The sequence below is a fragment of the Aegilops tauschii genome, chromosome 5, assembly GCF_002575655.3.
Source record: "Aegilops tauschii subsp. strangulata cultivar AL8/78 chromosome 5, Aet v6.0, whole genome shotgun sequence".
NCBI classification, from domain to species: domain Eukaryota; kingdom Viridiplantae; phylum Streptophyta; class Magnoliopsida; order Poales; family Poaceae; genus Aegilops; species Aegilops tauschii.
This window is the reverse complement of record NC_053039.3, coordinates 9,096,516-9,167,282: the sequence shown is the minus strand read 5'-3', so window position 1 is coordinate 9,167,282 and position 70,767 is coordinate 9,096,516. Positions and strand designations below refer to the sequence as shown.

At 54.1% G+C, this 70,767-nt stretch overlaps 2 protein-coding genes across 2 annotated transcripts; both read left to right on the top strand.

Annotated features, from left to right (window-relative positions):
• The first annotated feature begins 5,305 nt into the window (after positions 1-5,305).
• On the top strand, positions 5,306-6,994 carry LOC109742489 (fatty acid elongase 3-like). Its single transcript, XM_020301580.4, has one exon. The coding sequence runs from the start codon at positions 5,547-5,549 to the stop codon at positions 6,594-6,596; it is 1,050 nt and encodes a 349-aa protein (XP_020157169.2). The 5' UTR covers positions 5,306-5,546; the 3' UTR covers positions 6,597-6,994.
• Positions 6,995-15,014: 8,020 nt separating this feature from the next.
• Positions 15,015-67,717, top strand: LOC141022467 (uncharacterized). The gene is made up of 4 exons (XM_073498732.1): positions 15,015-16,817; positions 16,904-17,364; positions 66,933-67,243; positions 67,481-67,717. Exons 1-4 carry the CDS (start codon positions 16,495-16,497, stop codon positions 67,715-67,717), a joined length of 1,332 nt encoding a protein of 443 aa, XP_073354833.1. The 5' UTR covers positions 15,015-16,494.
• Positions 67,718-70,767: the final 3,050 nt, after the last annotated feature.

The following is a 70,767-nucleotide window of genomic DNA, read 5'->3' as shown; positions in this document are numbered from 1 at the left end:
AACGTCTGCTTTCACGTTTGGATCGGCGTATGCGCCCAACGCTCGCCCGATTCATTTCGACAGCGCCGACAAAAAAAATTGTACATGCATATTTAAAATAAAAACGATTTACTTATACATTAAAGCCGGCCAGGGAGGCCGGCGAGAGTTCACGCGTCCACATTAGCATTAAATAAAACTAAAAACAAACTAAACTACGAGGCGGCGCGCTGCCCTAGGCATCGTCGTCGTCGTCGTCCTCGGGGTCGGTGACGTCGATGAGCGTCGGCACACGGCCGGCCCAGGGGAACGCCGTGTTCCAGGCGGTGACGATGTAGGCCGAGGGCAGCTGTTCCGGCGCGGGCAGTGCCGGCGCAGGGGCTGTTCCGGTGCGGGGGCCTGTGTGGCCGCCTGTGCAGCCGCGGCCTAGCGCGCCTCCTCCTCGGCTTCGCGCTGCTGCTCCTCGAGGTCACGCTCGAGCATCTCCTCGTACTCGCCGCGACAGCGCTCCTCGGCCAGCCGGCGCTGGCGCCACATCTCGAGGTACGCTTGCTCCTGCGCCGACGTCGCGCCCATCCAAACCGGTGGCGCTGAGACCCACTCGCGCAGTACTCCCGTCCAGGAGTAGCGCTCGATGGGGGACGGCTCCGGCTCCGGCTCGGCCTTGACGCGGCGTCGGGGAGGGGACGGCGGGGCCACCGGCGGCAGCACGTAGTCGCTGGCCGCGGAGAGGGCAACGGTCTGCGCCATGGCCGCCTCGTACCGAGCCTCCTCTTCCTCCACCGCCTCCACCCTGCGCCGCTCGTCCTCCTCGCTCTCGCGGTAGACCGCCGCAAGGGCGCCTAGTAGGCGTCCTCCGCCGCCTGGTCCTCCTCGCGGACGACGAGCGGGGGCGGCGGCACGCTGCGGTCGACCTCGCGCACGCCGCGTCGCCTCGCCTCCTCGTGCTCGAAGGCGAACCACCTCTTCCAGTTCGGCGAGTCGGACGCGTAGGTGGCGTCGCGGCGCTGCTCCGGCGTCAGCAGCGCCCGCCGGCGCCGCACCTCCTCCGCGTGCGCCCTAGCCGACCGCGGCGCCGCCGGCACTGGGATCCTCTCTGGATCCAGATGCCAGTCGTGCGGGAGGGTGACGTCGGGGTACGGCAGAGGCACGCGGTGCTTCCAGTGCCACTCCGCCTGGTGCACTGGCACGTTCACGCGCTCCCTCTGCCGGCGAGCCGGCGCGGGCGGAGGCGGGAGGAAAATCCAAGGGGAAAGGGACGGCGGGGGCCTTGCCCTTGGCCTTGCTGTTGCTGCCGGCGCCGGAGAAGAGCCCCATTTGGCACGGCTTGGGTGGCTAGGGTTGGCTAGGGTTTGCCGGCGATGGGGAGCGAGCTTGCCTAGATGTGGACGGGGGCTGACTCGATGAGGACGGCCCCGCCGCATGGTCGGCTTAAAAAAGGGCGACCGCCGTCGTTGACGTGTGGGCCCGTGGTCATAAATTAAGCTGACCAGGTAGGTGGCGGGTCGTTGGACGACCGCCAAGTGGGGCTGCGGCGAACACCGAGAAGACGCGCGTGGCGTCCGTTCCGCGTCCTCGCCAACGCATTTAGGGCGCAAATTTGAGCCGCAAATGTGTCGGCGCGGACGCGAAGCGGACGCCATTTGGGTTTGGGTCGCCGCGTTGGGCCTTCACTTTTGCTCGCGCCGACCCAAACTGACGCGGCGGACGAAATGGGTCGCCCCATTGAAGTTGCTCTGATTGACCAAGCACATGCGGCACGACACACACGCGCGGTTCCATGCTCCGGGACACAATTTTTCTAGTTATAAAATCACTATTGCTTGCTCCGTTTCTAAATATAAATATTTTTTGAGAATTCTTTGCGAGAAAATTTCCAATTTATTCATCTTCAATCATGGCAGTACAATGAATACCAGAAATAATAGAAATTACATCCAGATCCATAGACCACCTAACGATGACTACAAGCACTGAAGCGAGCAGAAGGCCCGCCGCCGTCATCGCCCCTCCATCGTCGCAGTCGGGCACAACTTGTTGTAGTAGACAGTCGGGAAGTAGTCGTGTTAAGGCCCCGTAGGACCAGCGCACCAGAACAGCAACCGCCGCCGATGAATAACATAGATCGAAAGGATCCAATACAAAGACACATGAACGTAGACGAACACCAAAAATAGATTCCAATTAAGACCAACTAATCTAGGGCACCCCTGCTACAAGCTGAAAAATACTAAATATATTCATGCATGTATGCTTCATTAGATTCTTTGTGTGCGTCCCACCATAGTAACGATCAAAAATACATCGCTCAGTTTCCAGAAGACAGCTTGATAAAGGTACATATAAAATGAATAATTTTTGAAACGGAGACATAATATTTGCCTCAACCATGCTACATATAAAAGTAGTACATGTTGGTAGAGAAGCTAGCACATAATAAATCTTCCTTTAGGCACCAACCAGAAGCTCTTTTTTATTATTCCTTAATTTTGCCACTTGTTCTTCATACTTTAGGTGGTAAAGAGTACTGAAAAAGGAGGGAATGTTGATGTATTCGACCGCAAACTGTAGTAGCACTCTAGATATGAGCAGCAGAGACCTTTCTTTGAGGTCAAAGCGACTTCACTCTGAAGAAAGAAGTACTCCACGGGACGCCGAGTATCTGCTCGCAAACACGCATGGACCTGTGCGAATGGTATACTTAAAAAAAATGTTCAAAAGATTTGAAGTTTTTTCTGTAGTAGGAAATGCTGAATGTTTAGAGCGCTCGCAAAGCTTCATGATGCAGTGACATTCATGGAAGCTGTGATAAAAATTTAAAAATGATTATCAAGAAAAAAGAAGTTCAGAGTAGTGGTGAGTACTCTATGTTGGAATTGGACTTGACTCAACCGAAGAACCGACCGACCGACCGCCGACCGACCACCTCATGCTTACGTCCATCCTGAAGAAATGTTTTCAATTATATCACCCTTCAGAGCATAGTTAATACTTAATAGTGTAGCAATCCACCATTAAAAAAATGTGTAGCAATCAATCGGCAACATGAAGTTGTCACGTCACTTATAGAGAACCTAATAATAGTCCACTTGTATAATAGTTAGTCAGAGCAAATCTAATAAGGTATGGTCAGCAGATTGTAAGTGTTTCTGCTGAGTTGGATGAGAGAGAAGGGGAGAGACAATGAAAATGGAATGTAGATTAAGAGCCGACTGCAACACGGGGTCCAAGAAACATTGTGAGAGTGTAATGTGGGACAGGTATTAATAAAGTAGTACTTCTTAGGCTAGTCATAGTGGGAGTAACTTAGCTAGTAACATAGCGACTCCAAGCAAATTTTGCGTACATGGCATGCAGTTAATGAGAAGTGGTAACATAGCGCTTTTCAAGACAAGATGAGTCTATAAGCTAATAAATAAAGTTCTCTATGACACTACTACTATGTTACTTTTCGTTATGAAGGTAGTAACTCAGACTAGTGTCATATGCATGACACTAGTATAAGTTACTCCCCACTATAACCAGCCTTAGCAACTAGCTACTATACGTGTTGGCTATTGGATTGGCTATATGTGATGTGGCGACTGCATATAGCCCATAGTTGGCTATATTATAACCATGTTATACTAGTATGCGATGCCATAAATATGTGCTCCATTTTTGTCTTTCCTAAGGGTGACGGAGTTTCATGCTATAGCCGGATGTAATTCTATATGCGGCTTCTCTTCTTTTCTTTTTCTCCCTTCTCCAACTAATCAAAAAGTTTATGTTATCTTATTGTACTTGCTCTAACTTTGCATGTAGATTAATAATCTATCTAGAGTGACTCAATCCATCCGTGGGAAGTTGGCACACGGCTTTTGTGTGTTGTTGGTCATTCAAGACGTGATTCCTGAAAAAGGATAAAAAAAATATGTTGACATGTCCTTTTCTCCTTGCGCACTAGAATTTTGTATCATATACCTAAAATTTATATTTTATTAGTTTTGTAGATGGTCAAAGTTTATCCAAAATACAAGAGGGTCAAAGGTAGTACTATACATAATGGCTATACATGACATGCCATTAAAATATAATCAACTTGCGGTTGACTCTACTATTAAAATTGATATGGCAATGGTTGATGCGCTTATGCAGTGCTCCTAATAAAACAACTCTAGTCGTTATCACAAGACGATCATTAACATCAGCCGATACGCACGGTTTGCGACTAAAAAATGGTTGGATGGATGAAATTATGAAATCCAAATAATTTGGTCGGTGCCGTTAGTTTGGTCGTCGGCGATTCTTTTAATTGCAGATAGGTTCCGGCCAAATACAAATACGCTGAATCAAGCGAAATGATTAATCTAGTCTAACAAACAATGTAGTAATAAATTAATGTTCGAAAAAAACCGAAAACTCAAGGAACCAAGCGAGCGAGAATGGGTCTATGTTGTGAATTTCTTTAGTTTTCCCTCAAAGACGACGACAGTAATGTTGTTGTTTTTTTCATGGCAAAACAAACTGAAATTGTGGTTGATTTCATGCATATAGAGTGTCCGATTTCCAGTGGACACTTGTCATGTTGCTGCGATATACACGTGCATAAACTTGGTCCTATGGCAACAACCAAACAATTTAGGATGGTGGTGGTGGTGTGGACGGATCCCTCAAAGCAAGCATGCATGCAAATCGTGCTTCATGCATCACACCAGCCGCTCCTTGCAGAATGGCCACCCTAACTTTAGGCAAGCACATTTCAAGACCTTTTCCCTTTCGTTTATATGTTGATAAAGACCTTTTTTCCTTTTGTTTATATGTTGATTGTTATCATACAAACCCATTTTCTGGAGCACCCAAAAAGATACATCTTCTAAAAGTTTTACAAATCTCTTTAAACTATTTTGAAAGTTATTCATGACCCTAAACTGATATAACAATAAAACCCAAAGTTAAAAAATTGAGAACCCCCCCCCCCCCTCTCTCCATTGGGAAATAAATAAATGAAAATAAATTGTGACCCTACGAGGCTTCGAACTTTAAGCCTGGCTCAAACTATCCAGCGTCCAAGCCCGCTACAATCAAACATTTTAAGCTATTTTTGATGCAAAATATGACATGAAGCAGTTTGTAACACCAGCGCAATTTGGATTTTGGTAAATTGAAGGAACCAAGACACTAAGTATTTCGTTTATAGATAATTGACCACCGACAAGCAAGCACTGAGTTTTACGCCATTTATGTCTTGTGGAATCAAAATATGATTTCACATGTTTCCATCGACAATGATGCGACTATGATGGCTTCATGAACCTCAAAACACCACGGCTCCGACAATTCAACCCGCCTCGCTTCGCGTGTGTGTGTGTTCTCACATGTTGTATACAAATTGTGCTCCTGTATAATATGAGATCACTCGCAAAAAATGTTATAATATGAGATCTTCTTTTCGCACCAACGAGTGACATTATCCATATTTGAAAGATATCGTAGGGCCTTCATGGGCCCTGGCCCTAACCCAGGGGGCTGGTGGGCCTGGGGCTGGGCCAGGTAGATGTGCCTGCCCTTTGACCTGGTCCACCAAGATGATGACCGACAAACGAGAGGAGGCCCAGGCGAGTATATATATCCGGCCCCCATTCCCCAAATCCCTTTCCATCCTCCGCACCGTACGACCGCAACAACCTCCCCTTTTTCCGCCGGCGAGCGACCGATCCGGCGGACGGACCATGGCCGCGCTCGTCGGCGACGTCGCCTACTGGCTGGCGGAGCACCCGGACATCGTCGGCTTCCGCTGGAGCCCCTCGGGCCTCTGGTTCTCCACCTGGGCCTTCCTCCTCGGCTTCCTCGCCACCTACGTGTCCCTCTGCCTCGCCGCCGACGCGCTCCTCCGCCGCCGGAAGCCGCTCCCTCTCGGGCCCCTCCCCCCCGCGCACGCGCTCCTCATGGCCGCCGTCTCGGCCACCATCTTTGCCGGCACGCTGCTGTCGGCGGTGGCGGAGATTCGGGACACGCGCTGGTCGTGGCGGGGCCGGAGCCGGACGACGCCGCTCCGGTGGCTCCTCTGCTTCCCGCCGGGGACCCGCTCGTCCGGCCGCGTCTTCTTCTGGTCCTACGCCTACTACCTCTCCCGGTACCTCCACGCGGCCCGGGGCGCGTTCGCGGTGGTCAGGCGCCGGCGCGGGGCGGCCGCCCGGGTGTTCGCGCACGCCGCGTCCGTGGCCATGGCCTTCCTGTGGCTCGAGTTCTCGCAGTCGTTCCAGGTGCTGGCCATCCTCGCCTCCACGCTCGCCCACGCCGTCGCCTTCGGGTTCCGCTTCTGGGTCGACAGCGCGGGGCTCCCGGCGGCGCGCGCCGCCCGGAGCGGGTCGGCGCCCGTGGCGCTGGGGTGCCAGCTCGGGCTGCTGGGGTGCAACCTGGTGTGCCACGCGGGGGTGGTGTGGATGCACTTCGGGGGCGCGATGGCCGGCGGGTGCAGCGGCATCGGGGCCTGGGTGGTCAACACGCTGCTCAACGCCGCGCTGCTCTGGGTGTTCCTGCACTGCTACGGCACGCGCGGCGTCTGCGACGACGACGGGGGCGCCGCCGCCGCCGCCGCCGCCTTGAAGAAGAAGAAGAAGAAGAAGGAGATGTGAGAGCGGCGTGAGGTGATCCCCTCCGACCATTGTAATATACTACTACTACTGTAGTACAATCCATTGGTGCACTGTACATATAGGTAGAGGCCGGCATTGGCATCGGCGTTCGGCATCTGGCATCCCAATGAGATGAGATGAGGAGGTGGCTGCTGCTGCTGCTATAAACCAAAGCAAAAAAACAAAATTCAATTTTATTTATAGAGATCGGTATACATACATAGATAGATAGATACATACATACACATATGCGCGCGTGGGGTGGACGATTGGTTCGAACCCCTGCTGCTGCTGATTAGCTTGCTATACTCTGTTCGTGTGTTCATTGCAAGGGGGGGCGCTGTTTGTTGGCCTGAACAAGCTGATTTCAGTGTGGCATCTTATTATTACAGACCATACTAGCTAGTGTGCGATCCCTGTCAGTGAGTAAAGGGGCGCTGTTGACGTGCCACCAAACAAGTGAAGTGATGAACAGACGCGTATGTTGGTCAGAATTGGCATGCATTCATTCATCCTTTTGGATGCTCGGCGTCGCGTCTGGAGTCTCAAGTGCCATGCCGCCTTGTCCTGTTGGAGCGTGCGTGCGTGCGTGCGTGCACAGAGAAGACAGACACGGAGCACAAGAGAAGAAGCGATGGCTCCGTTTTCTGGTTAAGCCGTAGCTGAAATGAAGCAAAGCTGCAGCGAGGAATGACGCTCACGTGAGGAAGGAAGGCGACAGACACGCGGACAAAGAGTGAGATGGCCATTGCTGCGTCGATCCCGGAGGGGAGGCGTCCATGCGCTGCTGCCTCGCCTCGACACTGTCTGTGCAGAGCACCATGAAGCAGCAGTAATTAAAACGGAGAGAACATGCCGTGGCCGGAGCTGCGTTGCATGCCGGAACCCAGCCAAACGCTTGGTCTGGGAGCGCCGTGTCTGTCGCGTGTACGTACCACGGGTGTGCGCGCGCGCGCTGATTTATAACAATTCATTAAATTCTGCTCCGGGCAACCGTGTGTGTTGCGTTGCAGGTGCTTCCATGCAAGGATTCTCCCCTCCTGTTCACACCGACCTCTACCTGCAAGTGGGCCCAGCCACGCCAGGCCAGGGCCCACTTGCAGGTAGAGGAGTCCATTCATGGCATCACATCCGGGAGAAATATCAAGTGTTCCCATGCTTCCATGATCCGGGAGCTCCTGGGTGCCGGATCATGCATCAAACGGAGCCTCTAGGCCTGGATGAAATCTTGGGACTATTCAAATGTTTTTGTTACATTTTTTTGCGAGCTCCCACTACATCCGTTGGATCCAGGATCAAACGGCTCGGGAACTCCCATATCATAGGAGCAATGGGGGAAGGGGGGCACATGATATTAAGGTGTCGTGACTTTTGCATATTAGGGTGGTAGATAGATTTGCAAGTGTCATATTCCATATAAAAAAATATATGTAAATCTCTTATTTAAAACCAGGCTTAGGCTTCCAAGCCCCACATGTTCTTAATTTATTAAGTTTGGGTGTTATTGTCATATTGTTTTTGGTGTCATGAAAAACTTCCCCAAGAAGCCTCTTTTTTTGGGTTTTATTGCTATATGGTTTATTTTTTTGTGAAATTTGTTATTTTATTTATATATTTTTGCGGGGGAGTTATTTTATTTATATGATAAAGTACAAAAAGCACATACACACCACAACAAATGGCATGTAGAAAAGAAGGAAAGAATTTTATGTGCTTGTCTAAAGTTAGGGTGGCCAGTGTTTATGCGGACGGTCATGCCAGAAGCACAATTTGCATGCCTGCTGGTTGGGGGGATTCATCAACGATACCGCCATCCTAGATTGTTTGTTTGTTGTTGTCACTTGAGGGACATCCAATCGACATATTGTTTGTTGCCATAGATAAGGCTTCATGCATGTATCCTGCTCAGGTATCATCGGCAAAACGAACATTGTGTAGATGATCTTTGGCTTGTCGTCTCCGAAGAAGTAGCTAGGGAGAAAAATCCTTATCCCAGTTATTCCATGAGTTGCTTGCGAGTGAGATTGATTTTCTTTAGGACTTAGATGTATTTATATGTTTCCTCAGGGCCTTATCCAAAAAAGTGGGAACAACTGTCCTAGAACTGAATATTAATTTTTGTACGTACTGCACTATACTCTTTGAAATAATTTTTGTTTTTTATTTGCAAGCGGGTGATTTTAATGATTGTTCATTAAAGAGCACTACGTCAGTTGCATCAGTCAGGCTAGGCTAAAGATAAATATATATTCTGGCAAAAAAAGTTATTTTCCCTTAAAAAAAGACCTACGATGAGGATTCTCTGAGTGTGGGGATGAACGTTCGCCTACCATCACCCTCCGCTCCCCTGGGTGGGAATGCTACTCCCGGTCGCCATGGTCCCCATCTTCACCAGTCTTAGGCATAGTTGCCATGTTTCCGGTACGGTGGGAACGAGGAACGGGAACGAGGGAACAATAGGGTACAACGAGGGTATACATCTCTCGAACGATTTTTTTTATAGCAGGGACGCGATCCAATCCGTTTGGGTACGATGATCCCGGTACGGTACCATGGGTCGAGGAACACAGTTCCTGAAGAACGACGACTCCCTGACGGCCAGCATTCCTTGCTGTTAATGGATCCCTTGCAATTAATGGACTGGAGGAAGAACAAGGAGTCCTTGAGAAAAGAAACGACAGCGTGAGTAAATTATTCCTCGCGTTTTGGTTGTTGGATCCTCGAACCTGCTGAATCGAGGAGCAGGCTGCAGGGACGCCGAATCTTCATCGGATCGTACCGAATCCGACCTCGTTCCAGAATCCGATTCCGGGTCGATGAATCGGGATCGAGGGACGGCCTACCGTTCCCCGTTTCCGGCTACTATGGTCTTAGGGTCCCTGCCATGGTACCTGACTCTCGGGCGCCGCCTATACTGGGGCTGACCATGGGCCGCGCTGACACTCCTATGGTTGGCCCCAAGGGCCGCACTCCCTGCTGCCCGACTTTGTCTGCACCCGCCGCCTCCCGCCAAAGCATGCGCCTTAGCCGTTCCGGGTTTGGGTGTGGAGGGTCGCGTGCCACGATCCTTGACAACGCGGCCTTGCGGGCAGAGGCCGGCAACCTCGAGTCATCACTGGCACCGCTTTCTAGGCAGCGTGATCGCGATCGAATGGGCCTTATGATGGATGCAATGACTGCTACCGCTCGCCGTAGGCTTCCTGAGATGCCGACCATTTGGTGGTCACTCGGCCCCGCTTTCTTTTATGCTTTCATTGGGTATGTTTGTATTGTTGCCCAACCGGTTATTTTATTTGATTGCACTTGAACTTGTTGTACGGAGGTGGTGATGACTTTATTCATAAAGTGGGGCGAAAGCCTATTTCAAGAACTTGCGAAAGGAATAAAGAAAGAGAAATTGTAGCTGATGCCTAAAGAAAGATTAAGTGATGCTCTACCAACACAGTACTTTGTATAAATGGGTAGCTTTATTAAGTTGTCTTTGTAGAAAGGGACTAGCTATGTGAGGCGCACCTGAAAAAAGATGAGCCATGATCGTCGGAACTAGGAAGTGGGACTGGAATATTAGGTTTGCTGACTAAAGCATGGGCAGCAGCATGTCAGGTTAAAAAAGGATGAGGGAACTATCTAATTAAGCATTCTGTTATCCTGGGACACACACGAAGACGAGGCATCTAATAAAGCATGTCCATGTGCTCGATCTGGAACGCCCTAGATGATTTGTAATTCGTGTGGAATAGTATCAGTATCGTGCTAGCATCCCGAATCGATGATTAGAAGTATAGGGTCTGTTTATGTTAAGCTCAAACTTTCTCATGTTTTTCACCAAACTAGAAGTTGTAATTTTCTGAATGGATTGAGAGTTGGAAAAGAAAAATCCCGACCGATCGAGACTCGGGAGACGAATCCGCTAAAGGCACACTAGAAGGTTAGCATTCCAGCATCATGCGCAACTAAGTGCCAATCGATGAGTACTGGTCCAACAGTAGGACTCCGGCCCTATAAAGGAGAGCTGAGATCATAGCTTTACAATCTTACTTATCTATATAAAAATTAAAAAGGAATTATCAAACTTCAGAAATATCTCAAGAATGTCGATTCTAGTGCAAAATGATCAATATGAAAGCGAAAATCCGCAGGGGCATGTAGGTGCAGGAGCACGCACCTGTGTGGCCACACGATTGCTTCACGATCCGCAAACACTTGGGATTGCCCGCATAGTCTCTTAATAATTTAGTTTATAAAACTTGACGATTTTATCGTACGTTTCTATTACTAAGTTTTAGCAGTTGAAACTTACTAAAGCTTTGAAAACACGTCAAAATGTATCTACATGGATCTTACTTCAAAGCCCTCGTACAAAACATGAATATGCAAAGAAATTTAATTTAGACTTTTGGTTCAAAAGATGCAAAAAATTCAAATGCAAAAGCCAAAAGAAAAATAAGACCGGTGCCCCCACCATTGCATGCCTCAGATCTCCTCTTTAGGTTGAACAGACGACTCTCTGTTACGAGTAAATAGCAAAAAACAACCACATTGCAGGATAGGGTTACAAAAAACTACATGTCGTTGTCTCCAAAGAAAAAAAAGAAACTGCTAAGCGAGAAATGCACGGCATCGACCTGTTCTCTCTCACTTGCTTGTTTGCTTTCATAATTTAGTTTATCACTGCATGGTTTGTTAGACTTGATTAATTATTTGGATTTGATATTTTCATCCAACTGTTTCTTATTGACAAACCGTGCCTACCAGCTGATGTTAACTAATACTCGTCAAGTGGTAGTGGCGAGAGTTGTTTAGTAGCAGTATTAGCATTGCGTTGTCAGAGCATCAACCACCGTTGGAGGCATCCTCACGTCTTGACCTGTGAACGCTTCTAGATTGAGCAGCTGACTCCGTATTATACAAGGGACAAAATGGCCTTAGCGGGCTACATAACTTGTCAAAACAAGAAACAAGCTCGCATGGCCATGATGATGCAAGGAAAAAATAACACTCATGTTTTTGTTTTTCCTACATGCCTATGTATTGTCCGGGGAGAAAAAGACATGACAGCAACGAGCTATATACTCTTCTTCTTCGTTTTTCTCTCCTTCTAGAATCATCCATTGAATGATCAACAACACACAGAAGCCGTGCGCCACATTCCCACTGATTGAATCACTCTAGATAGATACTACGATATCCGTCCTGGCTTACTGGTCTTCCTCATATTCTGGATCATATTTTAACCAATTTTAACTAACTATATATGTGTTAGACGTAGTAAAAATGATATAATTGAAAACTATATTTAAATACAAAACCAACAATCTAATTTTTGGCGACATGCATTGATATTTTGTTAGTCAAATATGTGGTCAAAATTTGACAAAAATATGATAAGAACTAGTAAAACCATGACGGATGTAGTAGTAGATTAATCTGCATACAGTGTAATTAAAGGGGAAAATAAAACATTTTTTCCGGAAGGAGCTTGTAGTGTGGAGAAAGGTCATGTGATTAACCCTCTGCTGCTCATATCTAGAGTACTAGTACTACAGATAGCGGGTAAACACATAAATATTCTTTCTCATTTTTCAGTATTCTTCAGTCCTTCTGCTCATATGCAAAGTGTGAAGAAGAAGCGGCAAAATTAAGGAATAATAAAAAGGCACTTCTGGTTGGTTCCTAAAGGAAGATGAACTATGTGCTAGCTGCTCTACCAACATATGCTACTTTTATAGTGTGTAGCTTTATCAAGTTGTCTTCTGGAAACTAAACTAGGTGCCCCTGAAAATGAACCAGTAGTTATGAGAGAATTTAGATCTTAATCATCAAACTCCTGATAAAGTGCGGCAAATCATCTGATGGGATGCACACAAAGAATCTAATAAAGCAAACATGCATATTTTTAGTGTTCTTCAGCTTGTAGGTGATGCCCTAGATTAGTTCGTCTTAATCGAGATATCATGCTAGCGTTGTCGGAAACAAACATATTTTTTTCCTATACCAAGCCGTCGTGACTCCAAACTATGGTTTACACAGGATGTATATAGACGCATTTTAGTGTATTTATTCGTTCATTTTAATCTGTATGTAGTCCATATTTGTGAATGGAGGGAGTAGTATTCAAATTGTACAAGACAAAAAATTAAAGTACTCACTTTGTAGGATCGTCCTATCATATGACCGTATCAGGATCCCATATGAACCGTACTCTGGATTGATGACCGATCGAGACTTGTAGAAGCTTAGGATCCCATCATCTTGGACGAGGGCGACCACTACCGATGGCCGTCCAAGGCAACGAAGCAATTTCAGTAAGCATGGCAGACGGCACGACGAAAGTTGATTGGCAGGTCGACGACGAACGAGTGCCACATACGCCAGGCTAAAGTCTAAGTACTACCGAGAGGTGAGCTTGACAGATGAAGTTGAGCTCTCACTTTCCTCGGTTAGGTGGATTCAGCGTGCACCATCCGTTCCGTTCCGTCCTGATCAACTTCAGCTTTGGAGTCGTCGTCGCCAGAGAGTGGAACGGCCGGAGAGTCGGCATGGAAAGGGAAAGATCCATGCATTTGTGGCCGCACTTGCCAGGGAATCGAATTACGTAGCAGACTTTTTTTCCTAAAAGAAGAAAAAGTTGGCAGGTTTAGCCAGCAACTAATCATCAATTAATTAGCAAAGCAGGCGCCGGAAGGAGGAAGATCAATGCCGTTCCGCACGAGCCACGTTCAGAATTATTTCTCTTTGGCACGCGGTTAGCTGCGGCTGGCTGGCTGGCTGGCTCATGGAACACGAAGGTCGACAACGACCCCTGTTTCATCCCTTTATCATACGTTTCCGGTGCAAAAAGAACGTCCACATTTTTACTATCTTTGTATCACCATCCAGTTTTCAATCATGAACATGCATCATGTTTATCACGTGTGTTGGTTGTTTGTACCGTACCGACATTTCCTTTAAGAATTACTACAAAACATCATATTCATGTACACGCAACCGCACCTCAATTTCACGTGCTCCCTCCGTGCCTATTGGATTTATTTGTAGTTGTCGGGTGGTTGGTGCGACATATGCCAACGGATGGCTTATCTGTGTGGGTGTCAATAAGACGTCGCCGGTGCCTGGAAACGGGATGAGGCGAAGACATGCACGCCGGCGGATCTTACCCAGGTTCGGGGCTCTCCGAGGAGATAACACCCCTAGTCCTGCTCTGCGGGGTCTCCGCATGATCACTAGATCAGTGAAAGTAGCTACAATCGCTCCTAGAGCTGTTTGGTTCAAGGGAGAAGAAGAACAAGGCTAGCTCTCTCTTCTCTCTATCTATGGTGTGTGTGCTATGCTTAGAAGCCAACCCTTTGCATGGGTGCTCCGGGGGGTTTATATAGGCCTACCCCCGGGGGTACAATGGTAATCCGACTGGGAGCTGGTCCCAGCCGTCAGTGTCTACGCTTGCCGGCTTCTCCGCCGGCAATTGGGTCCCGTCGGCTGGTGGGTCCCGCCGGCTGCCGGCTTCTTGGTCGACAGGCCGGCCCCACCGCCTAGGGTCTTGTCGGCGGCTGCTTACTGTAGCCTCGCCTCTGATGACGAGGGCTTTGTCGAGATAAGCGTGGCTACAGTGGGCCGCCTCGGGGGCTCTCACTGTAGCCTTACCTCGTCTTGTCTCCTTAATGGGGCTCCTGCTTCGAGGAAGGGAGTAGCCGGCTTCTGGGGGCCGGCTACGCCCTTGGCCGACTGGGAAAGGCCGGGCCGCCTTTACGCCTCTCTCTAGCTGGAGGGGCCCGCCGCCCGTGGGCCGTACGGGAGTCTGTCGTGGATGACGTTGAGGCTAGCATGGCTACAGTGCCGAGCCGCACGGGAGACGGCCGTCCCGTACGGCCTCCTGTAGCCATGCCCGCCTCGGGCTTCGGGGGTAGTGGGCCGCACTGTGGCCACACCCCGTCTTGTCGCTGTTATGTGGGAGTAGCTTTAGTGGTTGTGGTCTCGGCCGGCTTCTTGGAGTTGGCGTCCTTCTTGGCCGGCTTCTTGGAGTCGGCCACCCCGTAGTCGTCCCGGGGAGAGGTTGCTGAGGTTGGGTCGCCTTCCGGGAGTCGGCTTCAGAGGTAGCCGGCCAGGGAAGGCGGCTCAATGCTTGGAGTGCTTGGGGGCCCGAAGGCCTGATAATTTTTTCAGAAGAACCAGGGGCAGTCGGTTAGGCTACCCGTGGCCATTTACTTCGACAGTAGTCCCCGAAGCTGATTGGGCTTCGAGGTGGAGTAGGAGTTGAGAAGCTCGATCAGCTTCCCTTCTTAGCAAGCCGGCAGCTGGGAGCCGGCCTTGGTCAGGCGCGCCGCCTGAGTCGAAATCTTCTGAAGTCGGAGGGCGGGGAGCCCGCTAGCGCGCGCACCGGGCCGCGGGCCGGCCACTGGCCGTCTGCGAACCACGTGGCCCCCCTTGGCCGGAAAGCCTGCCAGCCCACGCGCGTGACGGGACGTCGCCGCAGGGAGGGGGCCCGCCACGTCCGCGCCCCGGCCCAGGCGCGGATTGTCTACATCCCGAAACCGCCCGCACGTCCCGTGCGGCAGTTTCGGCTCGCATTTATGCGCAATAATCGCGGGACGTGGGGGGAGTGGGCGCAGTTAATCCCACGTCTCCCCCCACGTCCGGCCTCTTCGGCCTCGCCTCGCGAAGCTATAAGTAGGGGGAGGTGGAGGGCGGCAGGCCCTCGCACGCTCCTCCTACTTCCACCATCTTCCTCGCTCGCCGTTCTTGCGACAGCGCCTCGCCGCCGCGCTCTTCCACCGCACATTCCTCCGCCGCCGCGCTAGTTTTCGCCATGCCTCCCGCCACGGAGCAGTACGGCGGGGATTGGGACGGCTCCAACGTGCACGAAGACCATGTCGAGTTCCTCCGCAAGACTCGGCGGCTGCCGGCCGCGGACAAGGTGTAGGTCCGCCTCGCGCCGGCGAAGGAAATCACGCCGGAGCCGCAGGAGGGCGAGCGGGTGGTCTTCCGCTCGCACTTCTTGCGCGGCATCGGCTTCCCAGCGAGCGCCTTCTTCCGTTCCTGGCTCGACTTCTATCAGCTCCAGCCGCACCATCTCACCCCCAACACGGTGGTGCTGCTATCCGCCTTCGTCACCCTGTGCGAGGGCTACCTCGGCGTCCTCCCCACCCTTGAGCTCTGGGGGGAGTTCTTCCAGTCGAAGCTGGGCACGCGCATGCGGGGCGTGCCGGCTCAGACTGGCGCCTTCATCGCGTCGCGGAGATCGGTCGCAGACAACCCCTTCCCCGTCATCACGCTGATCCAATCGGTGAAGAAGTGGCAGAAGTCGTACTTCTACGTGCGGAACATCGCCCCACGGGGCGACTACATCAACCTGCCGGCTTACGTAGCCGGCCCACCGGCGGGCAGGCTGCCCCAGTGGTCCTTCCGGGCCGTGACTCTGACGCAGGCCGGGTCCGCCGCCGTCGCCCGAGTGCGGGAGCTGACCCAGGCAGAGGGCTTGACGGGGCCCGACCTTCTGGCCGCGTTCGTCACGCGTCGGGTTCTTCCGCTCCAGAGCCGGCCTCATCTGATCTGTCAGATGAGCGGCCAGCTCGATCCGAGCCGGATGTGTACCAAGGAGATGCCGCGCGAGGAGGTCGCCTATATGGTGAACTACCTTGCGAACTGCAACCTCACCGAAGAGTGGCAGTTCGGCAAGGAACCGTATAGCCGAGCCAATCCGCCGCCTACGGTATGTTCTCCTTGTCTCTTCTTTTTCTCTCAACTTTGTTGCTGAGTTCCTCTTGGCCGACTTTAACTTAGTCGGCTTGCTCTTTGACAAAGTCCTCTTCTTCGGCCGGCCGGCGGGTCAGACACGGAGCGTCGATTCGTCCCCCACCGGACGGAACACGATCTGGAGGACCCCGACCTGGGGGCGGCCGGCATGGACGACAACGTCGAGCCGGGCGGCGGCCAAGCCGGTGGCGAAGCAGGCGGCTCCGGGCTCGGAGTCACCTTCGACGACTGGCCGGACGACGATGAGGCCGAAGTCGCCCCGCGCCGCCAGCCGGCGTCTGGACGCGGCGCGGGTTCCTCTGCTGCACCGCCTGCTTGGGGCGGAAGTCAAAAGCGTCGCGCCGCCCAGGGTTTGTTCGGTAGCCGGACGAAGAAACCCAGGGGCGGGGCGGCAGCCACCAGGCGGGAGGAGGCGGCCGCGAAGGCGGCTCGCTTCCGCAAGACGGTGAAGCAACCGCAGACCGTGTCGGCGTAAGTCCGAATTTTTCTTTGTGTACTCTCTTTCTTTCTTTTCTTTGGTGGTTCCTGAAACCTTTGTCTTTTTCTTCAACGATCAGAGCTCCGTTGTCACTTGAGCGGGCGGCTGCCGGCTCCGTCGTCGAGTCGCCAAGGGGCTCTGGGAGCACCACCCGCCGCATGGACCCCCGCGCCGACCTCCAGGAGGCGACAGAAAGGAACGCGCGGGAGGCGCGGGCGGAGCGAGAGGCGCGGGAGGCGGAGGCACGGAGGGCGGCCGCCGCCCAGGCGTCACGGGAGGAGGAGGCGGCGAAGGCACTCGCCGATGCCGCAGCCAGGGCCCAAGCAGAGGCTGAGGCCGCGGCGGCGGCAGGGGAGGTTTTGATGGTCACTACGCTGCGCGTCATGGCGCCTGGGGACATGGAGCCCTCGCCAGGGGGAGCCAGCGGCGACCAGCCAGGGCTGGGGGGAAGCGACGACGTCATCATCCTGGAGAGGGCGCCGGTGCTGACCCCACCACTGGGGCGGCTCAAGGCGGCCGGCCTGATCCGCCGCCTGCACAGTCGGCGGGGGGCGAGCCGGCCGCGAGGGCTGAGATGGCGGTCCGGATTCCGTCGAGCCGGCGCGCGGGGAAGGCCGCGTCGGAGCCACAGAAGGCCGCGTCGGAGCCGTAGCTGGCCGTGGGCTCCAGTTCGTCGGCCCGGGATGCGGAGGCGGCCAGCGCTACCTCGGGGTGGACGCCAGGCGGAGGGACGGCCATGGCGAACGTGGTTGCACAGGACGTCTGGACCCGGCTCCAGGGCCAAGGTGCGGCGCTGAGGCAGTTCACCGACGAGTTCCTCGCGACGCGTGCGGCCATCCGGGTTAGTATTCCCATTTTGCTTCTTCTTGATCTCGATTTCTTCTTGATCTTGATTTCTTCTTGATCTTGATTTCTTCTTGATCTTGATTTCTTCCGTGGGGGCGCGTCAACGCACCCACTGGGTGTAGTCCCCGAGTTCCGAGTCGGCTGCTGAGCAGGCAGCTTGGAACTTCTTGGAGGATTTGCCTTTGATGTTTTTGTTCTTACTTCGGTCTTCTGTCCATCTTGCAGGACTACCACAACCTTCGAGCGGCCGCCTTCAACTCCCAGGTTCGGGAGCTGACTCAGAAGACCGCCGACCTTACTGAGAGCCGAGGTACGTGCTTTGTTCTTTATCTCATGTGGGGGCGCGTCAGCGCACCCACTGGGTGTAGTCCCCGAGATTCGGGCCGACTGCCGAGCAGTCGGGGCGGATCTTCCTTGACGACTTCTTACTGTTCTTCTTTTCCTGCCGTCTCTGCAGCGGCCAACGCCAGTCTGAGGGCACAACTGGGAGAGTCTCAGACTGCCCTTCGCGCCAAGGATGCCGAGCTCGCCGCCTTGGTGCAGGAACGTGACCGCCTGGCCAAGAAGTTGGCCGACCAGGAGGAAAGCCACAAGGCGGCACTGAAGGCGGCGCAGGACCGCGAAGCCACTCTCCAGGCCGAGTTCGAGACGGAGGCGGCTGGCTGGGCTGAGGCCAGGCAGACTCTGGTCTCTCTCTATGGCCAGATCGAAGATCTGGTTGACGGTAAGCCGCCTACCTCTTCGTCCTTTCTTGCCATCTGCCACTTTGGCTTGTTTTCTGATTTTGGTGTTCTTTTCTTCCTTTCTTCTTCTTGCTTGCGCAGAATATTTCCCTGGCTATTCTACTGCCGCCAACCAGGCCATCGAGGCCCGTCGCCAAGCGCGAAGGCAGGCCGGCTTTGAGATCTCGCCAACCGCCGGCCGCTCGCTGGAGGAACAGCTCCTGGCGATCCAGACCCGCATCCAGCCGGCTCACCGACTGCTCCGCCGGCTTCAGCGTGCCGGGGCGCAAGTCTTGGCCGCCCTCTGGCCCGGCCAAGTGGTTCCTCGCACCCCCAGTCGGACTGCCGACTGGCTGGAGGTGGCAGTCGGCCGCTTCGAAGCTCGGAAGGCCTCGGCGGCTCGCTCCGGTGCCAGGCGGGCGCTGGAGTTCGTCAAGGCCTGGTATCCCGGCCTGAGCCTGGACCAGCTGGCTACCTGGCAGCAGCAAGCCGACACGGAGCTGGACGACAACGGTGTCGCCCAGCCGGAGGAGTGGTTCGGTCTGAACCCGGCGGACGGCGAAGACTCGGCGGAGGAGATCGACTCCAGCGACGAGGGTGAAGAAGAGGAGGAGGAGGGTGAAGACGCCGAGCCGGCTGGTGGAGCAGCCGGCCAGCCTCAGCCTGACCGCACCTCCAGCACCACGTCGCGCGCGAGTGCGTCGCCCGCCGTAGGTGGTGATCAAGCAGAGACCCGCTAGGCGGCCACTCCTTCAGCCGGCGAGGCCGCCTTCACCGACCAGCTCGGCCTCCGCACCGTGCCTTAGTCTGCCGTCTTTTGTTTTCCTGTCTTGTTACTTTTGGAACAATGTTTGGTTAAGTCTGCACAATTCCACCCACTGGGTGTATTCGAACTTATGTCTGTTGCCAGCCTGTTGGGGCTTTATATGTATATATAACTTATGCATGCATTTGGCCTTTCCTTGTACTTTGCTTTTTATCCTTCTGCTTTTTCCTTTGCCGCCCTCCCTTGGTTACCGCCTCCCCAGTCAAACAGTTGCTCTGCAATCTGTAGCCGGAGGAGTGCCTAGCCGATTGGGGGGGGGGGAGTACTCTAGCTTTGTTGGACTAAAGCTAAGTGTTTTAGGAAGCCGGCCAGCCGGCTGTTCTGGCAGCCGGCAAGCATGTTTGGAGGCCGTCTCTTTGCTATATAGGTTCGTTGTTCCTTAGCCATTTTTCGTGTGGGCGTCCTTTCTGTCTTGCCTCTTGCTAGTCGGACAGTCAGTTCTTTGAGCTGCGACTTTCAACAAGAGCGGACTCGGGAGCCGGCGCACTACTTTTCTGACTTTAGGAAAAACTTTCGATATAGCTCAAGGCGGCCAGTCCCCGGGCCGACTAGTCGAACCTGGTGCCGGACAAGAATTCAAAATGTAATAATACATTCATCACTACTGGAATCAGCTAATTTGCCATCTGCCAGCTCTTTGCCGTCTGCTAGCTGACGGCAAAGAAGCTCTTTGCCATCAGTTACCCAAAAGCAGACGACAAAGAAAGGGCAGACGGCAAAGAAGCTCTTTGCCGTCTGCCAGCTCTTTGCCGTCTGCCAGCGGACGGCAAAGATTCCTTTGCCGTCCGCTGGAGCGAGGTGGCCCCCACCCCCCGCCCGTTTTTGAAAAACTTAACGGGCCACCTCTTTGCCGTCTGCTAGCAGACGGCAAAGAGGCAAAAAAGCGGACGGCAAAGGGGGGCGGACGGCAAAGAGCCTACTACCTAACGGCCCGTACCCCCCGCCCGTTACTCACTTCTTCCCTCTCCCTCGCCGTTTCTCTCCTCCCACGCCGCCGCCCGCCGCCGCCGCCCGCCGCGCGCCGCCGCCGCGTCGCCCCCGCCGCCCCGTCGGCCCGCCGCCCCGGCTCCCCGCCGCCCCACCGCCCCGTCGCCCCCCCGCCCCGGCCCCCCGCCGCCCCGCGCCCCACCGTCGTCCCGGCCCCCCGCCGCCCCGCGCCCCCCGCCGCCTCCTCCACTGCCCCGCCCCGGCCCCCCGCCCCCCATCCCCCTCGCCGCCCCGGCCCCCCGCCGGCCGGGCCCCCGCCGCCCCGCCTCCTCCACCGCCCCGCCCCGGCCCTCCGTCGCCGGCCCCTCCCCGACCCATCGCCGCCCCCCATAGTGAGCCCCTCCTCCCTTTTTTTTCTTTTTTTTTTTTCTGTTTTTTTGTTTTTTTTCTGTTTAAGTTTAGGTTTAATTAGTTTAAATAGTTTAGTTTTAATTAGTTTAGGTTTTTAGTTTAGGTTAGTTTAGGTTTAGGTTAAGTAGAAGGGGGAAGAAGAAGAAGAAGAAGAAGAAGAGGAGGAGGAGGAGGAGGAGGAGGAGGAGGAGAAGGAGAAGGAGAAGAAGAAGAAGAAGAAGAAGAAGAGGAGGAGGAGGAGGAGGAGACACCCCGAAGCCCCGACCCAGAAACAGCACCCCGACCCCGACACGGCACCCCGAGACCGACACGACACCCCGACCCCGACACGGCACCCCGAGACCGACACGACACCCCGACCCCCGACACGACACCCCCGACACCCCGACACCCCGACCCCGAGACCCCGACCCCGACCCCGACCCCGACACCCCGACCCCGAGCCTGACCCGACACCCCGACCCCGACACTGACACGACACCCCGACCCCGACCCGGCACCCCGACCCGACACCCCGACCCCGACCCCGACACGGCACCCCGAGACCGACACGACACCCCGACCCCCGACACGACACCCCCGACACCCCGACCCCGACCCCGACCCCGACCCCGACACCCCGACCCCGAGCCTGACCCGACACCCCGACCCCGACACCGACACGGCACCCCGACCCCGACCCGGCACCCCGATCCGACACCCCGACCCCGAGACCCCGACCCCGACACGGCACCCCGAGACCGACACGACACCCCGACCCAGACACGGCACCCCGAGACCGACACGACACCCCGACCCCCGACACGACACCCCCGACACCCCGACACCCCGACCCCGAGACCCCGACCCCGACCCCGACCCCGACCCCGACACCCCGACCCCGAGCCTGACCCGACACCCCGACCCCGACACCGACACGGCACCCGACCCCGACCCGGCACCCCGACCCGACACCCCGACCCCGAGACCCCGACCCCGAAAAGGTGTTCTTTGGCCTTCCAGAAGCCGACGGGGTCATATATTTGTGAATTATTAGTTAGGTCATATATCTTTCGATTTTGTTATGAAAAACATCATATATAATTGTGTTGATCGGGTAGTTTTAAATGTGCAGTTGTTTCATCGCTGCGAGGTTTGGTGTTCGACGACCTCGCCGTGCGTTTGACGAGCTCTGCCCCTTCGTTCGTGGGTGAGCACAAATGACATGTCCTCCTCCCCCATTAATTATTTGATCTATTCCGATGAAACTTGATAGCTAGATATATATGTGTCTTGAATCATCAGTATGCGTAACCAATATGTGTCTCCCATTCGAAAGCGTCATAGTTATAAATATGCATGCAGTTGCATATTTATAACCTTGATTCTTTCGAATTGTCCAACGCTATCCATGGACAGCCCGAGTATGTTTAGATTGGGTTCGTTTTCCCATATGCTTTGCTCCGGATCCGACGCATAAATTTCGTCAGTGCCTCCCCTGTTGTTCTCCGGGTACACATCCTCTCTGTTTATTGCAGAGACGTGTATCAGGAGAACAGCGGGGAGGTGCTGCCGAAATTTTGCGTAGGATCCGGGGCATAGCATGGGAAAATGAACCCAATCTAAACATACTCGGGTGGGATTAGGACCTATCATTACCTATTAGAGTGTAGGTTGCATGGACGTAATAAAATTGACAAAGTAGATCAACTGATGAATACATACATGGTGAATTATATATATATATTTGTTGTGTGCCTAGTAGCTCTGAAAGTCAAGATGAGTGATCGTGCGTGGATGTACACCGGTCACACTGGTCAGAACAAATGGAGCACTGAATGGTTCACAAAAACCAAGGGGTTTGTGCGAGCCGCATTTGCAAATGGCCAGAGGAAAACCTGGTGCCCCTGTTTACGGTGCGGCAATTGGGAAAAGAGGACAGAGGCTGAAATGGGCAAACACCTGCAGAAGAGTGGTTTTACGCCCGATTATACGGTGTGGACATTTCATGGTGAGTCTGCCCAACGTGACCGAGCTGAGGTGGATCGTCGTCGCACCGACGAGCATGGTACCGGTATGGAAAACATGGTGCAAGACTTTGATGATGCTCGGGATTCGGACGAGGAGATGGAGGAATCTGCAAAGGCCTTCAATGAAATGTTGGAGTCTTCAAAACGTCCGCTCCATGAGCACACTGAGCTTTGTCAGTTGGATGCCATCTCACAAGTAATGGCTCTGAAGGCTCAGTTCAACTTGGGCAGAGAATGCTACGATGCAATGATGACAGTATTTGGACGCTTTCTACCCAAAGGCCATGTAATGCCTGCAAACCTGTACCAGTCGGACAAAATCCTCCGTGCACTGAAGATGCCCTATGATAAGATACATGCCTGTGAGAAAGGATGTGTCTTGTTTAGGCTTGACTATGCGGACTTGAACTGTTGTCCCATTTGCAAGTCTTCCAGGTATGTTGTGGTAGACAACGGTATGGGTGAGAAGACACAGACCAAAATCCCCGTTAGTGTTCTTCGGTATATGCCAATCGTACCAAGACTTCAACGTCTTTTCATGGTCGAAGAGACGGCCAGACAGATGACATGGCACAAAACGGGCAAAAGAACCGAACTAGATGCAGATGGGAATCTGATGATTGTACACACATCGGATGGTGTTGCGTGGAAAAAGTTTGATGAATTACATGGTGACAAAGCGGCAGATCTGAGGCATCCTCGAGTCGGCATCAGCACGGATGGGTTCAGTGTGTTTGGTATGACGGCAGCCCAATACAGTTGTTGGCCCGTATTTGTCTTTCCACTCAATCTCCCCCCCGGACAGATTATGCAAAGAAAGAACATTTTCCTGACGTTGATAATTCCAGGGCCCAACTATCCGGGGAAAAATATGAATGTGTACATGCAACCGCTTAAGGACGAATTGCAAGAAGCCTGGGATAATGGGTTCAAGACATATGATGCCTATAGCAAACGGAACTTCATAATGCGTGTCTGGTACATGTACTCGACGCATGACTTGCCGGCGTATGCGCTATTCGTTGGCTGGTGTGTGCATGGAAGGTTCCCGTGCCCCACATGCAAGGGAGCTCTTGAGTTTCGTTGGCTTCAGGCCGGTCGCAAGTTTTCTTGCTTCGACATGCATAGAGAGTTCCTGAATCCTCGCCATAAGTTCAGGAAAGACAAGAAGAACTTCATCAGAGGTAGAGTTGTCAAAAACTCTGCACCACATGCATTGACAGGCCAACAGACCCTGGATCAGTTAAACGCTCTCGAGCCAGATCCCGAGCGTCCAGGGTACTTCAAGGGGTATAATTCTAAGCACGCCTGGACTCACAAAACATGCTTATGGGATCTGCCTTACTTCAAAGACCTCCTTTGCCCACACAACATCGACGTGATGCACACTGAGAAGAAAATCGCCGAGGCACTTTTTGGTACATTGTTCGGCATAGATGGGAAGTCAAAGGATAATACTAAGGCTAGAGTCGATCTGGAGGCGCTATGTGATAGGCCGTTACAAAATATGAAAGAACCGAAAGGAAAGCAGAACTGGACGAAGCCAAAGGCATGGTTCAATCTTGGAAGGCCGGCTATGAGGGAAATTATCTTGTGGGTGAAAATGCAGTTGATGTTCCCCGATGGGTATGCAGCGAATCTACAGAGGGGAGCCAGTCTTGATAAATTGAAGATATTTGGTCTCAAGAGTCATGATTGGCACATATGGATTGAGCGGGTAATGCCGGTGATGTTGCGTGGCTTCATCCCTGAGGATGAATGGCTAGTACTGGCAGAACTCAGCTATTTCTTCCGTGTTCTTTGTGCGAAAAACTATCGCCTGGCGTGCTAGAAGAAATGGAAGAGTTGGCGCCGGAGTTGATCTGCAAGTTAGAGAAGATCTTTCCACCGGGCTTCTTTAATCCAATGCAACATTTGATTTTGCATCTCCCGACCGAGGCAAGATTGGGGGGGCCCGTGCAAAATCGTTGGTGCTACCCAACTGAGAGGATGCAGAAGACGCTTCGACAAAAATGTAAAAATAAACGTAGAATTGAAGCATCGATGGCTGAGGCATTCATCACTGAGGAGGCGGCAAACTTCGTGACAGCACACTACGAAGCCAAAAATCGTCATTTGCATAATCCGAAGCCTCGGTACAATGCTGACGACCCTAAAAAGGGTGGATCCAACCTCAGCCTATTCAAAGGGAATCTCGCACCAGCCAGTGTTTCAAATCCAGTATCTTTGGATAACGAACAATGGCGGACCATTTCGTTGTATATCTTCAACAACCTGATAGAAGTGCGGCCGTACATCGAGTAAGTTCTCGGTACATAGTTTCGCAACTTCTATTTCCTTTGAACTGCTCTTATTCCTGGATATTTCATACAGTCGATACGTCGCCTTATTCTCGTATGGAGCGGTGATCCAAAAGGATTCTGTCGAAGAGTATGAGCTTCTCGCAAAGCAAGGTGGCGGCTATCCCGGTTTCATCTCTTGGTTCAAACAAACGGTAATTTCTATTAGACTTGTAGGCTAATTTGTAGGCGGCTATCCCGGTTTCATTCGCTAGTTTGTGCGTAATGCAACAATCCTTTCATATTAAACTTGTAGGCTAATTCAGAGTCTATGGACGCCGAATTGAGACAAGTCGCTAATGGTTTTGACTATAAGGTCCGTTCATTTGACAAATACGACATCAACGGGTATCGCTTTCGTACCTATGGCAAAGAGCTATCTATGGCCGACCGAAAGTCTACAAATTGTTGTGTATCTGCTATCGGCGAAGGAGGTACCGAGTATTATGGGAGAGTTGAAGCAATTTATGAACTTCTATTCTATGGTGAAAACCCACCGAATGTCGTAGTCTTCAAATGTTATTGGTTTCAGCCGAAGGAGACTAGAAGAACTCATGAACATATAGGGCTAGTTGAAATCAACCAAAGCACCCATTTAGATGTTCCTGATGTCTATATTACGGCTCAACAGGCGACCCAAGTATTCTATCTACCGTGGGCCTGCCAAACTAATCCAAATCTGAAAGGTTGGGATGTCTTTTATGAAGTGCCGCCACGTGCTAGACTAATCCAAATTTTTTAATGTTGTACTTGATGATGATACACTTAAGTGATACACATATTATTATTCATGTCGGTCTTTTTTTATGTTGTACTAATTTCGTTTACTGTTTGTCATGGCAGGTGTTGAAAGATGGTGGGCGCTGGTCGGGAGCGCGCCAAGGCCCCTTCTTCCTCGGCGCGTGGTCTGAGGTCTTCGATTCCAGACGTACCTCTTCGCCGAGCGTTGCTGGACAGTATGTCCACACCGCCGGGCCCTTCTTCGTCCACCGCGGTGCCCAGCAGGGGACGAGGTAGGAAGAGAGGAGGTGGGGCACGTGGTCGCGGGAGAGGAGGTAGGGTGACTGCTAGGGCGCCTTCCTCGCCGCCACCCCCAGCTGTTTCACCCGAGCACGTGACTGCTAGGGTGGACTCGTCCGAGGAGGAGGCTACACGGACTCCGGTCCACGAGCCTCCGGTCCACGGGTCTTGGGCCCACGAGCCTCGGTCGACTGGCCTTCGGCCCACGAGAGTTCGGCCCACGAGACCCCGGAGGAGCACACGTCCGGATGGGGTACCTGGCCGGATCAGCCCGAGGAGCCGAGTGGCCATGCTAATGATGGCGGGGAGCCGACTGATCTTGAGGAGGAGGGTGGCACCGTCTACCAGCGTGGTGCTACACGGCTCCCGTCCGTGCCGGCGACCCGCGAGCAGAGGTGGTTGATCTTCCCTGATGGGGAGAGGTACGTAAGTGCATTTAATATTTTTGTACCTTCTGCATTCACGTTTCTTCAAATAACTAATGCGTTGGCCTTGTCATGCTGCAGGGGTTGGGACCACCATCATAGTGTCCGCCGGCCCAACTCCGTCCTTGGAGTTCTTTGCCGGCAAAACTTCCCGGGGTTTGTCACGTTGCCTGGTGAGGGTCGGCTTCCAGAGCTTGGGTTGAGCTGGGAGTACTACGTGGCTGCCCCGGCCCCGCCGGATGTCATTATCGACGGTGTCGTGTGCGACACGAGGGCAGACATGGTGATCAGGACGTTCTGGGTAATTTCTCCTTTACACATTTCAAAATCTTCAACTAGCTAGTTGTCGGGTGGTTGGTACGACATATGCCAAGGGATGGCTTATCATTGTGGGAGCCAATAAAACGTCGCCGGTGCCTGGAAACGGGATGAGGCGAAGACATGCACGCCGGCGAATCTTACCCAGGTTCGGGGCTCTCCGAGGAGATAACACCCCTAGTCCTGCTCTGCGGGGTCTCCACATGATCACTAGCTCGATAAAGAGTAGCTACAATCGCTCCTAGAGCTGTCGGGATCAAGGGAGAAGAAGAACAAGGCTAGCTCTTGCTTCTCTCTATCTATGGTGTGTGTGTGTGTGCTATGCTTGGAAGCCAAACATGCAGAGGGGCCAACCAGAAGCGAACTATGCTCAGTGGCCAACTATGCTTGGGTGCGAACCCTTCGCATGGGTGCTCCGGGGGGTTTATATAGGCCTACCCCCCGGGGATACAATGGTAATCCGGCTGGGATCTGGTCCCAGCCGTCAGTGTCTATGCTCGCCGGCTTCTCCGCCGGCTGCTGGGTCCCGCCGGCTGGTGGGTCCCGCCGGCTGCCGGTTACTTGGTCGACAGGCCGGCCCCACCGCCTAGGGCTCTGTCGGCGGCTGCTTACTGTAGCCGCGCCTCTGATGATGAGGGCTTTGTCGAGGTGAGCATGGCTACAGTGGGCCGCCTCGGGGGCTATCACTGTAGCCTCACCTCGTCTTGTCTCCTTAATGGGGCTCCTGCTTCGAGGAAGGGAGTAGCCGGCTTCCGGAGGCCGGCCATGCTCCTGGCCGACTAGGGAAAGCCGGGCCGCCTTCACGCCTCTCTCTGGCTGAAGGGGCTCGCAGTCCTTGGGCCGTACAGGAGGGGGTCGTGGATGACGTCGTAGCTGGCGTGGCTACAGTGCCGGGCCGCACGGGAGACATCCCTCCCGTACGGCCTCCTGTAGCCATGCCCGCCTCGGGCTTCGGGGGTCGTGGGCCGCACTATGGCCATGCCCCGTCAGGTCGTCGTTATGTAGGGGCGGTTGTGGTCTCGGCCGGCTTCTAGGAGTCGGCGTTCTTCTTGGCCGGCTTCTTGGAGTCGGTGAGGCTGGGTCGCCTTCCGGGAGTCGGCTTTAGTGGTAGCCGGCCGGGGAAGGCGGCCCAAATGCTTGGGGTGCTTGAAGGCCCAAAGGCCTGATAAATTTTCTGAAGAGCCAGGGGTAGCCGGTTTGGCTACCCGTGGCCACTTACTCCGACAGTAGTCCCCGAAGCTGATCGGGCTTCGAGGGGGAGTAGGGTTCGAGAAGCTCGAACAGCTTCCCATCGTGACAAGCCGGCAGCTGGGAGCCGGCCTTGGTCAGGCACGTCGCCTGAGCCACTGGAGTCGGAGGGCGGGAACCCGCTGGTATGTGCGCCGGGCTGCGGGCCGGCCGCGGGCCGACGGCGCGCCACGTAGCCGGAAAGCCTGCCAGCCCACGCGTGAGACGGGACGTTGCCGCAGAGAGGGGGCCCGCCACGTCCGCGCCCCAGCCCAGGCGCGGATCTCTTGTATCCCGGAACCGCCCGCACGTTCCGTGCGGCAGTCTCGGCTCGCACTTATGCGTAATAAACGCGAGACGTGGGGGGAGTGGGCGCAGTTAATCCCACATCTCCCCCCCACGTCCGGCCTCTTCGGCCGCGCGAGGCTATAAGTAGGGGGAGGTGGATGGCGGCAGGCCCTCGCACGCTCCTCCTACTTCCGCCGTCTTCTTGCCTTGCTCGTTCTCGCAACAGCGCCTCGCCGCCGCGCTCTTCCTCCGCACGCTCCTCCGCCGCCGTGCTAGCTTCCGCCATGCCTCCCCACGTAGAGCAGCGTGGCGGGGATTGGGATGGCTCCATCGTCCACAACGACCACATCGACTTCCTCCGCGACACACGGCGTCTGCCCAGTGCGGACAAAGTGGAGGTCCGCCTCGCGCCGGAGAAAGAAATCAGGCCGGCGCCGCGGGATGGCGAGCGGGTGGTCTTCCGCTCGCACTTCCTGCGCGGCTTCGGCTTGCCAGTGAGCGCCTTCTTCCGCACCTGGCTGGACTTCTATCAGCTCCAGCCGCACCACCTCACCCCCAACGCGGTGGTGCTGCTGTCGGCCTTCGTCACCCTGTGCGAGGGCTATCTCGGCGTCCTCCCCACCCTTGAGCTCTGGGGGGAGTTCTTCCAGTCGAAGCTGGGTACGCGCAGCCAGGGCGTGCCGGCCCACACTGGCGCCTTCATCGCGTCGCGGAGATCGGGCGCCGACAACCCCTTCCCCGTCATCACGCTGATCCAATCGGTGAAGAAGTGGCAGAAATCATAGTTCTACGTGCGGAACATCACTCCACGGGGCGACTACGTCAGCCTGCCGGCTTATGTAGCCGGCCCGCCGGCGGGGAGGCTGCCCCAGTGGTCCTTCCGGGCGGTGACGCTGTCGCAGGGAGGGAACGCCGCCATCGCCCGCCTGCGGGTGATGGTCCAGACGGAGGGCCTGACGGGGCCCGACCTCCTGGCCGCGTTCGTCACACGCCGGGTCCTCCCGCTCCAGAGCCGGCCTCATCTGATCTGTCAGATGAGCGGCCAGCTCGATCCGAGCCGGATGTGTACCAAGGAGATGCCGCAGGCCGACGCTGCCGACATGGTGAACTACCTCGCCAACTGCCAGCTTCCCGACGACTAGCAATTCGGCAAGGAGCCATACAGCCGCGCCAATCCTCCGCCTACGGTACGCTCCCCTTCTCTTTTTCTCTTTGTCGCCGAGTTCCTCCGGGCCGACTCTAACTCAGTCGGCTCGCTCTTTCAACAGAATCCTCTGCTTCGGCCGGCCAGCGGGGCGGACGTGGAGCGCCGCTTCGTCCCCGACCGGACCGAGCACGACCAGGAGGACCCCGATCTGGGGACGGTCCATATGGAGGAAGCCGCCGAGCCGGCTGGTGGCCAAGCCGGCGGCGAAGCAGGCGGCGCCGGGTTCTCCGCGACCTTCGATGATTGGCCGGACGAGGACGAAGCCGAAGTCGTCCCGCCCCGCCAGCCAGCCTCCGGACACGGCGCGGGCTCCTCCAGTGCGCAGCCTGCTCGGGGTAGAGGCCATAAACGTCGCGCCGCCCAGGGCATGTTCGGTAGCCGGACGAAGAAGCCGAGGGGTGGGGCGGCGGCCACCAGGCGGGAAGAAGCGGCCGTGAAGGCGGCTCGCTTCCGCAAAGTGGTGAAGCAGCCGCAGGCTGTGTCAGCGTAAGCTTTCTTTCTTTCTGTGTATTCTCCTTCTTTCTTTTCTTGGGTGGTCTTCTGAACCTTTGTCTTCTTTTCTTTAATCAGAGCTCCACTGTCGCTCGAGCGGGCGGCTGCCGGCTCCGTTGTCGAGTCGCCAGGGGGCTCTGGGAGCACCACCCGCCGCGTAGATCCCCGCGCCGCCCTCCTGGAGGCGACGGAAAGGAACGCGCGGGAGGTGCGGGAGGAGCAGGAAGCGCGGGAGGCAGAGGCACGGAAGGCAGCCGCCGCCCAGGCGGCTCGGGACGAGGAGGCGGCGAAGGCGCTCGCCGAGGCTGCAGCCAAGGCCCAGGCAGAGGCCGAGGCTGAAGCGGCGGCAGGGGAGGCCTTGATGGTCACCCCCCTGCGCCCCATGGCGCCCGGGGGCGCGGATCCCTCGCCAGGGGGAGCCAGTGGTTCCCAGCCGGGTCTGGGCGGGAGCGGCGACGACGTCATCTTTGTGAGGGAGGCGCCGGAGCCGACTCCTCCGACTAGGGCGGCCCAAGGCGGTCAGACCGAGTCTGCGCTCGCACGGTCGGCGGAAGGCGAGCCGGCCGCAGGAGCTGAGGTGGCAGTCCGGGTTCCGCCAAGCCGGCGCGCAGGGAAGGCCGCGTCGGAGCTGCATAAGGCGGCGTCGGAGCCACGGCCGGCCGTGGGCTCCAGCTCGTCGGCCCGAGACGCGGAGGCGGCCAGCGCTACCTCCGGGTGGACGCCAGGCGGAGGGATAGCCGTGGTGAACATCGCTGCACAAGACGTCCGGACCCGGCTCCAGAACCAAGCCGCGACGCTGAGGCAGTTCACCGATGAATTCCTCGCCACGCGGGCTGCCATCCGGGTTAGTATTCTCAATTTTGCCCTTGACTTTTCTCGTGGGGGCGCGTCAGCGCACCCACTGGGTGTAGTCCCCGAGTTCCGAGTCGGCTGCTGAGCAGGCGGCTTGGAACTTCTTGGAGATTTTGTTTTTGCTGCTTTTGTTCTTACTTTGGTCTTCTGTCCATCTTGCAGGACTACCACAACCTCTGAGCGGCCGCCTTCAACTCCCAGGCTCGGGAGCTGACGCAGAAGACCGCCGATCTCGCTGAAAGCCGAGGTATGTGACTTGATCTCTATCTCATGTGGGGGCACGTCAGCGCACCCACTGGGTGTAGTCCCCGAGATTCGGGCCGACTGCTGAGCAGTCGGCTCGGATCTTCCTTGATGATTTCTCATTGTTCTTCTTGTTCTTCTATCTCTGCAGCGGCCAACGCCAGTCTGAGGGCACAGCTGGGGGAGTCCCAGACTGCTCTTCGTGCCAAGGACGCGGAGCTCGCTGCCTTGGTGCAGGAGCACGACCGCCTGGTCAAGAAGCTGGCCGACCAGGAGGAAAGCCATAAGGCGGCGCTGAAGGCCGTGCGGGACCGCGAAGCCGCCCTCCAGGCCGAGTTTGAGACGGAGGCGGTCGCCTGGGACGAAGCCAGGCAGACTCTGGTCTCCGGCTATGGCCAGATTAAGGATCTGGTTGACGGTAAGTCGTCTACCCCTTCGTCCTTTCTTGCCATCTGTCATTTTGACTTGTTTCTCTGACTTGGGGTTCTTCTTTTCTTTTCTGCGCAGAGTACTTCCCCGGCTATTCCACTGCCGCCAACCAGGCCATCGAAGCTCGTCGCCAGACGAAGAGGCAAGCCGGCTTCGAGATTTCGCCGACTGCCGGCCGCTCGCTGGAGGAGCAGCTCCTGGCGATCCAGGCTCGTATCCAGCCGGCTCACAGGCTGCTCCGCCGGCTTCAGCGTGCCGGGTCGCAGGTCCTGGCCGCCCTCTGGCCCGGCCAAGTGATCCCGCGCACTCCCAGTCGGACCGCCGACTGGCTGGAGGTGGCCGTCGGGCGCTTCGAGGCTTGGAAGGCGTCAGCGGCTCGCTCCGGCGCCGGGCGGGCGCTGGAGTTCGTCAAGGCCTGGTACCCAGGCCTGAATCTAGACCAGCTGGCGACCTGGCGGCAGCAAGCCGACACGGAGCTCGAGCCGGCGCGGCCGGCCATCATTCGGCGAGCTTCGGCAATCACCGACTACACCGACACCAACGTCTTCGCCCCCGAGGTGGACGACAATGGGGTCGCCCAGCCGGAATATTGGTTCGGGCTGGACCCGGCGCACAGCGAGGACTCGGCGGAGGAGATCGACTCCAGCGACGAGGGCGAAGAGGAGGAGGAGAAGGGTGAAGACGTCGAGCCGGCTGGTGGAGCAGCCGGCCAGCCTGACCGCGCCTCCAGCACTACGCTGCGTGCGAGTGTGTCTCCTGTTGCGGGAGGCGGTCAAGCCGGGACCAGCTAGGCGGCCACTCCTTCAGCCGGCGAGCTGCCTTCACCGACCAACTCGGCCTTCGCGCCTTTGTCTTCTTTCTTTTGTTTCCTGTCTTGTTACTTTTGAACAATGTTCGATTAAGTCTGCGCAATTCCACCCACTGGGTGTATTCAAACGTGATTCTGTTGCCAGCCTTTAGGCGGCTTTATGTATATAAGTTATGCAATCGGCTTTTCCTTGTACTTTCGCTTTTTGTCCTTCTGCTTTTTTCCTTTGCCACCCTCCCTTGGTTGCCGCCTCCCTAGTCAAACAGTTGCTCTGCAATCTGTAGCCGGGGAGTGCCTGGCCGATTGGGGAGGGGGAAGTACTTTTAGCTCGGTCGGACTTAAGCTAAGTTTTTAGGAAGCCGGCCAGCCGGCTGTTGTGACAGTCGGCAGGCGTATATAGAGGCCGTCTTTTTGCTATATAGGTTAGTTGTTCCTTCGCCGTTTTCGTGTGGGCGTCCTTTCTGTCTTCTCTCTTGCTAGTCGGACAGTCAGTTCTTTGAGCTGCGACTTTCAACAAGAGAGGACTGGGGAGCCGGCGCACTACTTTGCTGACTTTGGGAAGAACTTATAATATAGCTTAAGGCGGCCAGTCCCCGGGCCGACTAGTCGGACCCGGTGCCGGACAAGAATTCAAAATGTAATAAGACATTCATGGATATGACACTCGTCATCCATAGATAAATAAAAGGCAGTCCCCGAGTACTGTTCGGGGGCCTGTTGGTTTGTAACTTAATACAAAAGGGGTAGCGTGATACATACTGCTTTTCAGCTGTAAAATCGTCTTAGGAGGTTTGCGTTCCATGGTCGCTCCGACTCCTTGCCGGAGTCGTCTCTCTTGCGTGCTCTTGGCTTTTGCGCGTCGATCAAGTAGTAGGAGTCGTTGCCGAGTGCCTTGCTGACGACAAAGGGGCCTTCCCAAGGGGCCGAGAGCTTGTGCTGGCCGGCTGTTCGCTGGATCAGCCGGAGCACAAGGTCGCCCTCTTGGAAGGATCTTGGCTTGACCTTGCGGTTGTAGTAGCGGCGCAGGCCTTGCTGGTAGATGGCGGATCGGCTGAGGGCTAACAGCCGGCCTTCTTCCAGTAGGTCGACGCCGTCTTCTCTTGCTTCTTTGGCTTCTTCCTCCGTGTACATGGTGATCCGAGGCGAATCGAACTCGATGTCGGTTGGGATGACAGCCTCGGCACCGTACACGAGGAAGAATAGAGTGAAGCCGGTTGACTTGTTGGGTGTAGTGCGCAGACTCCAGAGGACAGCCGGCAGCTCTTCGAGCCAGCAGCCGGCCGATCGCTCCAGTGGTACAACCAATCGGGGTTTGATGCCGGAGAGGATAAGTCCATTTGCTCGCTCGACCTGGCCGTTTGACTGCGGGTGGGCAACGGACGCTAAGTCCAGTCGGATGCCCTGTGTCGTGCAGAAGCGTGCCAGCGCGCCTTTGGCGAAGTTTGTGCCGTTGTCGGTGATGATGCTGTGCGGCACGCCGTACCGAGTGGTGATGTCGGTGATGAATGTCACGGCAGTCGGCCCGTTCAGCTTCTTAATCGGCTTTGCTTCGATCCACTTTGTGAACTTGTCCACAGCAACAAGTAGATGTGTCAAGCCACCGCGGGCCGTCTTGAAAGGGCCCACCATGTCCAGTCCCCAGACGGCGAAAGGCCAGGTGAGGGGAATGGTCTTGAGGGCAGAAGCCGGCAGGTGTTGTTTGGAACTGAAGACTTGACATCCTCTACAGGTCTTGACTATTTCTTTAGCATCCTCCAAGGCAGTCGGCCAGAAGAACCCATGGCGGAAAGCCTTGGCCACGAGGGATCTTGAGGCGGCGTGGTGGCCGCATTCGCCTTGGTGGATGTCTTTGAGGATTGCCACTCCTTTTTCTGGCTCGACGCAACGCTGGAAGACTCCAGTAACGCTGCGCTTCACCAGCTCCCTATTGATTATTGTGTATGCTGCGGCTTGTCGTTGCACTAGTCTTGCTGCGATCTCATCAGCCGGCAGCTCTCTGCTGACTAGGAACTTGAGGATGGGCTGGGCCCATGAGGGAGCTATGACTTCTTCTGCTGTTATCGTGGCCACCATGACTCGGGTGGGTGGGTTGGGTGTTGCGTTGGGGTCGACCACCACTTCTTGCGTCGTTGTAGTCCCCGGGCCGACTGCTGCAGTCCCCGGGCCGGGCTCTGAGGTCCCTGGGCCGGGTGCGACTACGTCGGTTCCCGGGGCAGTCGTCGAAGTCCCCGTGCCGCCTGCGGGATTTCTTGAGCCGGATCCGGCTGTTTCTGGCGCAGGCGGTACGAAGATGGAGTCCGACTCTGGAGACGGCTTGATGGACGGCTTGAGGAGGCGTTGGAGGGAGACGCCAGTCGGTATGGCTTGTCGGCTGGAGCCGATCCGTGCTAGGGCATCTGCTTGGTCGTTGTCGGCCCTTGGCACGTGAAGGAACTCGCACCCTTCGAAGTATCCGCTCATCTGCTGGACGAGGAAGCGGTAGCTCGCCATGTTCGCGTCCTTGGCGTCCCAATCGCCAGATGATTGCTGGACCACTAAGTCGGAGTCGCCGTAGCACAGGATCCAGCGTATGCCGAGCTCTTTGGCTAGCCGGAGCCCATGTACGAGCGCCTCGTACTCGGCCACGTTGTTGGAGGCGGCGAAGTGGATCTGCAGCGTGTACTTGAGCTTGTCGCCTTTGGGAGAGGTGAGGACGATGCCGGCTCCCAAGCCGGTGCGCATCTTGGACCCGTCAAAGTGCATCCGCCAATGGGTAGAGTCGGGAGCCGGCGGTAAGTACTGGGTCTCGGCCCAGTCGACGAGGAAGTCGGCCAATGCTTGCGACTTGATGGCGGTGCGGGGTTGATAGAAAATCGTGTAAGGCACCAAGGCGATGGCCCATTTGGCCACCCGGCCGGATGCATCCCGGCTGCCTATGATCTCGGCGAGCGGGGCAGTGCACACGACCGTGATGGGGTGCTCTTGGAAGTAGGGCTTCAATTTCTTGGCAGCGAAGTACACCCCATAGCACATCTTCTGGTAGTGCGGGTAGTTTTGCTTCGAGCTAGATAGTACTTCGCTGAGATAGTAGACCGGCCTCTGGACCAGCTGGGCTCGGCCTTCCTCCGGGCGCTGGACCACAACAACAGTGCTGATGACTCGGCTTGTCGCGGCGATGTAGAGGAGCATGGGCTCCTTCTCAGTCGGCGCAGCCAGGACGGGCAGAGTGGTCAACATTTTCTTCAACTCATGGAAGGCTTGGTCGGCTTGATCGTTCCACTCAAAGTGAGTGGACTTCTTCATGAGTCGGTACAGGGGGAGGGCCTTCTCTCCTAGTCGGCTGATAAAACGGTTCAGGGAGGCTAAGCAGCCAGTGAACTTCTGCACATCTCGCAGCTTGGTGGGTATCTCCATCCTCTCGATGGCCTTGATCTTGACAGGGTTGCACTCAATGCCGCGTTCGGAGACCAGGAAGCCTAGCAGCTGGCCGACTGGTACTCCGAACACGCACTTCTCGGGGTTGAGCTTGATCTGGAATCGGCGCAAGTTGGCAAATGTTTCCTTCAGGTCTTCCAGCAAGGTACCGCGCTTCTCTGTCTTCACCACAATGTCGTCTACGTAGACGTGGGCATTTCTGCCGAGTTGTTTCAAGAGACATTTCTGCATGCAACGCTGAAAAGTGGCACCGGCGTTTCTCAAGCCGAATGTCATTGTCAGGTAGCAGAAAGCTCCAAAGGGTGTGATGAAGGCAGTCTTCAGGCGGTCAGCTGGGTCCAACTTGATCTGATGATACCCTGAGTATGCATCCAAAAAACACAACAGCTCGCATCCGGCTGTAGAGTCTATCACTTGGTCAATCCGTGGCAAGGCAAACGGATCCTTTGGGCAGGCCTTGTTCAGACTTGTGTAGTCTATACACATGCGCCACTTGTTATTCTTCTTCAAAACCAGAACGGGATTGGCAAGCCATTCTGGAAAGAACACTTCCATGATGAAGCCGGCTGCGAGGAGCCGGGCTATCTCTTCTCCCACGATTCTTCGCTTCTCTTCTGATAGTCGGCGGAGGGGTTGCTTGACCGGCTTCGCATCGGCTCGGACATGTAATTTGTGCTCGGCGAAATCCTTCGGGACACCCGGCATGTCCTTTGGGGACCATGCAAAGATGTCTCGATTCTCACGGAGGAAGTCGGCGAGCTCGCCTTCCTATTTACTGTCCAAGTTCGCCCCAATCACGGCGAACCTCTCCGGGTGCTCCGGGTCTAGAGGTATCTTCTTCGTCTCCTTGGCAGGCTGGAAGGAGCCCTGCGCATCACAGTCCTTGGGGTTGGGGGACAAAGTCGGCTGCTTGCCGGCCATGGCCACAACCCGTTCCAGCATCTTCTTCTCTTCCGCCACCACGAGGGACTCGGCCAGCCGGCTGCTGGCCATGGCACAGTCGATGGACTTCTTGTAGTCGCCGGCTACCGTGATGATCCCCTTCGAGCTCGGCATCTTCATCTTCAGATAGGCATAATGGGGCACAGCCATGAACTTGGCCAAAGCAGGTCGGCCAAGTAGTGCATGATAGGGGCTCTCCAGGTCCACCACCTCGAACCATATTGCTTCCCGGCGGAAGTGATCTTTGTCTCCGAAGAGAACATCCATCTTGATCTTGCCGATTGGAGAGCAAGATAGGCCGGGTACGATACCATGGAAGACAGTGCAGCTCGGCATGAGCTGCTTTGCTTTGATTTTCAGCTTGTCCATGGTGTCGCGGTACAGTATGTTGATACTGCTTCCGCCGTCTATCAGGACGCGGGAAAATCTGGCAGCTCACCTCTCCGTCGCAAGGGTGACGTCCAAGACCATAGCATAGGAGCCAGGTGAAGGCATCACCTCTGGGTGGTCGGCATGGCTCCAGCTGATGGGCTTTTCCGACCAATGCATGAACTCGGCGGTGCTAGAGGCGGCTGTGTTTACTTCTTGGTGTTGCCGGCGTCGGCTGCGCTTGTCGTCGACTTGACTCGTGAAGACGACGTAGGCGTCGTGCGCTTCAGGGAACTCGTCTTGGATGGCGCCGACTGCCGGCCGGGCCGCCGGCTGCTGGGGAGCTGGAGGCGGCGGGCCGGGAGGCAGAGGCGGCACTATCCCTTCGCCCTTGGTGATGCGGGTGAGCCAGTGGCATTTCCGTGTTGTATGGTTGGACGGCTTCGCGCCGCTGTGGAACTTGCAGGGGGCATCGAGCGCTTGTTCGTAGGAGAAGGACGGCTGCCAGGGCGGCCGGCCTCCCTTCTTCTTGGGAGCGGGCCGCTCCTCGGGCTGCTCGTCTTCAGCTGTGGCCACCTGCCGACTGGAGGAAGTCGGCATGGGGCCCTTGCGCTTGTGGTCGTTCTGGTAGGGGCGCCGGTTTGGGTCGCCAGCCGGCGTCTTGGGAGCCGGAGCGACTACCTTTCCCGAGGCATCTACTCGGAGCTCGGTCTTCATGGAGGAGTCGGCAGTGGCGTACTTGTCGGCGGTGATCAGCAACTCATCGAGGGTAGCGGGTTCGTCGCAGAGGAGTCGGTGCTTGAGGAGGGTGCCCTCTCGGCACCCGGCGGTGAAGTACTCGATGGCCTGGACCTCATGCACTCCCTCGCAGGAGTTGCGGAGCTCGGCCCATCGCGTGAGGTAGTCGCGGGTCGACTCGTTGGGCCCTTGGACGCAGAGGGAGAGCTGGCGAGGCTTGGGAGGCCGCTTGTAGGTGCTAGTGAAGTTGCGGACGAAAACCTCTGTGAAGTCCAGCCAGCTGTTGATGCTGTATGGCTTGAGGCTGTTAGGCCATGTGCGCGCCGTGCCCTGCAGCATCAGGGGGACGTACTTCACGGCAACGCGCCGGTTGCCGTTGGTGATGCTGACGGCTGTGGAGTAGTCGATGAGCCAATCTTCCGGCTTCACCGAGCCGTTGTACTTGGGCGTGTCTCCGGGGAGCGAGAACCCTTTGGGGAAGGGCTCGTCGCGGATGCGGGGGCCAAAGCATGGCGGGCCGACATCGTCTTCTTCTTCTAACGCCAGGGACCGAGCAAGGCGGTCGATCCTGTGGCGGGCGTCACTCTCGCCGACTCCTTCTCGGCGGCCGAGTCGGTCGCCAAGAGTCGGATGTGTGATGGGCGGCGGAGTGAGGCGTCTTTCTCTTCGAGGCGGGGGAGGAGGCAGGTTTCCCTGATGTTCAACCGCCCGAGGGCGGCCTTCCGCGTCGCGCTCGATAGTGATGCGGGTCCGGCTACGGCTGGCAGCCGGCTACTTGTCTTTCTTCTGGCGCGTGCCGCTCGCAGTCGGCGAGCGGGACGTCGCGGCGTGCTCCCGGCGCGGGGGATGGCTATCAGCTCGGGCGCCGGCTTCGTGCCGTTCTGCAGCCGCATCGATCAGCTGCTGGATCCGTCTTGTCATGTAGGGGAGCTCATCGGCTCCCAGCCCATTGAGCTCCTCTGCTGCCGCCTGAGCGGCTCGCAGATTCTCGAGCGGGGTGGCGTAGACGGGGCGATCTGCGCCCAGCATGCTGGCAACGGCTGCGCCGCGCTTCTGGACGAAGCCGGCTCGGCTCGGGCCGCTCGGAGGCGGCGTCCCGAAGGCGGCGCGGTCGACTTCGCGCTGGTGGGCCTCGGTGAGGCGTCTCATCGAGGCTATCTTCTTGCTCTCCGTGATGAGGGCAAGACGGCGTGCCTCCAGGGTCTCGGCGTCGGCGTCGGCCGGGAGGGGGATGGAGAGGTCGTGCATCGCTGCTTGCTGGGCGTCGCGGGCGCTCCCGCCCGAGTTGGAGACGTGGCTGATGACCGGCACTTCGGTGACAGCGCTGCTGCCGCTGTCAGCTCGAGGGAGTGGGTCGTCGAAGACCACCACGTCGGAGGGATAGGCGTCGAGCGACGCGGTGTCGGAGTCGATGAGCATCGGGTCGGTGGGGCCGACAGACTCCATGTCCGCAGCAAGCTCGCTGGAGACGTGGAGTTGGTCGAGGAGGCTGACGAGGCGACTCTCGGGGTAGTCGGTGCCTGCGTCGGACGCAGGCTCGTCGGAGATGCGAGTCTCGCCGAGCTGATCGGCGAGGCGGCTCGCTGCGCAGGCGTCGTCGACGCCTTGCAGCGCGTCGGGGCAAGCGCCATCGGGCGCAGCAGGCTGGCTGCGCTCGCGGGGAAGGAAGAAGGTTCCCGTCCAGAACAGGTCTCCGGACGACGGTGCACCTGGCCCCACGGTGGGCGCCAAATGTCGGGTGGTTGGTACGACATATGCCAAGGGATGGCTTATCATTGTGGGAGCCAATAAAACGTCGCCGGTGCCTGGAAACGGGATGAGGCGAAGACATGCACGCCGGCGAATCTTACCCAGGTTCGGGGCTCTCCGAGGAGATAACACCCCTAGTCCTGCTCTGCGGGGTCTCCGCATGATCACTAGCTCGATAAAGAGTAGCTACAATCGCTCCTAGAGCTGTCGGGATCAAGGGAGAAGAAGAACAAGGCTAGCTCTTGCTTCTCTCTATCTATGGTGTGTGTGTGTGTGTGCTATGCTTGGAAGCCAAACATGCAGAGGGGCCAACCAGAAGCGAACTATGCTCAGTGGCCAACTATGCTTGGGTGCGAACCCTTCGCATGGGTGCTCCGGGGGGTTTATATAGGCCTACCCCCCAGAGATACAATGGTAATCCGGCTGGGATCTGGTCCCAGCCGTCAGTGTCTATGCTCGCCGGCTTCTCCGCCGGCTGCTGGGTCCCGCCGGCTGCCGGTTACTTGGTCGACAGGCCGGCCCCACCGCCTAGGGCTCTGTCGGCGGCTGCTTACTGTAGCCGCGCCTCTGATGATGAGGGCTTTGTCGAGGTGAGCATGGCTACAGTGGGCCGCCTCGGGGGCTATCACTGTAGCCTCACCTCGTCTTGTCTCCTTAATGGGGCTCCTGCTTCGAGGAAGGGAGTAGCCGGCTTCCGGAGGCCGGCCATGCTCCTGGCCGACTAGGGAAAGCCGGGCCGCCTTCACGCCTCTCTCTGGCTGAAGGGGCCCGCAGTCCTTGGGCCGTACAGGAGGGGGTCGTGGATGACGTCGTAGCTGGCGTGGCTAGAGTGCCGGGCCGCACGGGAGACATCCCTCCCGTATGGCCTCCTGTAGCCATGCCCGCCTCGGGCTTCGGGGGTCGTGGGCCGCACTGTGGTCATGCCCCGTCAGGTCGTCGTTATGTAGGGGCGGTTGTGGTCTCGGCCGGCTTCTAGGAGTCGGCGTTCTTCTTGGCCGGCTTCTTGGAGTCGGTGAGGCTGGGTCGCCTTCCGGGAGTCGGCTTTAGTGGTAGCCGGCCGGGGAAGGCGGCCCAAATGCTTGGGGTGCTTGAAGGCCCAAAGGCCTGATAAATTTTCTGAAGAGCCAGGGGTAGCCGGTTTGGCTACCCGTGGCCACTTACTCCGACACTAGTTATTAATTGTACTAATCAATATTGTCTCATTTGATTGCAGACATTCTACAGGTGTGAGGAGGGATACGAGGAGGACTGCGCAAATGTTATCCAGAACGTCTGCAAGCGCCTACTCCAGAACTTACGGCACGAGGCTCGGGTGCAGGCTGTTCGAGACTACTACGCCTTGCGTGGTATCAAGAAGTCCAAGCCGGCGTGCCGCGATAAGTTCCTGAGTAAGGAGCAGTACATGAAGGTAATTCTTAAGGCCTTCTACTTAAGTTCCTTCATTTAGTAATTCTTAGCCGTAGCGCTCAAGTTTCTATTTGCTAACTTAGGCGCCTCCGAGATGGTGTGCGGATCGGATGGATTGTTGGGAGGTGTTGGTCGATGAGTGGTGCTCACAAGAATGGCTAGCCCTCCACAACCAGGCCAAGGACAAACGTGCCCAAATGGAAGGTGTGCCACACCATCAAGGCAGCTCCAACTTATATCAGTTCGGGCGCAACTGGGTATGTGGTTTGCTTCATGATTCATGCAATTCATTCATCATGCTAGCTTGAGCCCTTTAATTACTAATTTTCATTGTTTCTCTCTTTCAGGCACGCCACAATAAGGCGGATAAGGTGCCAGAGGTGTACGACCTGTATGCCATGGCCCACACTGGCTCTTACAAGAAAGTCAAGGCTTTCTCTCAGTCTGACCTCGATGATGCAAACAACTTCACCAACATCTCCTCCCACAACAAGCTCGTGAGATATAGAGATGAGGGGAAGGCGAGGAAAGGGGAGGACTTTAACCCGAGCCAGGGTCCCATTGATCCAGAGCTGGTGATGATATCTGGTGGCGGGAGGTCCCATGGCTCCTTAGCCATTGGAGATGGACTTATCCGTTGTCCTAGCACTCTCCCGGAGATCAAGGCGCGCCAGTCGAGCTCCGCTCCTGAGATAAGGCCTCGTGAACGGCCAGTGCAACTCGCCATCAAGGTTAGTGATATGTACTCAGTTATCTTTCTCCATTACATTGTGTGCGCTTCCATCAATGATTACAAATGGTCATGTGAGTGGTGTTGCAGGCTGCTATACAGACTGAGAGAGATAGAACGGAGAAACTTCTGGCGGAGGCAGTGGAGAGGCAGCGGGAGATGGAGGAGAGGACGAGAAAGATGATGGAGGAGGAGAGGGCACGGAATGACATGCAGGCAAGGGCCATGTACGAGCTCCTTGTGGTAAGTTTCTTCTGCAGATTACTTGCTAGTCTTAACATTTGAGTCTCATTACTAACTAGTATGACTCTGTTCTGAAAACCAAATGTGCAGTCTGTGTGCGAGAAGTCCGGTCAGCCCGCTCCGCCGATGCCAGTGATTGCTCCTGGGAGCACGGTGAGTTTAGTTTGAATGGACATTACTTGGTAGTCTTAACATTTGAGTGTCGTAATGCTAACGAGACATTGGAAATGATCTTTGGTGCAGCTTAACTCCAGAAACGCATCGCACGATCCTTCTCCAGGTAGCGACACTAGCCACCCCGCTCCTACACCTCCCTGATCACGGTAAGTTTCTCTAGTGTTTTTCTTAACAAATGCATAAAGACCTAGACTTAGCTTTATTTCCTCCAATATGCTTACCATAATGACCTAGAGTTAGCTTATTTTCCTCCAAAATGACCCATTTTACCTAGGTTAGCTTATAAATGATGCAGTTCATCCAAGTTAGCTCAAAAATGACCCATTTTACCTACATTAGCTCCTAAATGATCCATTTTACCTACGTTAGCTTTAAAATGGCCCATTGCACCTAGGTTAACTCCAAAATGACCCATCTTACCTAGGTTATCTCATAAACGATCCATTTCAACTAATTTAGCTCATAAACGATCCATTTGACCTAAGTGAGCTAAAAAACGATCCATTTCACCTAAATTAGCTCTTAAATGATCCATTTCACCTAAGTTAGCTCAAAAAGATCCATTTCAACTAAATTAGCTCATAAATGATCCATTTCACCTAAGTTAGCTCAAAAACGATCCATTTCAACTAAATTAGCTCAAAAATGATCCATTTCAACAAAGTTAGCTCAAAAACGATCCATTTCAACTAAGTTAGCTCAAAAACGATCCATTTGACCTAAGTGAGCTAAAGAACGATCCACTTCACCTTAGTTACCTAAAAAACGATCCATTTCAACTAAGTTAGCTAAAAAACGATCCATTTCAACTAGGTTAGCTCCAAAATGACCCATTTCACCTTACTTAGCTCAAAAACGATGCCCTTCACCTTAGTTAGCTCATAAACGACCCATTTCAACTAAGTTAGCTCATAAATGATCCATTTCAACTAAGTTAGCTCATAAACAACCCATTTCAACTTAGTTAGCTCATATATGATCCATTTCACCTAAGTTAGCTCATAAATGACATATACTTCTTGTTCTAGTCTTCTTCTTGTTCTAGTCTTCTTCTTGTTCTAGTCACCTATTTCTAACTTTCTTATTTACCATTTTGCAGATTTCATTCACTTGATGGAAGCTAGCTTGCTATGATGGAGTGCTTGCTTTTCCTTTGATGAAACTTTGCATTGTATCTAGCTTGCTATCTTCATGACACTTTGCATTGTAATATATATATGGATGGAACAATGTGTATGGATGGAACTTCCTTATGTATGAACAATGTGTATGGATGAAACTGATGTGATATGTGATATGAAACTTATGTGCTAGATATGTGTTGGATATGTGCTGGATATGAAACTTATATATGTGATATGTGCTGCAAATTGTGGGATTTAATAAAAAACAGAAAAAACAAACAATATGCAGGCTCTTTGCCATCTGCCACCGACGGCAAAGAGCCTTTGCCGTCTACCGCGGACGGCAAAGAAGCCACGTGGCAGCCAACTGTGCTTCCTGGGAGCTGACCCATTTGGTCAGTTTGCCTACAGTGGCAGACGGCAAAGACTTTGCCATCTGTGGCAGATGGCAAAGAACCTGCACTTTGCCATCAGTGGCAGACGGCAAAGAACCTGCCATCTAGTGACGTGTAGATGACATCATAAGGCGGACGGCAAAGACCAAAGGCTCTTTGTCGTCTGCGGCGGACGGCAAAGGTCTGCCGTTAGCCACTTAACGGACTGACAGCGCAAATATTGCCGTCCGCCCTCTTTGCCGTCCGCCGCAGACGGCAAAGAGCCTTTGCCGTCCGCCGCCAGGAAGCAGACGGCAAAGCAGCTGTTTACCATAGCCTTCTTTGCCGGAGCCTTTTGCCGTCCGCGGCTGACGGCAAAGGTCTTTGCCGTCCGCCTTTCGAGCCTTTGCCGTCCGCCATGGCAGCCGGCAAAGTAGCTGTTTCCTGTAGTGCATGGATATGTAAGTCGTCATTCATAGATAAATAAAAGGCAGTCCCCGAGTACTGTTCGGGGGGCCTGTTGGTTTGTACTTAATATAAAAGGGTAGCGTGATACATACTGCTTTTCAGCTGTAAAATCGTCTTAGGAGGTTTGCGTTCCATGGTCGCTCCGACTCCTTGCCGGAGTCGTCTCTCTTGCGTGCTCTTGGTTTTTGCGCGTCGATCAAGTAGTAGGAGTCGTTGCCGAGTGCCTTGCTGACAACGAAGGGGCCTTCCCAAGGGGCCGAGAGCTTGTGCTGGCCGGCTGTTCGCTGGATCAGCCGGAGCACAAGGTCGCCCTCTTGGAAGGATCTTGGCTTGACCTTGCGGTTGTAGTAGCGACGCAGCCCTTGCTGGTAGATGGCGGACCGGCTGAGTGCCAACAGCCGGCCTTCTTCCAGTAGGTCGACGCCGTCTTCTCGTGCTTCCTTGGCCTCCGCCTCCGTGTACATGGTGATCCGAGGCGAGTCGAACTCGATGTCTGTTGGGATGACAGCCTCAGCACCGTACACGAGGAAAAACGGAGTGAAGCCGGTTGACTTATTGGGTGTAGTGCGCAGACTCTAGAGGACAGCCGGCAGCTCTTCGAGCCAGCAGCCGGCCGATCGCTCCAGTGGTACAACCAGTCGGGGTTTGATGCCGGAGAGGATGAGTCCATTTGCTCGCTCGACCTGGCTGTTTGACTGCGGGTGGGCAACGAACGCTAAGTCCAGTCAGATGCCCTGCGTCGCGCAGAAACGTGCCAGTGCTCCTTTGGCGAAGTTCGTGCCGTTGTCGGTGACGATGCTGTGCGGCACGCCGTACCGAGTAGTGATGTCGGTGATGAATGTCACGGCAGTCGGCCCGTTCAGCTTCTTAATTGGCTTTGCTTCGATCCACTTTGTGAACTTGTCCACAGCGACCAGTAGATGCGTCAAGCCGTCGCGGGCTGTCTTGAAAGGGCCCACCATGTCTAGTCCCCAGACGGCAAAAGGCCAGGTGAGGGGAATGGTCTTGAGTGCAGAAGCCGGCAGGTGTTGCTTCGAGCTAAAAACTTGGCATCCTCTGCAGCTCTTGACTATTTCTTTAGCATCCTCCAAGGCAGTCGGCCAGAAGAAACCATGGCGGAAAGCCTTGGCCACAAGTGATCTTGAGGCTGCGTGATGGCCGCATTCGCCTTGGTGGATGTCTTTGAGGATTGCCACTCCTTTTTCTGGCTCGACGCAACGCTGGAAGACTCCAGTGACGCTGCGCTTCACAAGTTCTCTGTTGATTATTGTGTATGCTGCGGCTCGTCGTTGCACTAGTCTTGCTGAGATCTCATCAGCCGGCAGCTCTTTGCTGACTAGGAACTTGAGGATGGGCTGGGCCCATGAGGGAGCTGTGACTTCTTCTTCTGTTAATGTAGCCACCATGACTCGGGTGGGTGGGTTGGGTGGTGTTGAATTGGAGTCAGCCACCGCTTCTTGTGTCGTTGCAGTCCCCGGGCCGACTGCTGCAGTCCCCGGGCCGGGTGCAACTACGGCAGTCCCCGGGCCAGTTGTCGAAGTCCCCGTGCCGCCTGCGGGATTTCTCCAGTCGGATCCGGCTGTATCTGGCGCAGGCGGTACGAAGATGGAATCCGACTCTGGAGACGGCTTGATGGACGGCTTGAGGAGGCGCTGGCGGGAGACGCCAGTCGGTATGGCTTGTCGGGTGGAGCCGATCCGTGCTAGGGCATCTGCTTGGTCGTTGTCGGCCCTTGGCACGTGGAGGAACTCGCACCCCTCGAAGTATCCGCTGATCTGGTGGACGAGAAATCGATAGCTCGCCATGTTCGCGTCCTTGGCGTCCCAGTCGCCAGACGATTGCTGGACCACCAAGTCTGAGTCGCCGTAGCACAGGATCCGGCGTATGCCGAGTTCTTTGGCTAGCCGGAGCCCATGTACGAGCGCCTCGTACTCGGCTACGTTGTTGGAGGCGGCGAAGTGGATCTGCAGCGTGTACTTGAGCTTGTCACCTTTGGGAGAGGTGAGGACGATGCCGACTCCCAAGCCGGTGCGCATCTTGGACCCGTCAAAGTGCATCTGCCAATGGGTAGAGTCGGGAGCCGGCGGTAGGTACTGGGTCTCGGCCCAGTCGACGAGGAAGTCGGCCAATGCTTGCGACTTGATGGCGGTGCGGGGTTGATAGAAGATCGTGTAGGGCGCCAATGCAATGGCCCATTTAGCCACCCGGCCGGATGCATCCCGGCTGCCTATGATCTCGGCGAGCGGGGCAGTGCACACGACCGTGATGGGGTGCTCTTGGAAGTAGGGCTTCAGTTTCTTGGCAGCGAAGTACACCCCATAGCACATCTTCTGGTAGTGCGGGTAGTTTTGCTTTGAGCTGGATAGCACTTCACTGAGATAGTACACCGGCCTCTGGACTAGCTGGGCTCGGCCTTCCTCCGGGCGCTGGACCACAACAACAGTGCTGACGACTCGGCTAGTCGCGGCGATGTAGAGGAGCATGGGCTCCTTCTCAGTCGGCGCAGCCAGGACAGGCGGAATGGTCAGCATTTTCTTCAACTCATAGAAGGCTTGGTCGGCTTGGTCGTTCCACTCGAAGTGAGTGGACTTCTTCATGAGTCGGTACAGGGGGAGAGCCTTCTCTCCTAGTCGGCTAATAAAACGATTCAGGGAGGCTATGCAGCCAGTGAACTTCTGCACATCTCGCAACTTGGTGGGAATCTCCATCCTCTCGATGGCCTTGATCTTGACGGGGTTGCATTCGATGCCGCGCTCGGAGACCAGGAAGCCCAACAACTATTGGAAATATGCCCTAGAGGCAATAATAAATGGTTATTATTATATTTCTTTGTTCATGGTAATTGTCTATTGTTCATGCTATAATTGTATTGTCCGGAAATCGTAATACATGTGTGAATACATAGACCACAAAGTGTCCCTAGTATGCCTCTAGTTGACTAGCTCGTTGATCAACAGATAGTCATGGTTTCCTGACTATGGACATTGGATGTCATTGATAACGGGATCACATCATTAGGAGAATGATGTGATGGACAAGACCCAATCCTAAGCATAGCATAAAAGATCGTGTAGTTTCGTTTGCTAGAGCTTTTCCAATGTCAAGTATCTTTTCCTTAGACCATGAGATCATGCAGCTCCCGGATACCGTAGGAGTGCTTTGGGTGTGCCAAACGTCACAACGTAACTGGGTGACTATAAAGGTGCACTACGGGTATCTCCGAAAGTGTCTGTTGGGTTGGCGCGGATCGAGACTGGGATTTGTCACTCCGTATGACGGAGAGGTATCTCTGGGCCCACTCGGTAATGCATCATCATAATGAGCTCAATGTGACTAAGACGTTAGTCACGGGATCATGCATTGCGGTACGAGTAAAGAGACTTGCCGGTAACAAGATTGAACAAGGTATTGGGATACCGACGATCGAATCTCGGGCAAGTAACATACCGATTGACAAAGGGAATTGTATACGGGATTGATTGAATCCTCGACACCGTGGTTCATCCGATGAGATCATCGTGGAACATGTGGGAGCCAACATGGGTATCCAGATCCCGCTGTTGGTTATTGACCGGAGAGGCGTCTCGGTCATGTCTGCATGTCTCCTGAACCCGTAGGGTCTACACACTTAAGGTCCGGTGACGCTAGGGTTGTAGAGATATATGTATGCGGAAACCCGAAAGTTGTTCGGAGTCCCGGATGAGATCCCGGACGTCACGAGAGGTTCCGGAATGGTCCGGAGGTGAAGAATTATATATAGGAAGTCCAGTTTCGGCCACCGGGAAAGTTTCGGGGGTTATCGGTATTGTACCGGGACCACCGGAAGGGTCCCGGGGGTCCACCGGGTGGGGCCACCTGTCCCGGAGGGCCCCGTGGGCTGAAAGTGGAAGGGAACCAGCCCCTAGTGGGCTGGGGCGCCCCCCTTGGGCCTCCCCCCATGCGCCTAGGGTTGGGAACCCTAGGGGGGGGGAGTTCCCCCTTGCCTTGGGGGGCAAGGCAACCCCTTCCCCCCTTGTGGCCGCCGCCCCCCTTGAGATCCCATCTCTTGGGGCTGGCGCACCCCCCCCCAGGGGCCTATATAAAGGGGGGGAGGGAGGGCAGCAGACAACAGCCTTGGGCGCCTCCCTCCTCCCCTGCAACACCTCTCTCTCTCTCGTAGAAGCTCGGCGAAGCCCTGCACGAGACCCGCTACATCCACCACCACGCCGTCGTGCTGCTAGATCTCCATCAACCTCTCCTTCCCCCTTGCTGGATCAAGAAGGAGGAGACGTCGCTGCACCATACGTGTGTTGAACGCGGAGGTGCCGTCCGTTCGGCACTCGGTCATCGGTGATTTGGATCACGGCGAGTACGACTCCGTCATCCACGTTCATTGGAACGCTTCCGCTCGCGATCTACAAGGGTATGTAGATGCACTCCCTTCCCCTCGTTGCTAGTACACTCCATAGATGCATCTTGGTGAACGTAGGAAAATTTTAAAATTATGCTACGATTCCCAACAGTGGCATCATGAGCCAAGCCTATGCGTAGTTACTATGCACGAGTAGAACACAAAGCAGTTGTGGGCGTTGAGTTTGCCAATTCTTCTTGCCGCTACTAGTCGTTTCTTGTTTCGGCGGCATTGTAGGATGAAGCGGCCCGGACCGACCTTACACGTACGCTTACGTGAGACTGGTTCCACCGACTGACATGCACAAGTTGCATAAGGTGGCTAGCGGGTGTCTGTCTCTCCTACTTTAGTCGGAACGGATTCGATGAAAAGGGTCCTTATGAAGGGTAAATAGAAATTGGCAAATCACGTTGTGGTCATACGTAGGTAAGAAACGTTCTTGCTAGAAACCTACAAACCACGTAAAAAACTTGCAACAACAATTAGAGGACGTCTAACTTGTTTTTGCAGCAAGTGCTATGTGATGTGATATGGCCAGAAGATGTGATGAATGATATATGTGATGTATGAGATTGATCATATTCTTGTAATAGGAATCACGACTTGCATGTCGATGAGTATGACAACCGGCAGGAGCCATAGGAGTTGTCTTTATTATTTTGTATGACCTGCGTGTCATTAAATAAACGCCATGTAAATTACTTTACTTTATTGCTAAACGCGTTAGCCATAGAAGTAGAAGTAATTGTTGGCGTGACGACTTCATGAAGACACAATGATGGAGATCATGATGATGGAGATCATGGTGTCATGCCGGTGACAAAGATGATCATGGTGCCCCGAAGATGGAGATCAAAGGAGCATGATGATATTGGCCATATCATGTCACTATTTGATTGCATGTGATGTTTATCATGTTTTTGCATCTTATTTGCTTAGAACGACGGTAGCAAGTAGGATGATCCCTTATAATAATTTCAAGAAAGTGTTCACCCTAACTGTGCACCGTTGCGAAGGTTCGTTGTTTCGAAGCACCACATGATGATCGGGTGTGATAGATTCTAACGTTCAAATACAACGGGTGTTGACGAGCCTAGCATGTACAGACATGGCCTCGGAACACACGCAATACACTTAGGTTCACTTGACGAGCCTAGCATGTACAGACATGGCCTCGGAACACGGAGGACCGAAAGGTCGAGCATGAGTCGTATAGAAGATACGATCAACATGGAGATGTTCACCGATCTTGACTAGTCCGTCTCACGTGATGATCGGACACGGCCTAGTCGAATTCGGATCATGTTTCACTTAGATGACTAGAGGGATGTCTATCTGAGTGGGAGTTCATTAAATAATTTGATTATATGAACTTAATTATCATGAACTTAGTCTAAATCTTTACACTATGTATTGTAGATCAAATGGCCCACGTTGTCCTCAATTTCAACGCGTTCCTAGAGAAAACCAAGCTAAAAGATGATGGCAGCAACTATACGGACTGGGTCCGGAACCTGAGGATCATCCTCATAGCAGCCAAGAAAGATTATGTCTTAGAAGCACCGCTAGGTGAAGCGCCAATCCCTGAGAACCAAGACGTTATGAACGCTTGGCAGCAGCGTGCTGGTGATTACTCCCTCGTTCAGTGCGGCATGCTTTACAGCTTAGAACCCGGTCTCCAAAAGCGTTTTGAGAAACATGGAGCATATGAGATGTTCGAGGAGCTGAAACTAGTTTTTCAAGCTCATGCCCGGGTCGAGAGATATGATGTCTCCGACAAGTTCTTCAGCTGTAAAATGGAGGAGAACAGTTCTGTTAGTGAGCACATACTCAGAATGTCTGGGTTGCACAACCGCTTGTCTCAGCTGGGAGTTAATCTCCCGGATGACGCGGTCATTGACAGAATCCTCCAGTCGCTTCCACCAAGCTACAAGAGCTTTGTGATGAACTACAATATGCAGGGATGGAAAAGACCATTCCCGAGGTATATTCAATGCTGAAATCAGCTGAGGTAGAGATCAGAAAAGAACATCAAGTGTTGATGGTGAATAAAACCACTAAGTTCAAGAAGGGCAAGGGTAAGAAGAACTTCAAGAAGGACGGCAAGGGAGTTGCCGCGCCCGGTAAACCAGTTACCGGGAAGAAGTCAAAGAATGGACCCAAGCCCGAGACTGAGTGCTTTTATTGCAAGGGAAGTGGTCACTGGAAGCGGAACTGCCCCAAATATTTAGCGGGCAAGAAGAAGGCCGGCAACACCCAAGGTATATGTGATATACAAGTAATTGATGTGTACCTTACCAGTACTCGTAGTAGCTCCTGGGTATTTGATACCGGTGCGATTGTTCATATTTGTAACTCAAAGCAGGAACTACGGAATAAACGGAGACTAGCAAAGGACGAGGTGACGATGCGCGTCGGGAATGGTTCCAAGGTCGATGTGATCGCCGTTGGCACGCTACCTCTGCATCTACCCACGGGATTAGTTTTAAACCTCAATAATTGTTATTTAGTGCCAGCTTTGAGCATGAACATTGTATCTGGATCTTGTTTAATTCGAGATGGCTACTCATTTAAATCTGAGAATAATGGTTGTTCTATTTATTTGAGAGATATGTTTTATGGTCATGCCCCGCTGGTCAATGGTTTATTTTTGATGAATCTCGAACGTGATGTTACACATGTTCATAGTGTGAATACCAAAAGATGTAAAGTTGATAACGATAGTCCCACATACTTGTGGCACTGCCGCCTTGGTCACATTGGTGTCAAGCGCATGAAGAAGCTCCATGCAGATGGACTTTTGGAGTCTCTTGATTACGAATCATTTGACACGTGCGAACCATGCCTCATGGGTAAGATGACCAAGACTCCGTTCTCCGGAACAATGGAGCGAGCAACCAACTTATTGGAAATCATACATACCGATGTGTGTGGTCCAATGAGTGTTGAGGCTCGCGGAGGATATCATTATGTTCTCACTCTCACTGATGATTTAAGTAGATATGGGTATGTCTACCTAATTAAACACAAGTCTGAAACCTTTGAAAAGTTCAAGGAATTTCAGAGTGAAGTCGAGAATCAACGTGACAGAAAATAAAATTCTTACGATCAGATCGTGGTGGAGAATATTTAAGTCACGAATTTGGTACACACTTAAGGAAATGTGGAATAGTTTCACAACTCACGCCGCCTGGAACACCTCAGAGAAATGGTGTGTCCGAACGTCGTAATCGCACTCTATTGGATATGGTGCGATCTATGATGTCTCTTACCAATTTACCGCTCTCATTTTGGGGTTATGCTTTAGAGACTGCCGCATTCACTTTAAATAGGGCACCGTCTAAATCCGTTGAGATGACATCGTATGAATTATGGTTTGGGAAGAAACCTAAGCTATCGTTTCTAAAAGTTTGGGGATGCGATGCTTATGTCAAGAAACATCAACCTGAAAAGCTTGAACCCAAATCGGAAAAATGCGTCTTCATAGGATACCCTAAGGAAACTATTGGGTATACCTTCTACCTCAGATCCGAAGGCAAGATCTTCGTTGCCAAGAACGGGTCCTTTCTAGAGAAGGAGTTTCTCTCGAAAGAATTGAGTGGGAGGAAAGTGGAACTTGATGAGGTGATAGTCACCCCTTCCGAACCGGAAAGTAGCGCAGCGCGGGAAAATGTTCCTGTGGTGCCTACACCGACTGGGGAGGAAGTTAATGATGATGATCATGAAGCTTCAGATCAAGTTGCTGAACTTCGTAGGTCCACAAGGACACGTTCCGCACCAGAGTGGTACGGCAACCCTGTCCTGGAAATCATGTTGTTAGACAAGGGTGAACCTTCGAACTATGAAGAAGCGATGGCGGGCCCGGATTCCGACAAATGGCTAGAAGCCATGAAATCCAAGATAGAATCCATGTATGAAAACAAAGTACGGACTTTGACTGACTTGCCCGATGAGCGGCGAGCCATAGAAAACAAATGGATCTTTAAGAAGAAGACGGACGCAGATGGTAATGTGACCATCTACAAAGCTCGACTTGTCGCTAAGGGTTATCGACAAGTTCAAGGGGTTGACTACGATGAGACTTTCTCACCCGTAGCGAAGCTGAAGTCCGTTCGAATCATGTTAGGAATTGCCGCATACTATGATTATGAGATATGGCAGATGGACGTCAAAACGGCATTCCTTAATGGCTTCCTTAAGGAAGAGTTGTATATGATGCAGCTGGAAGGTTTTGTCGATCCTAAGAATGCTAACAAAGTGTGCAAGCTCCAGCGCTCAATCTATGGGCTGGTGCAAGCATCTCGGAGTTGGAACATTCGCTTTGATGAGATGATCAAAGCGTTTGGGTTTACACAGACTTATGGAGAAGCCTGTGTTTACAAGAAAGTGAGTGGGAGCTCTGTAGCATTTCTCATATTATATGTGGATGACATATTATTGATGGGAAATGATATAGAATTCTTGGAAAGTATAAAGGCCTATTTGAATAAGTGTTTTTCAATGAAGGACCTTGGAGAAGCTGCTTATATATTAGGCATCAAGATCTATAGAGATAGATCAGGACGCCTCATTGGTCTTTCACAGAGTACATACCTTGACAAGATATTGAAGAAGTTCAGTATGGATCAGTCCAAGAAGGGGTTCTTGCCTGTATTGCAAGGTGTGCAATTGAGCACGGCTCAATGCCCGACCACGGCAGAAGATATAGAACAGATGAGTGTCATCCCCTATGCCTCGGCCATAGGGTCTATTATGTATGCCATGCTGTGTACCAGACCTGATATAAACCTTGCCGTAAGTTTGGTAGGAAGGTACCAAAGTAATCCCGGCAAGGAACACTGGACAGCGGTCAAGAATATCCTGAAGTACCTGAAGAGGACTAAGGATATGTTTCTCGTTTATGGAGGTGACGAAGAGCTCGTCGTAAAGGGTTACGTCGACGCAAGCTTCGACACAGATCTGGATGACTCGAAGTCACAGACCGGATACGTGTATATTTTGAATAGAGGAGCAGTAAGCTGGTGCAGTTGAAAGCAAAGCGTCGTGGCGGGATCTACATGTGAAGCGGAGTACATGGCAGCCTCAGAGGCAGCACAGGAAGCAGTCTGGATGAAGGAGTTCATTACCGACCTAGGGGTGATTCCCAATGCGTCGGGCCCAATGACTCTCTTCTGTGACAACACTGGAGCTATTGCCCTTGCGAAGGAGCCCAGGTTTCACAGGAAGACCAGGCATATCAAGCGTCACTTCAACTCCATTCGTGAAAGTGTTCAAAATGGAGACATAGATATTTGTAAAGTACATACGGACCTGAATGTAGCAGATCCGTTGACTAAACCTCTCCCTAGGGCAAAACATGATCAACACCAGGACGCAATGGGTGTTCGATTCATCACAATGTAACTAGATTATTGACTCTAGTGCAAGTGGGAGACTGTTGGAAATATGCCCTAGAGGCAATAATAAATTGTTATTATTATATTTCTTTGTTCATGGTAATTGTCTATTGTTCATGCTATAATTGTATTGTCCGGAAATCGTAATACATGTGTGAATACATAGACCACAAAGTGTCCCTAGTAAGCCTCTAGTTGACTAGCTCGTTGATCAACAGATAGTCATGGTTTCGTGACTATGGACATTGGATGTCATTGATAACGGGATCACATCATTAGGAGAATGATGTGATGGACAAGACCCAATCCTAAGCATAGCATAAAAGATCGTGTAGTTTCGTTTGCTAGAGCTTTTCCAATGTCAAGTATCTTTTCCTTAGACCATGAGATCGTGCAACTCCCGGATACCGTAGGAGTGCTTTGGGTGTGCCACACGTCACAACGTAACTGGGTGACTATAAAGGTGCACTACGGGTATCTCCGAAAGTGTCTGTTGGGTTGGCACGGATCGAGACTGGGATTTGTCACTCCGTATGACGGAGAGGTATCTCTGGGCCCACTCGGTAATGCATCATCATAATGAGCTCAATGTGACTAAGACGTTAGTCACGGGATCATGCATTGCGGTACGAGTAAAGAGACTTGCCGGTAACGAGATTGAACAAGGTATTGGGATACCGACGATCGAATCTCGGGCAAGTAACATACCGATTGACAAAGGGAATTGTATACGGGATTGATTGAATCCTCGACACCGTGGTTCATCCGATGAGATCATCGTGGAACATGTGGGAGCCAACATGGGTATCCAGATCCCGCTGTTGGTTATTGACCGGAGAGGCGTCTCGGTCATGTCTGCATGTCTCCCGAACCCGTAGGGTCTACACACTTAAGGTCCGGTGACGCTAGGGTTGTAGAGATATATGTATGCGGAAACCCGAAAGTTTTTTGGAGTCCCGGATGAGATCCCGGACGTCACGAGAGGTTCCGGAATGGTCCGGAGGTGAAGAATTATATATAGGAAGTCCAGTTTCGGCCACCGGGAATGTTTCGGGGGTTATCGGTATTGTACCGGGACCACCGGAAGGGTCCCGGGGGTCCACCGGGTGGGGTCACCTGTCCCGGAGGGCCCCGTGGGCTGAAAGTGGAAGGGAACCAGCCCCTAGTGGGCTGGGGCGCCCCCTTGGGCCTCCCCCCATGCGCCTAGGGTTGGGAACCCTAGGGGGAGTTCCCCCTTGCCTTGGGGGGCAAGGCAACCCCTTCCCCCCTTGTGGCCGCCGCCCCCCTTGAGATCCCATCTCTTGGGGCTGGCGCACCCCCCAGGGGCCTATATAAAGGGGGGAGGGAGGGCAGCAGACAACAGCCTTGGGCGCCTCCCTCCTCCCCTGCAACACCTCTCTCTCTCTCTCGTAGAAGCTCGGCGAAGCTCTGCACGAGACCCGCTACATCCACCACCACGCCGTCGTGCTGCTAGATCTCCATCAACCTCTCCTTCCCCCTTGCTGGATCAAGAAGGAGGAGACGTCGCTGCACCGTACGTGTGTTGAACGCGGAGGTGCCGTCCGTTCGGCACTCGGTCATCGGTGATTTGGATCACGGCGAGTACGACTCCGTCATCCATGTTCATTGGAACGCTTCCGCTCGCGATCTACAAGGGTATGTAGATGCACTCCCTTCCCCTCATTGCTAGTACACTCCATAGATGCATCTTGGTGAACGTAGGAAAATTTTAAAATTATGCTACGATTCCCAACAACAACTGGCCGGCTGGAACTCCGAACACGCACTTCTCAGGGTTGAGCTTGATCTGGAATCGGCGCAAGTTGGCGAATGTTTCTTTCAGGTCTTCCAGCAAGGTACCGCGCTTCTCTGTCTTCACCACAATGTCGTCTACATAGACGTGGGCATTTCTGCCGAGTTGTTTCAAGAGACATTTCTGCATGCAACGCTGAAAAGTGGCACCGGCATTTCTGAAGGCGAATGTCATTGTCAGGTAGCAGAAAGCTCCAAAGGGTGTGATGAAGGCGGTCTTCAGGCGGTCAGCCGGGTCCAACTTGATCTGATGATACCCTGAGTATGCATCCAAAAAACTTAACAGCTCGCATCCGGCTGTGGAGTCTATCACTTGGTCAATCCGTGGCAGAGCAAACGGATCCTTTGGGCAAGCCTTGTTCAGACTGGTGTAGTCTATACACATACGCCACTTGTTATTCTTCTTCAGAACCAGAACTGGGTTGGCAAGCCACTCTGGAAAGAACACTTCCATGATAAAGCCAGCGGCAAGGAGCCGGGCTATCTCTTCTCCCACGATTCTTCGCTTCTCTTCTGACAGTCGGCGGAGGGGTTGCTTGACCGGCTTCGCATCAGCTCGGACATGTAATTTGTGCTCGGCGAAATCCTTCGGGACACCCGGCATGTCCTTTGGGGACCATGCGAAGATGTCTCGATTCTCATGGAGGAAGTCGACGAGCTCGCCCTCCTATTTACTGTCCAAGTTCGCCCCGATGACAGCGAACCTCTCTGGGTTCTCCGGGTCTAGAGGTATCTTCTTCGTCTCTTTGGCAGGCTGGAAGGAGCCCTGCGCATCACAATCCTTGGGGTTGGGGGACAAGGCCGGCTGCTTGCCGGCCATGGCCACAGCCCGTTCCAACATCTTCTTCTCTTCTGCCACCACGAGGGACTCGGCCAACCGGCTGCTGGCCATGGCGCACTCGATGGACTTCTTGTAATCGCCGGCTACCGTGATGATCCCCTTCGAGCTCGGCATCTTCATCTTCAGGTAGGCGTAGTGGGGCACAACCATGAACTTGGCCAAAGCAGGTCGGCCAAGCAGTGCATGATAGGGGCTCTCCAAATCCACTACCTCGAACCATATTGCTTCCCGGCGAAAATGATCTTTGTCTCCGAAGAGAACATCCATTTTGATCTTGTCGATTGGAGAGCAAGACAGGCCGGGGACGATACCATGGAAGACGGTGCGGCTCGGCATGAGCTGCTTCGCTTTGATGTTCAGCTTCTCCATGGTATCGCGGTACAGTATGTTGATACTGCTTCCGCCGTCTATCAGGACGCGGGAAAATCTGGCAGCTCGCCTCTTCGTCGCGAGGGTGACGTCCAAGACCATTGCATAGGAGCTAGGCGAAGGCATCACCTCTGGGTGGTCGGCCTGGCTCCAGCTGATTGGCTTTTCTGACCAGTGCATGAACTCGGGAGTGCTAGTGGCGACTGCATTAGCTTCTTGGTGCTGTCGGCGTCGGCTGCGCTTGTTGTCGGCTTGACTAGTGAAGACGACATAGGCGGCGTGCTCTTCGGGGAATTCGTCTTGGATGGCGCCGACTGCCGGCCGAGCCGCCGGCTGCTGGGGGGCTGGAGGCGGCGGGCCGGGAGGCGGAGGCGGCGGCATCCCCTCGCCCTTGGTGATGCGGGTGAGCCAGTGGCATTTCCGGGTTGTGTGGTTGGACGGCTTCGCGCCGCTGTGGAACTTGCAGGGGGCGTCAAGAGCTTGTTCGTAGGAGAAAGACGGCTGCCAGGGCGGCCGGCCACCCTTCTTCTTGGGAGCGGGCCGTTCTTCGGGCTGCTCGTCTTCAACTGTGGCCACCTGCCGACTGGAGGAAGTCGGCATGGGGCCCTTGCGCTTGTGGTCGTTCTGGTAGGGGCGCCGATTAGGGTCGCCAGCCGGCGTCTTGGGAGCCGGATCAATCATCTTCCCCGAGGCGTCTACTCGGAGCTCGGTGTTCATCGAGGAGTCGGCAGTGGCGTACTTGTCGGCGATGACTAGTAACTCGTCGAGGGTAGCCGGCTCGTCGCAGAGGAGTCGGTGCTTGAGGAGGGTGCCCTCTCGGCACCCGGCGGTGAAGTACTCGATGACCTGGACCTCGTGCACCCCCTCGCAGGAGTTGCGAAGCTCGGCCCATCGCGTGAGGTAGTCGCGGGTCGACTCGTTGGGCCCTTGGACGCAGAGGGAGATCTGGCGAGGCTTGGGAGGCCGCTTGTAGGTGCTGGTGAAGTTGCGGACGAAGACTTCGGTGAAGTCCAGCCAACTGTTGATGCTGTAGGGCTTGAGGCTGTTGAGCCATGTGCGCGTCGTGCCTTGCAGCATGAGGGGGACGTACTTCACGGCGACGCGCCGATTGCCGTTGGCTATGCTGACGGCCGTGGAGTACTCGATGAGCCAATCTTCCGGCTTCACTGAGCCGTTGTACTTGGGCGTGTCTCTGGGGAGCGAGAACCCTTTAGGGAAGGGCTCATCGCGGATGCGGGGGCCAAAGCATGGCGGGCCGACATCGTCTTCTTCTTCTAACGCCAAGGATCGAGCAAGGCGGTCGATCCTGTGGCGGGCGTCGTTCTCGCCGACTCCTTCTCGGCGGCCGAGTCGGTCGCCAAGAGTCGGGTGTGTGATAGGCGGCGGAGTGAGGCGTCTTTCTCTTCGAGGCGGGGGAGGAGGCAGGTTTCCTTGGTTTTCAACCGCTCGAGGGCGGCCTTCCGCGTCGCGCTCGATGGTAATGCGAGTCCGGCTGCGGCTGGCAGCCGGCTCCTTGTCTTTCTTCTGACGCGCGCCGCTCGCAGTCGGCGAGCGGGACGTCGCGGCGTGCTCCCGGCGCGGGGGATGACTATCAGCACGGGCGCCGGCTTCGTGTCGTTCTGCGGCCGCGTCGATCAGCTGCTAGATCCGTCTTGTCATGTAGGGGAGCTCGTCGGCTCCCAGCCCATTGAGCTCTTCTGCGGCCGCCTGAGCGGCTCGCAGATTTTCGAGCGGGGTGGCGTAGACGGGGCGATCTGCGCCCAGCATGCTGGCGACGGCCGCGCCGCGCTTCTGGACGAAGCCGGCTCGGCTCGGGCCGCTAGGCGGCGGCGTGCCGAAGGCGGCGCGGTCGACTTCGCGCTGGTGGGCCTCGGTGAGGCGTCTCATGGAGGCTATCTTCCAGCCCTCCGCGATGAGGGCAAGGCGGCGTGCCTCCAGGGTCTCGGCGCCGGCCTCGGCCGGGATGGGGACGGAGAGGTCGTGCATCGCCGCTTGCAGGGCGTCGTGGGCGTTCTCGCCCGAGTTGGCGACGTCGCTGATGACCAGCACTTCGGTGACAGCGCTGCTGCCGCTGTCAGCTCGAGGGAGGGGGTCGTCGAAGACCACCACGTCGGAGGGGTAGGCGTCAAGCGATGCTGTGTCGGAGTCGATGAGGATCGGGTCGGTGGAGCCGACCGACTCCACATCTACAGCAGGCTCGCTGGAGACATGAAGCTGGTCGAGGAGGCTGACGAGGCGGCTCTCGGGGTAGTCGGTGCCTGCGTCGGACGCAGGCTCGTCGGAGATGCGAGTCTCGCCGAGCAGATCGGCGAGGCAGCTCGCTGCGCAGGCGTCGTCGACGCCTTGCAGCGCGTCGAGGCAAACGCCGTCGGGCGCAGCAGGCTGGCTGCGCTCGCGGGGGAGGAAAAGGGTTCCCGTCCAGAACAGGTCTCCGGACGACGGTGCACCTGGCCCCACGGTGGGCGCCAAATGTCGGGTGGTTGGTGTGACATATGCCAACGGATAGCTTATCTGTGTGGGTGCCAATAAGACGTCGCCGGTGCCTGGAAACGGGATGAGGCGAAGACATGCACGCCGGCGGATCTTACCCAGGTTCGGGGCTCTCCGAGGAGATAACACCCCTAGTCCTGCTCTGCGGGGTCTCCGCATGATCACTAGATCAGTGAAAGTAGCTACAATCGCTCCTAGAGCTGTTTGGTTCAAGGGAGAAGAAGAACAAGGCTAGCTCTGTCTTCTCTCTATCTATGGTGTGTGTGTTATGCTTAGAAGCCAACCCTTTGCATGGGTGCTCCGGGGGGTTTATATAGGCCTACCCCCCGGGGGTACAATGGTAATCCGACTGGGAGCTGGTCCCAGCCGTCAGTGTCTACGCTTGCCGGCTTCTCCGCCGGCAATTGGGTCCCGCCGGCTGGTGGGTCCCGCCGGCTGGTGGGTCCCACCGGCTGCCGGCTTCTTGGTCGACAGGCCGGCCCCACCGCCTAGGGTCTTGTCGGCGGCTGCTTACTGTAGCCTCGCCTCTGATGACGATGGCTTTGTCGAGGTAAGCGTGGCTACAGTGGGCCGCCTCGGGGGCTCTCACTGTAGCCTTACCTCGTCTTGTCTCCTTAATGGGGCTCCTGCTTCGAGGAAGGGAGTAGCCGGCTTCTGGGGGCCGGCTACGCCCTTGGCCGACTGGGAAAGGCCGGGCCGCCTTTACGCCTCTCTCTGGCTGGAGGGGCCCGCCGCCCGTGGGCCGTACGGGAGTCTGTCGTGGATGACGTTGAGGCTAGCATGGCTACAGTGCCGAGCCGCACGGGAGACGGCCGTCCCGTACGGCCTCCTGTAGCCATGCCCGCCTCGGGCTTCGGGGGTAGTGGGCCGCACTGTGGCCACACCCCGTCTTGTCGCTGTTATGTGGGAGTAGCTTTAGTGGTTGTGGTCTCGGCCGGCTTCTTGGAGTCGGCGTCCTTCTTGGCCGGCTTCTTGGAGTCGGCCACCCCGTAGTCGTCCCGGGGAGAGGTTGCTGAGGTTGGGTCGCCTTCCGGGAGTCGGCTTCAGAGGTAGCCGGCCAGGGAAGGCGGCTCAATGCTTGGAGTGCTTGGGGCCCGAAGGCCTGATAATTTTTTCAGAAGAACCAGGGGCAGTCGGTTAGGCTACCCGTGGCCATTTACTCCGACAGTAGTCGAACTTTATAAGGTTTGACCAGAATTATGTTAAATTATACTAACATCTACAATACCAAATAATGGTATATGAAATTATATTTCAGGATGGATCTAATTATATTGATTTACTATTGTTAGTGATCTAAACGATCTTATATTTCTTTACGGAGGGAGTAAAAGTTAATAGTTTGTTTATGAAAACTTGGTCAAACTACGAATTTTTTGACTTCAGACAAACCTAATACGTGGAGTAAAAGAAAACGGAGGGAGCACTCTGCTTTATGGCATGTAAGAGGGGGGGTGGGTGTAAAAGAATATTAATGAGGTGTGCGGGTTTAGCAACATACATAACTTTATTATAAGTTTGTATTTCAAGCAATCGGCGTGGACACTGCCTTTTCACATGTACGTTGGGAAAAGAAGAAGCTAGCTTGGGGAAAAATATGAAGGAGAACCTGGGTACCAGCGCACCCTATATGCAAAAAAAGTTTAGTAATTCAAAAAAAGTCCAAAAATTCCAAATCTTTTTTGGTATTAAACATGATCAAGTATTGTATGAGTATAAAAAGATTCGTCAGAGAATGACTTTCGTTGCATCCTGGGTCGAAGATTCAGCAAAAAACACTATATACAAGTACTATACACGCTATATTGTCGTCATAAACTTGTCTTTTTTGCCGTGAAGTCAATATGAACCATTTCTTGTCCAAACTTTTATTACGAATACAGTACCTGATCATGTTTGATTCCAATAAAGATTTGAATTTTTTTTGAATTTTTTTTAAATTACAATTTTTTTTCCATATATAAGATGCGCGGGTACCCGAGAGCACCAAGTTCGCGTCCCTAGCTTGGGAGCCTTCTCCGGCGGGCTGGGTGGTGCTGAGCGTTGATGGCTTCCCAAGAGGATAGAACAGCGGGTGCAAAGATGGTGCTAAGAGATGATCATGGCGCAATTATTTTCTCTTCTTGCCAAGAGCTACGGCAGTGTGCTTCGCCCTCGGAATCTGAAATTGCTGCATGCTTGGAAGGTGTATCATTAGTGTTAGAAGGGAGAGAGAGGATTGGTGGAATACATTGTATTGTTTGAGCCTCGTGGGCATTTATATAGGAGTACAAAGACCAACTTGGAGTACAAGACAAGGCGGGACCAAATCCTAGTCTATCCTATACTTTCTAATAATCCTTATACTCAACATCCCCCCGCAGTCACAATGGTAGCGACGCAGACGGTGAGACTGGAGAAGAATCCGAAGGCAAGCCAACGGACACCCTCCCACAGTCGTAACGGCCGACGCATCGCGGAGTCGTGGCTGGAGTGACAACCGACGAGGTTGCTCAAGCAAGGCGGTAGCCCTTTGTGCCGTTTGTCGATGTAGCCGAGAGCGTGGGTGGTGGAGCCGTGGTCGAGGTAGCGGAGCGAAGAATGCCGTGGTCGATGTCGAGTCGGGGTAGCCGGTGTCGGGGAAGTCGCCGTGGAACTGCGGGCGCAAGGGGGCGCCGAGTTAGCATGGGCGCAGTGGTGTCGAAGTAGGGGTGCGTCGGGAAGAAAATGTTGTTGACGACGCGTCGCGGCAGGTTTGCCAAGCCCGGGGACACATCGTGGACGAAGGCACGCACCGGTGTTGCCAGCACCGGGCATGCGTAGGCGGACGAAGACGAAGGGGGTGGACGGGCGGCGGTGGCGGCTACGAAGGTAGCGGCGGCGGCGGCCAAAGAAGAGCGACGGCGGCGGCGACGGCTAGGTTAGGAGTGCGGCGGCGGTGCTCGAAGTAGGCGAAGAACCCTGACAGCGTGTGGAAGACCGGCGCGGACGGTGGCGTTCCCGCGCCTAGGGAGACGGCGTGGCGCATACCAGGGGAGGTCGACGCGCGGTGACGGCGGAGCGGACCGCGGGCCGCGGTGCTACGGCCCGAAGGGGCGATGCGGCGGCGGCAGGCTGGTCGGGGCGATGGCGGGAAGACCTCGGGGCGGCGGTAGGGACCGCGGGCTGCGGCGCGACAGCCCGAAGGGGCGGCGCGGCGGAGGAGCGCGGGTCGGTGCAACCGTGGGGACGGCCTCGGGACGGCGGCGTCGACCGCGTGCCACGCTCGGTACGACCCGACGGGGCGACGCAGTGGCGACGCAAGGGTCGGTGCGGCCACGGGGACGACCTGGAGCGGACGGCCTCTGGGCGGCGGTGGACCGCGGGCCGCGGTACTACGGCCCGAAGGGGCGACGCAGCGGTGACGCGGGTCGGTGCAGCCGGAAGAAGAACCACGGGGCGGCGGCGCTGTGGCCCGACGGGGCGACGCAGCGGCAGCCCATTGCTCGATCGGTAGAGGGGCATGCTGAAATCGGGACGGTCTTCACGGGGCCTGCGGAGGTGCGGGCAACCGACGGGCTAGGTCGGTCGCACGACGTAGATGAGGCGGATCGCGGCGGCGGGCGGGCGATCAATCCGATCGCCCGCGAGGTCGGGGACGCCGCTCGGTGGAGGCGCGGTGGCGGCGGAGTCCGAGATGAAGCCGGCGGCGGTGGGCGGCAGGGCGGCTATGATTGGCGGCCGCATGGCGCGAGGCCGCCGGGTCGGGGTGATGCAGGAGTCCCGGTCGGAGCAGGGCGGTGACGGCCGGCGTAGATCGACGGGCGGGCCGTCACGCGAACGGCGGCGGTAAAGGGCTGCCGCATGACGCGAGGCCGCCGGGTCGGGGCGACCGACGGGCAGACGCGCGGACGACGCGCGAAGCCGCTGGGTCGGTGAAGAAGCCGACCAATCGCGCCGGTGTTGGAGTAGTGGCGCACGGGGTCGACGGCGGCGGTGGGCGACGCAAACCAGATCACATAGACCGGAAAATCAAAAAGTAGACGCCGATCAAAGCGACCGGCGAGAGCGAGAAAACCCGGATCAAAAGATCGGGAAAAAAGACTCTCTAGGGCAGCCGGCCAACACGGCCGGCGGACGAACCCTAGGTTTGGGCGGCGCGGCCCCCGGCGGCGGTCATGGAGGCCGACCGCCCCAGGGGCGGCGCGCGGGTGCGGAAGCGGCGGCGGCTAGGGTTTGGATCATGATTAGGCTGATACCATGTTAGAAGGAAGAGAGAGGATTGATGAAATAGTTCATTGTATTGCTTGAGCCTCGTGGGCATTTATATAGAAGTACAAAGACCAACTTAGAGTACAAGACAAGGCGGGACCAAATCCTAATCTATCATATACTTTCTAATAATCCTTATACTCAACAATTAGCAATCCAATGGTCATCTTTGCCTATTATGATTCATTCAGATTGTTCAGAATTGGTCAAGATGACCACCGAACAGGGAGAGGACAGATCCGCATACGTGATGATGGTGCAGGAGATTAAAGCGTTGCTTCTTTCAGGATCAGAGGGAATTCATAGTCAAGCAAGTTATAAGAGAACAAAACATTGTTAGTCACTTTTTAGCAAATTATGGTAGAATAAAGAAGCGCACCGCGGTGTGACTTCGTTCAGGACCAGATGACGTACCCGACCTTTGGAATGCAGACTTGGCTGCCCCTTGATGTATGAATTTCCTTTTCCTCGCAAAAAAGAAAAAAGAAAAAAGAGGACACAAAGTATTTACAAAGAGTTGGCCTGCCTGCGAGGGGAGCACACGATCAAACCCGGCTTTATCTTTTTTTTAGGAATGAAACCCAACTTTATCTTTTTTTTTTACGAGAAAACTTTGAATCTATTCATCTTCAATCATGACAAGACAGCGAACACCAGAAATAAAAAAAATTAAATTCAGGCCCGTAGACCACCTAGCGACGACTACAAACATTGATGCGAGCCGAAGGCACGGCATCGTCATCGCCCCTCCCTCGCCGGAGCCCGGAAAGACTTGTTGTAGTAGACAGTCGGGAAGTCGTCGTGCTAAGGCCCCATAGGACCAGCGCAGCAGAACGGCAACCGTCGCCGATGAAGGGTAGCATAGATCGAAAGGATCCAACCTGAAGAGACACAAACGTAGACGAACTACAACCAGACCCGAGCAAATACACAAAGAATAGATTTGCCGGAGACACACCTCCACACGTCCACCGACGATGTTAGGCACACCACCGAAACAAGGGCTAGGCGGGGAGGATCTTATTCCATCTTCAGAGAGTCACCGCTGTCTCGTCTTCCTGGGCAAGACAAAAATCCTAACAAAACTTGAAGAAACATCTAAAAACAGAGCCCTCCCGCCGGCAAGGGCCGGGATCCACCGCGCCGCCATGGCCCTAAGTCCACCGAAGACGAAGCGGACCGGCGATGATGCCGGCGGGAGACAGAGGAACCCTAAGCTTTCCTTGGAGAGGAGGCAGAGGAACACCCCAACTTTATCTTATTTACTTGTCCTTCCGGAAAGACCTGAAGAAAGGCTAGCTTCTGATCCATTGAAGATGGGCTGGAATATTAGGTTTGCTGCGCGTGCCAGACTAAAAACAGACCAAAGACAATGAAGATTGTATTAAAGAATACCTACACGCTCCTTTGTAGTTAGTGCTCGATCTGCATATTCTTGAGAAGACACATGCTTTGTTTCCCCGAAACAAAGAAAATTACACATATTGTGCACCTACACGCTTTTCGGCGGCGCGAGGCGGCTCTCGAATGAGGCATGGCCACTTGCCTGGTGGACGCTCAAGCCGCGTCCCAAGGCATCAGCTATGTGAGGCTGGTCATAGTGGGTAGTAACTTATACTAGTGTCATGCATATGACATTAGTCTAAGTTACTATCTCCATAGTGCAAAGTAATATAGTAGTAGTGACATAGATGATTTTATTTATTAGCTCATAGACTTATTTTGCCTCGGGAAGCGCTATGTTACTGTAACATATTATGTTACCACAAGCACCTCTTTCCTCATTAAATACTTGCCACATAAGCAAAATTGTCTCGGGATATGTTAAGTTACTATCTAAATTACCCCCACTATGGCTGGCCTGAGAGGATCTCGTTCCGACATGCAGGGGCGATGGCATCAATGGCCCTCCCTCTCTTTCCTTGACCTGTTACGGGCTCTAGATTGAACAGCTGATGGAGTTTTATTTTTTTGAAAAGTATTTAGGTCTATAAAACTTCATCTAAGATTAAAACACCACAAATATAATAAAAACTACATCGAGATTCTGAACATCTTTTAAACAATTTTCTTGAATCGGCGAACATTTCTATAACCGACGGACATTTTTTTTGGAAATTGGCGGAACTTTTGAAATTCATAATTTTTTTATTTAACGAACATTTTCAGAAATGCATGATCTTTTTTTTGAATCAGCGATCATTTTATGAATGAATAAAATATTTTTTAAGTCAAGAGCAATTTTTGAATTTTTAGGATATATTCCATTCATGTACATTTTTTAAATTGGCGGCATTTTCTTCAATTTCATTAAAAAAATTAATACCATTTTTTTTTAAATCATGAACATTTTTTGATTTCCCAAACATTTGGTTTCAATATTTTGAACTTTTTTAAAGAAGCAAACATTTGTTTACAAATTCGCAAACAATTTTTGAATCCACAAACATTTTATGATTTATTAAACCTCTTATTTCAAAATTCTTATTTTCTTAATTGTCAGAACTTTTTTGAAGTCCCAAATTATTTAAGGTAGAAAAAAATGAAAACAGAAACAGTTAAAAAATAAAGAAATTTAATAAAACAGGCCGCCGGAACATGGGCGGGCCCAAAGAGGCGTGTTGTGTCTTCTCCCAGCGCGCAGAGCGCATTATAGAGGCCGGCCCAGGTGGTGATTCCCCTGTGTGAAACATTTTTTTATCACTTATAGGTGGCATCAGTGGGTAATATAATATTTTGTAATTTTGGGGGCATCTTCGGTGACGTACAACGAGAAGCAATAGCCCCTTTATTATATTATAGGTATAAATGGTGAAGTTGATTTACCTGCATCTAGGCTTAAAAGGCCAAGTAACTGTACATGTCATCTAAAAAAAGTAATTGATCCTCTACTGCTCCCATCTTCAGACATTTTTCCTAACTATATTTTGTACTTCCTCCATCCTATAATATAAGATCATTTTTTGACACTACACGGAGGGAATACTTCGGTTTGCTGACAAATGTAACAATGCCCCCCGCCCCCCTCTCATTTCCGGTACTTCTAGGACCTACATCCCGAACAAGAACTCGGAAAGGAATTATAAAAAGAGGAGAACTTCTAGTTGGTGCCTAGAAGAAGAAGAATTATGTGCTGCTCAAAACTTTTTTTAACATCTTTTGGAAGAAGAACTAGGTGCACCTGAAAGAGCTAGCACAGACTCTGATTGAAATATTAGAGCATCTCTAGCAGACTCTTAATATCGCAAACCCTTATAGCGCGTTTACAGTTCGCGGCTATCTTCGCATATGGGCCGAAAACAGCCGCGACAGAATAGCAACCGAATACGAACCCTCAAAATTTGAAATCACACAATCGCGCGAGAAATTAAACTAGTACAGTAGAACTACTAGCACTTGATCATCTTAAAAAGTCATATAAAGTAGAATTTTTACAACTAATACTTAGAGGAGCAGGCGACACCGTAAACCCTAATTACAAAATTGGGCTCACCGAAGCTGGGGGGATTGCGGCGGCGACGCTGCGGCAGCGGAGGAGCTCAGTCCTTGTCGTCGAAGACGAAGTCGACGTAGACCTCGTCTTGCTTCTTGGCTACGAGGCGCCACTCTTCCATGTTGGCTGCGAACTCCTGCGCCGCCGCGATCCCCTGCTTGAGGAAGATTCTGTCGATGTCGGCGTCCCGTCGACGGTGCTGCTCCGCCTCCTCCTCCCGCGCAGAGCACGCGATGACGGCGGCCTCCATGACGTCTGCCTCCGCCGGGGGGAGGTAATTCCCCGGCCCAATGATGCCCCGGTATCTTTGTATTTCTTGTCCGAAAAGAGGAGGACTTAATGATTTTCGTTCGCCGGAACTAGAAGTAAAAATTGCTGTGGATAGGGATCCTGTAAAAACATATTTTGAGGAATGGGCCAGACCCGGTCATTTCTCAAGAACACTAGCTAAGGGCCCTGATACTACCGTTTAGATCTGGAACCTACATGTTGATGCTCACGATTTCGATAGAGCTCTGGCTCCGCCTCCGGCTCCCTCTTCACCGCGCGGAGCGGCGGTAGCTCCTCCGGCTCTCTTTTGACCGGCATGAGAGCTGTCTGCGAGCTCGAGGCACCGGCGGAGGAGCTGCCCGCGGCGGAGGAGCCGGAGGACAGCCCGCGACGGAGGAGCGCCTGCCTGCGGTCGTACTCCTCCGTCTCGCGGCGGAGGAGCAACGGCGACGGCGAGAGCCCGTTGTTGGTTGGATGACATAGAGATGGGGCGGCGGCGATGGGTGGGTGGGAATCGGGAGAGGGAAAGAAATAGACAGAGTCACGATTAAGCACAGGTGATTAGGTGCAAATACAATCCCAGCGAACCACAGAAGTGCGCTCCAAAGTATCGCTCAGGGCTGACTCGCTAGAAACTGCCGATTCGAACGTTTTTAACGAGCCAGGCTGAGGGGTGCTTTAAGAACCATGCTATACAGACCCAACAGTATAATCGAGGAACCAAATAGCCCAACACTAAGAAGATGTTGCATCCCACAGACCTGGTTGCAATTTTGTGGGCAACCAAACACGTCCTAGATGCACGCCCTAAATTTCTGTCGTCTCCGAAGAAGAAAGACATCTCCGGTGCATTCTTTCTTGTGTAAAGCTAGCCTTTTATCAAAATGATGAACCTATACTAGTTTCATGGTCTCGAAGGACACGGTACTAACCAAGAAAAGTCACGGCGTACGATCCATTCTCGCTCGCTCGTTTGCTCTAGCGTTGGGTTCGTATGTTAATTTACTAGGCTTTGATTCGGCTGCAACTGATCTGCAACTAAAGTTATAGAGAGAATATTTGGTGCAACTCAATTATATTTCAGGGAGTCGGTCACAATATATACACAGGATGTCTTACGTGACAAGGAAACTAATCCTACCATATCTCTAGGAGTCAACTATACAAGGCTAAAGAAAATAGGATAAGCAATACAAATATGTCACGTTCAGCACCCCCCGCAGTCGAAGCGTCGGCGTCGGCGATGCAAAGACTGGAATGGAAGTCCTGGAATGCAGCGGTTGGAAGCCCCTTGGTCATAATGTCGGCAAACTGTTGGGTGGTCGGTACATGAAGAACACGAAGCTGACCCAACTGAACCTTATCGCGAACGAAGTGAAATCAAGCTCAATGTGCTTGGTGCGCTTATACTGCACCGGATTCGCTGCGAGATAGGTGGCCGAAACATTATCACAGAAAACCACCGTAGCTTTCGGGATGGAGACCTGAAGTTCGCCAAGTAGTTGCCGTAAGCAACATGTCTCGGCAACAACGTTGGCAACGGCACGGTACTCAGCCTCAACACTCGAGCGGGAGACGGTAGGCTGCCGCTTAGAGGACCATGAGATGAGAGATTCACCGAAGAAGACACAATATCCCGACGTAGATCGTCGAGTGTCGGGGCATCCGGCCCAATCCACATCAGTGTAAGCAAAGAGCTCAGTGGAGGCGGAGGCGCGAAGACGAAGACCGAATGTCGGTCTGCCACGAATGTACCGGAGAATGCGCTTGACCAAGGACTAGTGAACATCACGAGGCGAGTGCATGTGCAGGCAAACCTGCTGCACGGCGAACTGAATGTCTGGTCGGGTGAGCATGAGGTACTGAAGAGCACCAAAAATACTGCGGTAGAGGGCGGCATCCGTGACAGGTTGTCCAGCAGTGGCAGAGAGCTTCGGCTTGGCCTCGGCAGGAGTAGGAGCAGGTTTGCAATCGTTCATACCAGCACGATCCAAGAGATCAAGAGCAGACTGTCCTTGATGAAGAAAAAACCCGGAAGTGTCACGTCGCACATTGATGCCGAGGAAGAAGTGCAGAGCACCCAAATCCTTAAGCCGAAACTCAGAACCAAGACGACCGATGATGTCGCGAAGTAAGTCCGCCCGAGAGGCGATGATGACAATATCATCAACATATAGAAGAAGCATGGCGACATGATCAGCTCGGTGAAGCACAAACAGCGACGTGTCGGAGGTGGTGCTGCGAAAACCGAGAGCAGTGAGGAATGCTGCAATGCGTTGATACCACGCACGGGGTGCCTGCTTCAGACCGTACAGAGACCGTGATAGCAAGCAAACATCATCAGGCCGAGAGGGATTGACAAAACCAGTAGGCTGCTGACAGAGAACACGCTCCTGAAGATGACCATACAGGAAAGCGTTGTTGATGTCGAGCTGATGAACAGGCCAGTGGCGAGATGCAGCGAGCTGAAGAACAACACGAATCGTGGCGGGTTTGACGACCGGGGAGAAGGTCTCCGAGAAGTCAACACCGGCACGTTGTGCAAAACCACGAACAACCCAGCGGGCCTTGTACCTGTCCAGAGAGCCATCGGGAAGAAGCTTATGCCGAGAAACCCACTTGCCGGTGATAATGTTGGCACCAGGGGGCGAGGAACCAACGTCCAGGTCCGGTTGGCGACGAGAGCATCATACTCAGCACGCATAGCCGCTAGCCAATGCGGATCACTCAGTGCAGAACGCACCGAGCGCGGTACTGGAGAGATGATCGTGACGCTGAGGTTGTGGTAGCGAGGGTTCGGCTGATGGATCCCGTCTTTAGCACGCGTCATCATGGAATGATGAGGCGGCGGAGGCGGGGGCCAAGCCCGGCGTCGAGGTGGAGGCACAACCACGGAAGAGGACGAAGGCGTGGCCGCGGGAGAAACAGCGGGTGAGGCAGCGGTCGAGGCCTCAGACGAGACCGCAGACGGCGGCGTCAAGACCGCGGGCGAGGCCGCGGGTGGCGAAGAGGCGTCTGCGGGGACGACCGCGGGTGACGGCAACAGGACCGCGGGCGAGGCCGCGGGTGGCGAAGATGAAATCGCGGCCGAGACGGATGAGGCGGCAGGCGAGGCCTGATACGTCTCCAACGTATCTATAACTTATGAAATATTCATGCTATTATATTATCCATCTTGGATGTTTAATGGGATTTACTATGCACTTTTATATTATTTTGGGACTAACTTATTAACCCAGAGCCCAGTGCCAGTTTCTGTTTTTCTCCTTGTTTCAGTGTTTCGCAGAAAAGGAATATCAATCGGAGTACAAACGGAATGAAACCTTTGGGAGAGTTATTTTTGGAACAGAAGCAATCCAGAAGACTTGGAGTGTACGTAAGGGAAGCAACGAGGAAGGCACAAGGTAGGGGGGCGCGCCCTCCACCCTCGTGGGCCCCTCGTGGCTTCCCTGACCGACTTCTTTCGCCTATATATGTCCATATACCCTAAAACCATCGGGGAACAGAATAGATCGGGAGTTCCGCCGC

Bases quoted from the DNA above. Each gene is read 5' to 3' on its own strand.
- LOC109742489 (XM_020301580.4), top strand. From the start codon at position 5,547: ATGATGACCGACAAACGAGAGGAGGCCCAGGCGAGTATATATATCCGG.
- LOC141022467 (XM_073498732.1), top strand. From the start codon at position 16,495: ATGGACGACAACGTCGAGCCGGGCGGCGGCCAAGCCGGTGGCGAAGCA. The intron at 16,818-16,903 runs GTAAGTCCGAAT...TTCAACGATCAG, and splicing joins CAACCGCAGACCGTGTCGGC to AGCTCCGTTGTCACTTGAGC. The intron at 67,244-67,480 runs GTAATTCCCCGG...CGATTTCGATAG, and splicing joins TCTGCCTCCGCCGGGGGGAG to AGCTCTGGCTCCGCCTCCGG.